The sequence below is a fragment of the Bos mutus genome, chromosome 7, assembly GCF_027580195.1.
Source record: "Bos mutus isolate GX-2022 chromosome 7, NWIPB_WYAK_1.1, whole genome shotgun sequence".
NCBI lineage: Eukaryota > Metazoa > Chordata > Mammalia > Artiodactyla > Bovidae > Bos > Bos mutus.
This window is the reverse complement of record NC_091623.1, coordinates 85,353,573-85,424,100: the sequence shown is the minus strand read 5'-3', so window position 1 is coordinate 85,424,100 and position 70,528 is coordinate 85,353,573. Positions and strand designations below refer to the sequence as shown.

The window sequence follows — 70,528 nt, the reverse complement described above, 5'->3', positions numbered from 1 at the left end:
AGTAAATTCCTAGAAGTGGGCTGCTGGGTCAGAAGGAAGGTACACATGTAGTTTCGTTAGGCAATATATTAGTTTCCTAATGTTGCTGTAACAAGTTGCCACCATTTTGTGGCTTGTGAAGGTCTCTCAGTTGTGTCCAACTCTTTGCAACCCCATGGACTATACAGTCCCTGGAATTCTCCAGGCCAGAATACTGGAGTGGGTAGCCTTTCCCTTCTCCAGGTGATCTTCCCAACCCAGCGATAGAACCCAGGTCCCCCGCATTGCAGGAGGATTCTATACCATCTGAACCACCAGGGAAGCCTAAGAATACGGGAATGGGTAGCCTATCCCTTCCCCAGGGGATCTTTCTGACCCAGGTATTGAATTGGGGTCTCCTGAATTACAGGCAGATTCTTTACCAGCTGAGCTATCTGAGAAGCCCATGCTGTGGCTTAAAGCAGCATGAATTTACTGTCTTAGAGTGTTCAGTTCAGTTCAGTTGCTCAGTCATGTCTAACTCTGCTACCCCATGGACTGCAGTAAAGTTCTAGAGGCCAAATATTGGAAATGATTTCGCTGAGCCCAAATCAATGTATTGTCAAGGTCATGTTCCCTCCGTTTCTAGGAGAGAGTCTGTCTCCTTGCTTTTTCCCGCCTCTAGACTAGACCTGCATCCTTCGGTTCCTGGCCTCTTTCTCCAGTCTTTAAAGCTAGCGTGTAGCGCTATTCAGTCTACTACAGGTAACGCATGCTTCCTTGAACTCAGTGGATTTGATCCTTACAGATTTATTCCAAGTCTTCATTTTCCCATCTATAAAAGGCAAGTATAAGACCAGAAGGTCTTTGAGGTTCTTCGCTGTCTAAAATCCTATACCTGGGTTTAGTTCCCTCGTAATCAACTGGAATGGTCAGTAATGGCTGCTTCTAAATCTGACAAGGTGGTCATCCAGGGCTGCTTTGGGACACAGTGTGAGGTCCTTGTGGTCCATGTGAGGAATGACAAGTGGTGGTAATGAAAGAAGTGGTGGGTGACGAGGGCAGTCTTCCTGTGGGTCCCCTGGGCTCCCTAGGGGTGAGAACTTGTTCTAGAAAACCTGGGCCTACTTCATGATTCTAGCACAAATGGAGAGGTGAGGAGAAAACTCTTCTACCCCAAAACCTGCTGGCCTGAACTTTCTTCTTATTAGAGCTGCCAAACAGACCTTGAGAGGCTGTGAGTTCCCTGTCACCAGGAAGTTCTGAACAGAGGCCAAATGACTAGAAGATATTCCAGGAGGATCTGTGCATTGCTTAGGGCCTCACGGTCCAACATGTTAGGCACTAGCTACCTGTGCTATTTAATGCTTTATGCTTATCTCATATTTTAAAAAAACTTAAACTTTTTTGAAACAATTATAGATTTGCAGGAAGTTGCAAAAACACTGCAAAGAGGTCTCATGTACCCTTCACCCAGTTTCTTTCAATGGTTACATCTAATATTACTGTAGTACAATATCAAGACCAGGAAACTTATGTTGGTACAACGTGTGTGTAGTTCTATATCATTTGCTCACATGTGTAGATTTACGTAACCACTACCACAATCAAGATACAGAACTACTCCACGGCTGGGACTCCCCTGGTGGTCCAGTGGCCAAGACCCTGCACTCCCAATGCAGGAGACCCAGGTCCTGTTTGGGGATCTAGATCCCACATGAGGCAACTAAAATGCCACAGCTAAGGGCTTCTCTGGTAACTCAGTTGGTAAGAAACTGCCTGCAGTGCAGGAGACCTGGGTTCAATCCCTGGTTCAGGAAGATCCCCTGGAGAAGGAAATGGCAACCCACTCCAGTACTCTTGTCTGGAAAATCCTATAGACTGTGGAGCCTGGCAGGCTACAGTCCATGGGGTTGTAAGAGTTGGACATGACTTAGTGACTAAACCACCAAGAACTGGCCTGGCGGAGGCAAAAAAAAAAAAAAAAAAAGAAAGACCCAAACTACTCTATGGCTATGAAAATCTCTCACAAGTTGCCATTTTATAGTCACACCCATCACTCTTTCCCCCACCATCCCTAACCTCTGGTAACTACTAACCTGCTTTCCAATCCATAATTTTGTCATTTTGAGAATGTTATATAAGTGAAATTATATATATATTATTATATATAATAATATATTATATATTATATTATATATATATGTAATCTTTAAAGTTGAATTCATTGAAATTTAAAAATCCAGTTCCCTGAATCTACCAGTCACATTTCTAAGCTCAGTAGCTACAACTGACTAGTGACTATCACGTTGGACAGCACAGATGCACCGCTGTTTCCTCTTGCAGAAAGATCTATTGGAAGTGCTGCTTTAGGGAATAAGACCAGATCCATAGTTCACTCATGCTGATTCATAGCTCATGTCACCCAGGAGCATCATGAAATAAAGAGTCCTAAGCATATTACTCATCTATTGCTGTTTAATAGATTGGCCCCAATGTAGTGACTTGAAACAACAGTCAGTACACTGGGACATAATAAACAACCTTTATTATCTTGCATAATTTCTGAAGGTCAGGAGTTAAAGAGTGACTCAGCTGTGTAAACAGGCTCAGAATCTTTCATGAAGTTGCAGTGAAATATTGATCAGGGCTGCGGTGGCAGGCCTGGGGCTGGAGGACTGGCTGGAAGGTGGTGCTGCCTGTTGGGGTGACTGGACTACTTGCCCAGGTCTAAGAAGTTTCCTGAGATGTGGGGTTTTAGTGTGAATTAATTCTAGGACTGTCCCAGACAAAAGAGAACAGTTGTAAGCAGGAGGACTCAGTTCCTCCCAATGTGGGCCTCTTTCAGGGCTACTTGAGTGTCCTTGTAACACAGCCATCTTCTCCCAGAGTGAGCAATACTAGGGAAACAGGGCAGAAGCTCTGAGGTTGTTTCTGAGATGCCTTGGAAGTCATATGGTATCACTTCTACTGCATTTTTTTTTTTTTTTTTTCATGAGAAGCAGGTCACTAAATCCTCTGGTCCACATTCAAGGAGAGGAGAACTAAGATCCACCTTTTGAAGGGAGGACTGTGAAAGAATAAGTTGATATATTTTAAATCCTCTGAAAAGTGAAAAAAAAGGGAAAGTATTAGTCAGTCATGTCTGACTCTGTCATCCTATGGACTGTAGCCCACCAGGCTCCTCTGTCCATGGAATTCTCCAGGCAAGCATCCTGGAGTGGGTAGCCATTCCCTTCTCCAGGGGATCTTCCTTACCCAGGGATCAAACCTGGCTTGGGTCTCCTGCATTGTAGGCAGATTCTTTACTGACTGAGCCACCAGGGAAACCCTTTTAAACCCTCTACACTGACCTATACTTGAGATCCACATTGGGCAAAGGGGGCAGAGCCCAGGAATCCATACTTTATCAAGGTTCCCTCTTGACCCCTGATATGAGGTCCCATTTGCCCATCTCAACGTCCTGTCCCACCGTAAGATGGTGGGCATCCCACCTACCACAGTGGACACTCACAGGAGAGGAGAGGCGGAGGGCAACTCCAGGCTGGTGAGAGTAGTGAGCTGACTGTGATTCCAGAAACTCTTATTAGATTGCTAGGATGTCTTTTCCCATAGGATGAATGAGCAACCAATGGGGAACCACTTAGAAAACTCTCACCACACTGAAACATTGAATGCTGTTACAAATAACCAACACCAAACTACACGGCAACAGGAAGAAAAAACTGGTGGCACGATATGTACATACTTGAGGGATGGCTGAAATGCTACAGCAGTTCAGGGTCAAGGTCTGGAGATGTATTTATTATATAAACAGGAACATAGCTGCAGTTACGGTAAGAGGGTGGGGACAGATGGTGAGTAATGCAAAGAAATGCGTGTTAGTATTACTTTCAATAAAAGAGGGTGGTTCCTTCTTCAGACTTCAACTGTCACCGTTCAGAGGCCTTTCCAGTCTTCTTGGTTAAAGCTGGTTGAAGCCCCTCTAGTTTTTGGTATCTCAGTGTCTTGTTTGTGTCCACATAGCACTCGTTACATTTGAAAATATGCTATCTCTCCCTGCAGCCTCTGAGCTCTGTGAAAAAGGCAGGGAGCTTTCGTCCCCTGCGGTCTCTCTGGGGCCAACACAGTGCCTAGGACATGCTTGAGGATCAGGAACTGTTGAGTGAGGTGTGAAAGAGGTGAAGTCTGTGAGGAGAGGGGAGACTGCAGGTGAGGGAAGCAACAGAGGCCTCTCATGGCTTCTGGGGGAGGGGAGGCTGGGAGTCAGCCTAGTCCAGTGGCCCCTGGTCTGTGGATGTCCGAGACCTCCTGGGGCACCCACTCCTGAGAATCTGATTAAACTGGTTTTCTGAGCTTCGGCACTGTTGCTCCTTTGGGATAGAAAACTCCCGCTGCGGGGGCTGTCCTGCGCAAGATGCTTGGCAGCGGCCTTGGCCTCTCTTCAGTATCCACCTGAAGCACATGCTCCCCCGTGGTGACAATTTAACATCTCTCCGGATGTTGCCAGATACTCCCTGGAGATTGCCCTTGGAGCTGGATGAGAAAACCAGCCCAGCACCCTAGAGGCCTGAAATCTTTGTCTGAAGATGAGCTGCCAGTGTAAATGCGGGAGAGTGATGCCTGTCTCACAGGAAAAGCTTCTTAGAGAATTTGTTGTTCAGAGGCCTCTTGGTGACCAGCACGACATGTGCTGCCACCTGTTGGTGGATGGCTGGGAGTGCACCCTTGGCTCAACCAGCCCTGGGACACAGGGAAGCAACTTGCCTACAGGTGGGCTACAGCGGGGCTAGTTCAGGGCCTCTCCCTAAGGCTGGGCCAAAGTGAAGTGAAGTCGCTCAGTCGTGTCCGACTCTTTGCAACCCCATGGACAGTAGCCTATCAGACTCCTCTGTCCATGGGATTCTCCAGGCAAGAATACTGGAGTGGGTTGCCATTTCCTTCTCCAGGGGATCTTCCCAACCCAGGGATCAAACCTGGGCAGATGCTTTACCCTCTGAGCCACCAGGGAAGCCCAAGGCTGAGCCAGGGAAGCCCCAAATGAGGCCAGCCAGGGTGTGTGGCAACCAGGGAAATTAGCGGGAATGGGACATTTTCCTATTATTTTGGTTAAATATTTAATGATGTAATTGTTAAAAAAAAATCAGGTCAACTTTATTGACTGCTCTCTGCTCTTCTCAGACTCTGCTCCCCCCATGCTGGTTGATGCCTCTAATAGTCAAACCCAAATTTGCTGTCTTTTCTATACCTGACCCTCCTCAGAGCTCCCAGCTCAGTACAGACAGCATCAGCCCCTTGATACACAGCCAGAAGGATCACCTCCATCACTGAGCCCTACAGGCTCATCTACCTTCTCCACTCTCCCCACCTTCACTGCTGTTCTCACCATTGTCTGAGCCACCCTCATCCGAGTGTGGCTAGGAGCCACACTGCCTCCTAGAAGTGGCTCAGCTAGGAGGTCCCTCTGTTCCATATTGTGTTGCCTGGGGTCATCCTTGTGATTGCATTTAGCTGGGAGCTTGGCAGAGCTGGAGATGGTTACTGGGGATGACAGTAGGGGTGGGAAGGCAGCTGGGCTTCTCTCTCCAGCAGGGTAGTTGCACTTCTTATTTGCAGGGGACCACCCTTTATGGCAGAAAGTGAAGAGGAACTAAAAAGCCTCTTGATGAAAGTGAAAGAGGAGGGTGAAAAAGTTGGCTTAAAGCTCAATATTCAGAAAACTTAAGATCATGGCATCTAGTCCCATCACTTCATGGGAAATAGATTGGGAAACAGTGGAAACAGTGTCAGACTTTATTTTTTTGGGCTCCAAAATCACTGCAGATGGTGACTGCAGCCATGAAATTAAAAGATGCTTACTCCTTGGAAGGAAAGTTATGACCCACCTAGATAGCATATTCAAAAGCAGAGACATTACTTTGCCAATAAAGGTCCATCTAGTCACGGCTATGGTTTTTTCAGTGGTCATGTATGGATGTGAGAGTTGGACTGTGAAGAAAGCTGAGCGCCGAAGAATTGATGCTTTTGAACTGTGGTGTTGGAGGAGACTCTTGAGAGTCCCTTGGACTGCAAGGAGATCCAACCAGTCCATTCTAAAGGAGATCAGTCCTGGGTGTTCTTTGGAAGGAATGATGCTGAAGCTGAAACTCCAGTACTTTGGCCACCTCATGTGAAGAGTTGACTCATTGGAAAAGACTCTGATGCTGGGAGGGATTGGGGGCAGGAGGAGAAGGGGACGACAGAGGATGAGATGGCTGGATGGCACCACCGACTCAATGGACGTGAGTTTGAGTGAACTCCAGGAGTTGCTGATGGACAGGGAGGCCTGGCGTGCTGTGGTTCATGGGGTTGCAAAGAGTCGGACACAATTGAGCGACTAACTGAACTGAGCTGAGGCTATAAACTGTGCTGGGTCTTAGCTGCTGTGTGGGCTTTTCTCTAGTTGCAGCGAGTGGGCACTGCCCTGGTCGCGGTGCATGGATTTCTCATTGTGGTGACTTCTCTTATGGTGGAGCACAAGCTCTAGAGCACAGGCTTCAGTAGTTGTGGCGCGTGGGCTTAGTTGCTCCGTGGCGTGTGGAATCTTCCTGGACCAGGGGTTGAACCTGTATCTCCTGCATTGGCAGGCAGATTCTTTACCACTGAGCCACCAGGGAAGCCCAGATCCCCAGATTTTGGGCCAGTGTCTGGAATAGAGCAACTTGCAGTGAATACTGGCTGAATGAATGAGTGAGAGGGACAGGACGAGGGCAAAAAGTAAAGCATCTTCCTAGACAGTCATCCCTCTTTACAGCACATAGATCTTGATGAAGAGGGGTATTAAAAAATGTTCTGAATTGATTTTATTTAATACCTCAGGGAACTGGTGTCCAGAGCAGCCACACCCTGAATTTCTTCCTGTGAAGTTACGTAAGGTCACAGCCATTCTCTGCGGCTGCTGTTCCAGGATCACTCAGGGTGCTTGTGAAAAATGCAGCTGCTTTCCCCACCCCAGAAATGTTAACGAAGAAGCTTAAGGGGGAGGCCCAGCCACTGCACATCCCGCCAGCCCTCCAGGTGACTCTCACATGCACTACATTTTCAGAAGCATCACTTTTCCATTTCTGTGGACTAAGTTTGGATTTTCTTGGGCTGGTTTTTCCTTTAGGCCACCTGTGTGTCTTCTAAGACGTTGGTAAGTTGATTTATTTATTTTCCCTGAAAGGCTTTGTGAATAAGCTATCCATTCCATAACCCCTGGAAAACAAAGTGTGTTTCCTTACCTTCTGCTGAGTGAGCCTGAGGCTCAGGGTCATGAGGAGGTCATGTCATCCAGTCCTCTGTGGTTGGGTAGGATGATGCTGAAATTACACCAGGCAGGGAGGAAGCCAAACTTGGTTCTCTTCTTCTTCAGATTTACTGTGGGTGGAATAATGAATTTTGCGTTTGGGGCTTAGGGAAAGGAGGGGTGAGCTCCTTGGGTGGGGGTGGAGGGTTAGTACAGTTACGGGGAAGCAAGGATTTTCCCAGAAGTGAGGAGGAACTGGGGAGCAGTGAGAGAGGGAATAAAGGGCCTTATCTTCTTATGTAAGACTCATAGAGGAGCTGGTGTTAAAATACCAGCGTGGCAAGGATGCTAAGTTTAGATTTGAACCTGAAACTTCAAAACTTTGAGAGGCGTTGGAAGCTGCCGTCTTGGGCTGTGCTAGCTGAGGCCGGAACTTTGTGGCTCTGCAGTCCTTTTCTGGGTCGCTGGGGGAGCTGGTGGGCAGTGGAAGAAGGAGGGTCCTAACAAGTTTTAGGAAAGCTCAGGCATTTCCAGAGAAAACCCTTGCTGGTCAGTCCATCCTCCACAGTCTCCTCTCCAGCAGACTAGAGTAGTCACAGAGGAGGAGACATGAGAGACTCGGGAGGGGACAACGGCAGGGCCACTTGGGCTTCTAGCCAACTTGGCTGCTGACTTGTCTACCTGTCACTGCCTACACGGGAAAGAAAGTTCTTTCCGGCGGCTGGGAAAGAGGAGTAGAGGAAGCAGCTACTCTCCAGCTCCTGGAGGAAGCCTTGGGGAATAAGAACCAGCAGACGGTGTGGTCCCAAGCAGGGCAGACACCTGGTCTGACAGCAGACCACAGTCAGCCAGGAGAAACCAGGATAGGCCGGTCCTCGGGCTCTGTGTGTGTGTGTGTATGTGTGTGCGTGCGTGCACGTGCAGGCGTGTGTGTGCGCATGCACATGGGGGGGTTCAGGGCATCTTGTGTGTGTGTACATGGTGGGGGGTTCAGGGCCGTGTGTGTGTGTGTGCGTGCGTGCACGTTGGGGGTTCAGGGCACTTTTTGTATGTACATGGTGGGGGCTTCAGGGGTGTGTGTGTATATGTGGTGGGGTTCAGGGCACTGTGTGTGTGTATGTGTGTGTGTATGTAGTGGTGGGGTTCAGGGCACTCTGTGCGTGTGTGTATGTGTGTGTGTGTATGTGTGTATGTAGTGGTGGGGTTCAGGGCACTCTGTGTGTGTGTGTATGTGATGGGGGGTTTAGGGTACTGTGTGTGTGCCTGTGTGTATGTATGTGGTGGTGGGGCTCAGAGCACTGTGTGTGTGGGGGAGGGTTCAGAGCACTGTGTATGTGTGTGTGTGTGCACGTGTGTGTGTATGTGGTGGGGGTTCAGAACACTGTGTGTGTGGGTGTTGGGGTGGCGGGGTTCAGGGCAGTGTGTGTGTATGTGGTGGGGATTTCAGGGTACTCTGTGTGTGTGTGTGTGTTGTGGTAGTGGGGTCCAGAGCACTGTGCATGTGTGTGTGCACATGTGTGTGTATGTGGTGGAGAGTTCAGGGCACTGTGTGTGTGTATGTGGTGGGGATTTCAGGGTACTGTGTGTGTGTGTGTGTGTGGTGGTAGTGGGGTCCAGAGCACTGTGCGTGTGTGTGTGTGTGCACATGTGTGTGTATGTGGTGGAGAGTTCAGGGCACTGTGTGTGTGTGTGTGTGTGTGCATGTGTGTGTGTGTGTGTGGTGGAGAGTTCAGGGCACTGTGTGTGTGTATGTGGTGGGGATTTCAGGGTACTGTGTGTGTGTGTGTGTTGTGGTAGTGGGGTCCAGAGCACTGTGCATGTGTGTGTGTGCACATGTGTGTGTATGTGGTGGAGAGTTCAGGGCACTGTGTGTGTGTATGTGGTGGGGATTTCAGGGTACTCTGTGTGTGTGTGTGTGTTGTGGTAGTGGGGTCCAGAGCACTGTGCATGTGTGTGTGTGCACATGTGTGTGTATGTGGTGGAGAGTTCAGGGCACTGTGTGTGTGTATGTGGTGGGGATTTCAGGGTACTGTGTGTGTGTGTGTGTGTGGTGGTAGTGGGGTCCAGAGCACTGTGCGTGTATGTGTGTGTGCACGTGTGTGTGTATGTGGTGGAGAGTTCAGGGCACTGTGTGTGTGTGTGTGTGTGTGTGTATGTGGTGGGGGGTTCCAAACACTGTGTGTGTGGGGGTGTGGTGGGGGGTTCATGACAGTGCAACATTAGATGGAGTACAGTCCACAGAATGATTCCCACTGTTGATACGAGTTGCAAGTTTGGGGCTCTAAGACAGTCTTTACATTTGATAATTCACTAGAAGAACTTGCAGAACTCACCGAGGGCCGTTAAACTTCCTGGTTGGTTACACAGAAAGAATACAGATTAAGATTAGCCAAAAGATGAGACACATGCATGGGGCAGAGTCCAGGAGGGCTGCAAACACAGAGTATCCAGCTGTCCTCTGCCGGTGGACTCCCGGACACCCTTAACTCCTCCAGCAGTGATGTGTGACAGTAACACATGGAATACTGCCAACCGGGGAAGTTCTCTCAAGCCTTGGTGTTCCAAGATTCACTGGGGCTCTGTAATCGACTGCCCACTCAGCTGAGAGCAGCCTCCAGTCCCTCTGAACGTCCAGCTGATATCGTGAGAGTCAAAGCCCTCACCCTAAATCACACTGCTAGCTTATCCTGCATGGCCAGTCCCCACCCTGAATCACATTGTTAGTTTATCCTGTGTGGCCACAGGATAAACCCTGTGGCCTAACCCTTGCCCTAAATAAAGATACTCCTATCTGGCATGACACTACAAGGGCTGAGATTTCTTTCCAGAAGTCTAGGGCAAAGGTCAGACCTTTCTTGGGTGCAGATTAAATGCTTAACTACATGGACAAATTAAGCAGTCCTAGCCTACTCCACGGCTGTGAGTCCATTCTTTCCAGAGGATTCTCGATACATGGAGCCTGATTCCTAGATGTCCAGCCATTAGGACAGAAAATAGCAGTCCCCAAGGTGTGCAACCTGCAAAGAGGGCTGGTAAGTGACTCCAATTCAGTCCCCTTTCTTTATGCCCCATATCCTTCAACACCTGCAATGTGACTGGCACTCATTCTAGTTGGGGAGGGGGGAGGACAGATAACAGAGAGCAAACCAACTATTAAGTCATTTTACTTAATTCAAATTTTTATTTTTATTTTTTTATTTGGCTGCACTGGGTCTTAGTTGCAGCACACAGGATCTTAGTTCTGGCACACATGATCTAATTCCCCAACCAGGGATTGAACCCAGGCCCCCTGCATTGGGAGCACGGAGTCTTAGCCACTGGACCTGCAAAGGTCTAGGGAAGTCCCCTATTAAGTCATTTAAAATGTGCAATGTGCTATGGAGGGGGAAAGGACTGAGCTCCAGGGAAGGGTGGAGAGGAGAAAGGAAACTGCCTGAGCCTGTGGGTGGGGAAAGGCAGCTCTGAGAAGGCGCATGGAAGCTGAGGCCCAGAGAATGAGAAGCCACCCGCTGTGGGAAGAGCAGCAGACAATGCCTGGCAGAGGGATACATGTGCCTTAGCTGCCAGCTGACACATCCGAACAGATTGTGAAAAGTTGCCCAGAAGCAAAAACACAGGCCTTTCCTTGTGGTGGACATAGTCTTATCGGGACCCAAGGCTCCGTGAGCTGTGCGTGGCCAGAATTTCAGCCCCACGTATCCCCATGGCTTGTGCATGTGCTGTGTGTAAACCACTCCTCCCTACGTGGCGGGCCTGGACAGGCAGTGCCTGGAAGCCAGCACCTCTGGGCAGCCCTACCAGGTTGGTGTCAGATACAAAACCATTTAAACTACATTTGACCTCATTCACGATTTAAATAAAAACAAAACCAAAAAGCAACCAAGTTGTGCCTGTTAGCAGAGTCTGTGATGTAGAAATTGCGGGACTTCCCTGGTGGTACAGTGGATAAGAATCTGCCTGCCAATGCAGGGAACACAGGTTCCATCCCTGGTCCGGGAAGATTCCACATCCTGTGGGGCAACTAAACCCATGCTACCGAGCCCTCGCACCCTGGAGCCTGTGCTCTGCAACAAGAGAAGCCACTGCAATGAGAAGCCCGCTCATCACAACTAGGGAAAGCCTATGCACAGTAACGAAGACCCAGCGCGACTAAAAGTAAATAAATAATTTTTTTTAAAAAAAGAAAGAGCAACGCTTGGTTTAAGTTGCTGGCACAGAGACTTCTCTCAAAAGAAAAAAAAAGAAACTGGAAATTCTTCATCAGGAAATTCTTCATCAAACCCCAGACCCTCTTTCAGTGAATGTAAGTATGCAAGTGCTGGGGAAGAGGCAGCTCCTTTTCTGCCTTTAGGGAAAAGCAGATGTGTCCACTCACTGGTGGGGTCTGGGAAAGGGTTTCCTAGCTCTTGCAATAAAAGAGGGCCCTAGCTGAATTCCCCCTGGTATTCTTCATCTCTCTAAGGGGCCAGCACACGCCGAGCAGAGGAGAAACTCTTGCTTCTCTTAGCTCAGAGGTCTCTGGTAGGATTCCAGGACACGTCCATCCTACTCACAACCCTCACTCCCACCCCCACAGCCCACACCCATGTGCACAGGCACACACACTGGTGTCCCTCGTAGGGGACCGGACAAGTACCAGCGCAGGGCCTGGATAGAGGCCTGGGTTGGCCACACAAGGGTAGGAAGGTCTGTGCTCCAAAGTGCAATTAGCTTTATATAGCAGGAGTCCCTGCCTCTTTTTATTGTTGTTTGATTTTTATATGTTTACCACATTGTTTAAAAGTTGGAAAGTAGAGAATGTAAAAGAGAAAGTCACTTGGAATCTTGCCATTTATTATGGACGGCATGTTTGTGCTCCATGCTCCCACCACCCCTGCCTCTGCCAATTCAGTTGTTGAAACCCTAATCACCAATTTGAAAGGTCTTGGGGGGAGTGGCCTTAGAGAGGTGATTAGGTCAATAGGGTGGGCCCCCACAATGGGATTCATGCCCTGATGAAAAGGAGAGGAGACACAGGATCTTTGCTTCCGCATACCAAGGAACACCCTGCAGGGACATAACTAGGCAGAAGGCTCTTAGCAAGAACCTGGGCATGCTAACACCTCGATGTCAGATTTCCAGTCTCCAGAACTGTGAGGAGTAAATGGCTCTTGTTTAAGCCACCTGGTCTTCTGTTACATATAGCAGCCTGAGCTAAGACAGCATTCCGAGAAATCATTTTTAATATGGTCTTCCAGGGGTTCATGCATTAGTCTCCTATTGCCATCATAACAAACTGTCATAGGTTTAGAGGCTTAAAATAATTGAGATTTATTATTTTACATTTCTAGAGGTCAGAAGTCCAAAATCAGTCTCACTGGCCTAAAGTTAAGGTATCAGCAGGGCTGGTTCCTTCTAGAGGTCCTAAGGGAAGAATCCATTTCCTTGCCTTTTCCAGCTTCTCCAGGCTGCCTGCATCACATGGCTCATGGCCTCTTCTTATATCTTCAAAGCCAGCCCTGTAGCATCTTCTGGCTTCTCTTTCTCATCGATCTCTGTTTCTATTGTTCTATCACCTTCTCTCACTCTGTTGTTGTTGCTGTTGTTCAGTGGCTATTAAAAGCAGAAATATCACTTTGCTGACAAAGTCTGTACAATCAAAGCTATGGTTTTTCCAGTAGTCATGTATGGATGTTAGAGTTGGATCATAAAGAAGGCAGAGCACCAATGAATTGATGCTTTTGAACTGTGGTGCTGGGGAAGACCCTTGAGAGTCCCTTTGATTTCAAGGAGATCAAACCAGTCAATCCTGAAGGAAATCAAGACTGAATATTCTTTGGAAGGACTGATGCTGAATCTGAAGCCTCAATACTTTGGCCATCTGATGTGAAGAACCAACTCATTGGAAAAGACCCTGACGCTCAGTTCAGAATGATTGAAGGCAGGAGGAGAAGGGGGCAACAGAGGAAGAGATGGTTAGATAGCATCATGGATTCAATGGACATGAATCTGAGCAAACTCCAGGAGACACTGGAGGACACAGGAGCCTGGCATGCCACAGTCCATGGGGTCCAAGAGTTGGACATGACTTAGCAACTGAACAACAACTCAAAGGAGGAAGAGAAGGGTCATTCCTCCAAAGGATAATGTTTAGACTTGATCTAGTTTGCAAGAGAGGACCTGATTGGCCACTCTTGGTGCCCATCCCCATCCCAATCAGCTGTGGCAGAAGGAGTGGAGGTGGGCTGGCAGAGTGGCTCTTGGCAGTGTGGTGAGTCTGGTAGGACAGGCTACCTTTACTTAGCTCTTCTGTCAGGACTACGGTGGGAAAGGGTCAACACTTGGACCTGAGGGCTTCTGTGACCAGCCTTATTCCTTCAGTTTTCTGAGTGTTTACTTCTATGTCTCCCATTTTATACTCACAGTCAGTCACTCAGTCATGTCCGACTCTTTGAGATCCCACGGACTGCAGCACACCAGGCTTCCCTGTCCATCACCAACTCCTGGAGCTTGCTCAAACTTATGTCCAGTGAGTTGGTGATGCCATCCAACCATCTCATCCTCTGTCATCCCTAACTCTCACATTCATACATGAGCAACGACCCTCTAAAGTTGAAACTGAGAGACTAGACCTCTTGCTCAGGGTCACACAGCCAGTAGTATGTGACTCAAAGGGCACTCAGGTGGCAATGGCACCCCACTCCAGTACTCTTGCCTGGAAAATCCCATGGATGGAGGAGGCTGGTGGGCTGCGGTCCATGGGGTCACTAAGAGTTGGACATGACTGAGCGACTTCACTTTCATTTTTCACTTCATGGATTGGAGAAGGAAATGGCAACCCACTCCAGTGTTCTTGCCTGGAGAATCCCAGGGGCAGGGGAGCCTGGTGGGCTGCCGTCTATGGGGTCGCACAGAGCTGGACACGACTGAAGTGACTTAGCAGTAGCAGCAGCAGTACTTAGAGGAGCCCCAGAAGCATGGGGCAATCTCCCCAGGCCAAAGGTCATGGAAGGAGGATTGACAGGGAGGTGCTGGAGGGGAGGAGCACCTTGGACATTTGATTCAAATGTCACACCTGGGCTTTACTGACCCTGGGCAGGCAGCTGCTCCTAGCTCAGGTGAGGTTTCTGAAGCCCTGTCTTTTCAGAGTCTGGTCCTGCCTGCCTCCCTAAAGTCTTCTTGTCCTCAACTCTGCCTCACTGCACTGGTGGGTGACTCAGAGGCTTTCTCTGTCAGCCCCTCTTCCAGGAGTGGGCTGTGGAGGTGGGGACGGCCAGGCTGGGGAGCCCAGAGTCCCCAATCAATCATGGAACAGATCATGGGCCTGGGAGAGTTGTGGCATCGGTCTTCTATTCTCCAGCACCTCAAGGGGTCCAGGAACTCCTCCTCATATTTTCAATAAGACCTTAGCCCCTAAAGGGGCCAGGGCGCTCTGTTCTTCTCCACACTCCCACCCCCGCCCCCAGCCCCCTGCCTAAGCTGCCTTCTTTCTCAACACCCCAGGACGATGTAACTAACACCACTTGCCACTTGGAAGCCGCATTGAAGCTGCCGCCTCTTTGCAGCAGCCTGACCTGATTGCCTTTCCCCACGCCCCAGTTGCCTACTCCTTTAATCTGTGCCACAGTTGCTTGTGGGCGAGTGTCCTGATTCTATAGACTGGCGCCGCCTCCAGGGGGGCCCGGGACACCTCAAGCCTTGGAGAACGTCTGCTGGCTGAAGGCGAAGGATGTGCAGAATTTTCACCTGGCTAGGAATTCATTAATTCTCGAAGTCCGCTAGGGGTGGGTCTCGCAGGCCTGGTAGGGAGACAGCGCACTCTTTAACCACGCCGGGAGGGGAGGCAGGCCCTGTCCGGACAAGGGCTGTGCGAGGAGCCCTCAGCTAGTCCGCGCGCCATTGGACTCAGCAGAGGACATTCTTGCAAAACGAGATTTTCATTTCTCAATGCGATCGGTTTAAATCGTCTGCCCATCTTGAGTGCATGCTCGGCGCACGGGGGTTTTCTCGGCGCGCTGGGTTCCAAGCCCCTGTCGGGATCCGGATCTGCGAGCCTAGAGAGGCAGAAGCGGGGTCGGAGGCGCCTGAAACATTGTGTCGGGAGCTGGGAGCCAAGAGCCGAGGAGCTGCCTTCGTGGGCGCCACTCTGTATCTGCGCCGCCTCGGGCGCCCATTACTCTGGCCAGAGCTGTAACTGCCTTCAGGGTCTCGGAACCCGCTTTAACAGCCCGCGCGGGCTCTGCTGGCGAGAGGTGGGGGACCTGGGGGTCACTTCTTCCACCCAGGCCAGGCCGTGGTCCAGCGCCCCCCGCCATATCAAGTCCCGGGGGAGGGGGGTGTTGTCTCCCAGCCCTGAGGCCGAGCAGGAGGCCCAGAGCCCCGCGTCTTCTGTTGGTGCAGAGGACCTCGGCCACTGCTTAGCTAACCGGAGGACCCCTCCCTCCCTCTCCGAATCCTTCAACCAGGCGAGATTTCCAGCAGGGACGGCCGGCGCGGGCGGCGACAAGCGTGTCCCCGCGCACGCACACAGCCCTGAGCACGTCAGTCCCACGCCGTCCCGCCGCCCTGTGCCCGGGCGCGCGCAGGCAATCACGCGTTCCCGCTCACGCCCGTGGGCACAGCATCCGCTGCAGGCCCCGGCTGGGGTGGGGGCGGTGCCTGAAAGGTCGGCACGCGGCTCGGGAGCTGGACGCGGACTCCGGCCGGACCCGGGCGGTGTCCCGGGAGGGCCCAGGGGGCGGAGCTCGCGGGCCGGGCGCGCTGGGTCGGGGCGGGTCTGCGCCGCCGCCGTCCGCGCCGCCCCGCCCTCGGCCCCGCCGCTCGCTCGGTTCCTCAGGCTGCAGCCTCCGCCGTAGCCGCCGCGGAGCCTACTGCCAACGCTTCTGAGGTAGGCGCAGTGGAGAGGGGCCCGGGCTTTGCCTGCGCCCTGGGTCGCGGGCCGACCCCCGGGGAGCTGGGGAAGGAGACGGTGCGCGGAGCGGGCGAGGGCGAGGGGCCTAGGGCCCGGCCGGGGCGGGGAGCGGGAGCGGCCCGTGCGGGCCTGGCGGGTCAGCAGCGGGCAGTGCAGGCCGCGCGGGGCGGGCGGGTGGCGAGCCGGCCCGGGCGCGGGAGCGGGAGGCCAGACATCCCGAGGCGCCTGCGGCTGGGGACCAGAGCCAGCGGGGACCTGCGGGCGGAAGGGCACGGGCTGCCGCGTGGAGGCCCGGCCGGCCGCCGGTCTAGGTGACCTTCCTCGGAGGCGCCCTCTGGCCCTCGATCCCGCCAGCGCGGGTCGGGCAGGGGCCAGCCCGCCACCTACGTTCGCCGGGCCGGGCTCACGGACCTGTGCAAGCCATACTGTCGCCTCGATCGTGGTCCCGCGGTCCGGCCCTGCACGCCCTGTCGGGTCCACGCCCGACACTGGCCTCCAGCACTGTACGCGCGTGCCACCGCCTTTCGGGAGGAACGGGAGGCTGACGGTCGAGTTAGGCCGCGGCGACCAGGGCCGGAGCTGGGACCTGGGTAGAAGGTTAGGCGTTGGAAAAGGAGGTCCCGCGGGGAGCCCAGTGGTCTCCTTGGCCTTAGGAGAAACTCCTGTCTAATTCGATGGCTCATTCATTCACCGAATGTAGTGGTGGATTCAGGAAACTGGTTCCTAGTCCTTCGGATTTGAGGCCGACAGCATTAGTGACTTGTCCAAGGTCACACAGTGGGGAAGAAACCAAACTTCAGTTTTTTCATCTGTAGAATGGAGCAATCATCCCTCTTCTTCATTGGGTTTTTGGGAAGAATGAGTTGATTAACTTCCAGTGTGCGGAACGGTGCCTGATATGGAGAAGGCCTTGGAGGAAACCTTGACACTTACCCTTGAGGCTTTTTGGTGGAATCTAGCCCAACCCCTGCAGACTGTTTTGTGCCACGTGGTGCTCTGGAAAGGGTTCAATAAAGGTAGCCCCTATTATTTTAAGCATTATTATTACACATTTGTGTGCCAGGCATTGAGTAACTTTCAGGATAATTCATCGAAAAGCCTTTAAGTTTACAGACAGCCAAGGTCAGGCTGGAGCAGGAAGTTGAATGTGGCTGCAGACTTGGGCTGAGCCTAAGCGTGTTCCACCTGAGGCCTGGAGCTGCCGAACCGCCTCCCCTCTCCGGGGAAATAGGGAAATGAGCTCCTCCTTTGCCTAAATATGCTGTTGGTAAGACCAGGGCACATTGCCCAGGGTCTGCCTTCTTTCCATCCCAGCTCTGAACTGAGTTCCTACAGGGTCAGACTTAAGCCTGATGCAGCTTTGTTTTCAGTGCTTGGAGTGGTGCCACTTGGCAGTAGTAGGTACTTGAGAAGGGTCTCTGGGGGTAAATGTACTCTTGTAGACCCACCCTTTTGACAGAAGCATAGTTTTTTTACCATTCCAACGTGTGACTGGTAGTAGGTGCTCACTCAGTATCAATATTTGTGGGATTATTGAACGGTTATATATAGTGGCTGCAGGCCCAGCCCACAGTCCCTTGGTCATGGACATCCTCTTTGAGGGACACACATCTCATTCACTTCCAGAAGATAGCCTTGCCTAGCAGAGTCACAAATAATTAAGGAGCTACAGCAGTGTGTCCAGCCCTAGAGTTGTGAGAGGCAAAACTCTTTCCTAATTTGAAATAATTTCTTCGAACATGTTATCCTCCTGTGACTTTCCAAGTCCTTTGGGAAGCTTGTTGAACTGGCGTTTCTGGCTTGTAGGGGAGGGTGACATTGGTGAAGAGGATTCTCCTAAAGCCCGTGGGCCTGGTGCCTCTTCCCTCTCTGATGGTGAGTGGGTCAGAGGCTTCTGATGGAGTTGTCCTAAATAAAGTGCTTGACCCTGGGGTTGGAGGCTGTTCCCAGTTGATTACTTTATTTCTGCTATTCTGTAGGCATGGGCTGTTTGTAGATAAACAGAGGAGCTCAGGGGAGGACCGGGAGTGGGGAGTTGTCTGTGGGTCTCTGGCCCCATTGGATGCTAGGCAGATGTGGACAACCACCTCCAAGCTGGTGGTCATGGGGGATATTCACCCCTACCTTTGCTGGTAAGATGCTTCCAAAGTCCACTTTGCTGTCAATGGGGATTTCTGAAGGAGTGACATCTTTGGTAAGAGAGGCACATGTGCCTGAGAGTCAGCCCAAGCCTGCAGGCAGCCCCTCAGGGTGCTCAGGGCAGCCTTGGGCTCCACTCTGGTCGCCCCTCAGTTGCACTTGGGCACAAGCTTCCATTTCACTGCCTGCTCTCCCAGGGCTGAGGCTGAGTGGGAATCTTAGCTCTTTACCTGGAACTATGCTGGAAAGAGTCCTGGGGAGCAGACTGAGCTCGTGCAACACAGCTCTGACGTGAGCCGCAGGGTCTAGTACAGGCCGAGTTACTTGCTCGTTCCTGTTTCTCTGCTGTAAGAGTGTGATGATGATCGTTTCAGCCATTCTTTACTGAGGGCCTGCTCAGCACCCTCCTGGCCGGTTGACACATGAACTATGATGTTGAATCCGCTGCCCTCCGAGCCCTGGGGGAGGAGTACTGTTGTTTCCATTTCGTGGGTCAGGAGGCTTGACACAGAGTGGTGAGATAACCGTCTCAAGGTTACACAGCTCAGTGGGAATGCGTTGGAATTCAGGGTCTGGGCTGGCCAGCCCCGAGTCCTGGTGCTTTCACTCTGCAGCTGCCGCTCCAAGGTGCCACTGAGCAGCTAATAGATTTGCTTGCCTTTTGAAAGGTGGACCTTGCTGTTCAGAGGGGAAGTGTTACTCTTTTACACACTGATCAGAGTGAGTGTGTACCTGAGTGGGTGTAGGCCAGCTGTCAGTGAGCAGCAGTCAGTGGAGTCACTCTGTTTATTGCAAGGGCAGTGGCTCAGGGTGTTTGCCAGGAGAAGGGTCAGTTTTTTCTTGGGATGAGGAGGGAGGCATTCTTCCAGGACCTGGCTGGACAGTATTCAGCTAAACAATGCCTCATTATGGTTGGGGAGGAGTCTGGACCCTGTGATTGAGGATGACCTTTTGGCAACCTGCCCAGCAGCTGTAATTATGATAGGAAACATATAAAATGACAATCTTAAATAAATACTACCTGTACCTGTTACGTGTTTTCTGGGTACCAACTACTGTGTTGTTGTTTAGTTGTTTCTGTACTAAGTTGCTGCTGTACGAAGTGCTTTATACCAGCAATCTCATTTAGTCCTTGAGAGGCTGCTGAGTCAAGTACTCTTACCCTGCACTGGAACTGAAGAGAAAGGAGATGCAGATAGGTTATGACCTGCCTAAGATCTAAGAATGAGAGAGTGGTGGTGGAGTAGAATTGGAACTCAGGTGTGCTGGACTCCCGAGTCTACCTGCCCAAGCACTGTCTGTTTTATCCCCACTGGGGCAAGCCAGGCAGCGAACCTCCTGCTCAGGCAGGAGCCCCAGGGGCTCCTGGGACCCAGACCTTGGCGTGCTGCCTGCCAGCCCAGGTCTCCTCCTCTTGATGGATGGGTGGGCAGGCAGGGTGTCCCTAAGTCAGCTACATTCTCTTGAGGCTTGTGGAAGGCTGTGCCGGTGGTGGCCCCACTTCCAGGGTGTTTTAAAATAGAAGCAACGCCTGGAAAGCCTGGCTGCCCTCTGTGAGACACTCTTGGAAGGGTGGGGGGAGGAGGACAGCTGCACTGAGAGCGCAGACCTCCCCGAGCCCGGGCATTGCTTTGCCAGCATCCCGGAGATCCAGTCAAAGCCATTCTCCTGGGCTGCCTCTTCTGGTGAGAAAGTGAGGGGTAGGGGTGTAGCGAGGCTCCTGATGGTGTTGGCCTCACGTGTTGGTTTTCAGAGCAGCTCTTGCCTCCTTGTGGAGAAGTTTCTTTTCCTGGTCCCCAGAGTTTGGAGGAGTTGCTTTTGCTCTAATCCCTGGCTGGTCTGATGCTCCTCTTACAGGCTGGCCCAGTTCTGCCATCACAGATTGCCTAGAATGGCGGTAGAAATAGCAGAGCTGCGACTTCTCTGGTGGTCTACTGGCTAAGACTCCGTGCTCCCAATGCAGGGCGCCCGGGTTCGATCACTGGTAAGGAAACTAGATCTCACATGCTGCAACTAAAGATCCCCCACGCCACAAGGAAGATCGAAGATCCTGAGTGCCACAACTAAGACCCAGAGCAGCCAAATAAATAAATATTAAAAAAAGGAAAAAGAAAGAGCAGAGCCAAAGGCTTTTGTACAAGTCTCCCTTCCTAAGGGGAACCAAAGATGATGATGCTGATGGTGATGATTGTGTGTGGATTCAGGACCTGCGGGAATCAGATGTACAGTCCCATGGCGTAATTAAAGAAAGAATGATGAACGGATCATTTGCAAAGGTGTGGACAGAGTGTGGGGACCTGAGAAGGAGTGTGGGCCTCTGGGTCCTTTAGAACCAGGAGGGGGCCCTTTGGCAGGAGATGTGGCCTTGAGTAGGGGGAAGTCACTGCCCACCTGAGGCCCAACAGGGAGGGATGACGTTGGGGAGACGAATACCCCAACTTCACTCTCCCATCTTCTGCTGGTACTCCCTATTGGCTGAGCCTACCCCACAGCCGCATGATCAGTTCTTGGGGCACAGATTAGGATGGAGGAGGAAAGTGCATCTGGCGGGGCAAACAGAGAATATCAAGAATAGTGGCCTGTGGCCACACTACCATTTCACTACCATTTATCAAGTACTCACCGTGTGTCAGACAATTCTACGTGTTCTGTTTGCCTTACTCAATCCTTGCAACAATGGCAGCAGAAAGACTCTGTTAGCCCCATTTTAGAGATGAGCAAAATGAGACCCTAGGCGTACAAGTGGCTTGTCCAAAGTCACACAGCTGGAACCTCTGCCAGTCTCGTAGCCCCTTCCATTAGTCACTGTGCCCTGCTACCTGGGTACGCAGATGAGTGGAGAAATTCCACGGCAGGTGGCTCTTGATGTTTAGATCCTAGTCCTTGTATACCCTTGTCATTGAAAATACCGTCTCTTGACTCACTGGGTGTTACCTGTGTTCAGAAGACTTGCTCTCAGCTGTTCCTGCCTGAGCCCTTTGGACCTGTGGCCACCCCGCTCTCTGTATCGGCCACTGCAGTGGTCATTGGCTCTCTGAGGGCATCAAGGCTCTGCTGCCTGGATCCTTCCAAGGGAGCTTCTGCGGAGAAAAGAGCATACTTCAAAGTGGGGGATTCTGGTGGGTGTGGTGCGGGGAGCCAGCGCACTCTTCTCCATGGCATCTGAGGGCTGCCCTGCCTGTGTGATAAGCAGTGAAAGGCTGCTGTGGGGGGGAAGGAGGCTTCTGAGTCAGTGCCTCAGGCGAGTCATGCACACTGAAGTTAGGGAGCTCTGCCCTCCTCCTGCCTTCTGGGCAGGGTGGCCAAAGCTACAGCTGGTCACCTGAGGGTTGAATGTGCCCCCCACAGGCCTTACCTGTTAGCCCTGCCACCTCTGTGATTTCAATCCGTTCCTGGAACCAGTATAGACACTAAGAGAGCTTTTCCTTTTGGTACTTCTGCTGCAGCAGCCTTTTGCAGTGTGACTTGTGGCATCGTGAATGCTACGTGGCTTAATTTCAGACACATTTGTTAGGTTTTTAAATTTTCTGTTCCTAGCTTAGAAAAAAATTATCAAGTGCCCAGACAACTTAAGTGATTAAATAGAATCAAAAATGAAAATGCTATTTTCATCTCACTCCTTTCCTAAGCCCCTTTTTTTCTGTTCTAGAAGCAGCTCCGAGGTAGCTACAGTAAATTTTCCTTCAGTCACGTGGAATTATACATATTCTGTGACTTGCATTTTTCATTGACCTGTTAGGGGCTTTCTGTGCCACCATGTGGAAATCTCCCTCATTCTTTTTGATTACCACACGGTGTTCCTTAGTTTGCAAGCACTGTAATTTTTATTCATTTGTTTCTCTGTTGGTGGACATTTAGGTTGCTTCTGGGTACTGTGTTAAAAATAACCCTGCAGTGGGCATCCTCGCGAGCATTGGGTGCCCTGCAAGTGTGTTCCTAGCAGTAGAATTGCCACTGGAATTACTGCATGTCCACTTGGGCGCTGCCAGCAATGGGCCCCTCGGGGACTGGACTGTACTATACTCTCCTACTTGGCGAGAATGGGAGTGCGCGTTTTCACCAGCAGTAGATACTGTTGTTTATATTTCTGCTAATCTGTTGGTTGAGTGAGCTTCCCAAACACAGATGTGTCATCTCTATAATGTGGCTCCTTGAAGCCCTTTGAATAAAGTCCATGCTTGGTTCTGAGGTTAGCAGTGGCAGTGCTGTCTTCTGAAGGCGCTTGGTTGGTCTCCTCAGCTTGAGTTCAGCATTCCTTAGGACATTGTGAGGATGGGGCATGTTAGTTGTGGGTCTCCCCAACATCCGTGGTGGACTTGCTGGGTGGCTCAGCGGTGAAGAATCCACCTGCAAGGCAGGAAACACTGGTTCGATCCCTGGGTCAGGAAGATCTCCTGGAGCAGGACATGGCAACCCACTCCAGAATTCTTTAAAAAAAAATAATAATAATTTTTATTTATTTATATTTTGGCTGCACTGGCTCTTTGTTGCTGCATGGGCTTTCCTCTAGTTGCCATGAGAGGGGGCAGCCCTGTAGTTGGGGGGGCACAGGCTTTTCCATGCTGCGGCTTCTTGTTGTAGAGCACACACTCTGGGCGCACAGGCTTCAGTAGTCATGGCATGTGGGTTCAATAGCTGTGGTTCCTGAGCTCAAAAGCACAAGTTCAATAGTTGAGGCACACAAGCTTAGTTGCTCTATAGCATGTGGGATTTTCCCAGATCAGGGATCGAACCCATGTCTCCTGTGTCTCCTACATTGGCAGGTGGATTCTTTACCATTGAGCCACCTGGGAAGCCCCCACTCCAGTATTTTTGCCTGGAGAATCCCATGGATAGAAGAGCCTGGCGGGCTACAGTCCGTGGGGTTGCAAAGACTTAGACATGACTTGGGTCCACCCCTGGCAGCCACCCCCACCCACCAGAAAAGCCCAGCGGAGGTGATGGAGCCCATGTCGCCCCCTGCAGAGTCCCTTTGAGCACGCGCCTGCCCCCACCTGTGGCGGTGCTGCAGCTTCCCCGTGGAGGGAGCTCCTGCCTCCTGGTTACATTGTTCACTTAGTCCCTGTTATCAGATACTGTTTCCTTTCTTTTCTGCTGTAAAAATACTTTGATGCTTGCTGCACATTTACTCATGAAACAGACATTTATGCTGAATACCTGCCATTTACTAGGCCTTGGCATGTTTGTACACATAGCCTTTTCCGTATTTTGGATAAATGTGCGCATGCTAGGCTCTGGGATGCTTTGAGTTCAGTGGTGTGATCTGGGGGTAGGTGTGCATTTTGTAGGGGTAGTGGGGCACTGGGAGCAGAGAAGCTGTCACTGTCATGTAGCTCATGAGTCCAGGAGGATATGTCCCCCCATGATGGAGGTTACATAACTGTTATGCAGACCATGCTGGGCGATATACCATCTCTCCCCTCTGAGCTTCCAGTATGGGCTGGCTTTTCATTCCTCAGCTGGAGTGGAGCTTGCATAATCTGTTCAAGGTCAGCCAAGGAGTGTTGGGTAGGTAGGCTGGCAGGCAGTGGAGGGGAACCAGCGATTCCTGTCTTCTGGTGTGACTTATTTGTCTTTCTCAAAGTCATCAGTGACTACAGGCAGGTCTGCTCAGCCTGACCTGGCCATTTCTTGCTTCCCACTTATCTTTGGGAACCAAGCTCCCAGGCTTTGCCTTGAAGCCATCACCCAGGTAGAGACCTGGGGTCTTGCCTTCCCCTTCTGATTTCCATCTGTCCAAGGCTGGCTGCCTGCCCATGTCAGAATATCCTGTTTTATGCTCAGTCTCTGGAAGCTGAGCCTCTTATAACAGTCTGTGTTTCACGTGTACAACCATATATTCCTACTTCTGTATCCACTGCGGTGTGCTCACCACCAAGAATTTAGTTCCTATCTGTCACCATATAGTTGATCCTTCACCCTCACCCCCCACGCCCACCCACCATCCTTTTCCCTTCTGGTAACCACTGCCCTGTGTTTGTTTGGGTTCATTTATTTTTGTCTCTTTTTTTTGCACTCCACATATGAGTGAAATCATAGGGGATTCAAAGAGGATATGTCCCTCCAAGATGGAGGTTACATAAAAGTCTTCTCCATCTGACTTATTTAATTTAGCATGATACCCTCAAGGTCCATCCATGTTGTCATAAATGGCCAGATTTCATCTTTTTTTTTTCCCAATGGCTGAGTAGTATTATGTCACGTGCGTGTGGATGCACACACAGACACATACATACACAAACGTGCCACATCTTCAGTATCCATTCAGTTGCTGATGGGCTTGTAGGCTGTTTCCATTTCTTGGCTGTTGTAAGTAGTGCAGCGACGAGGATAGGAGTGCATATGTCTTAACGGATTAGTGTTTTTGTATCCTTTGGATAAATACTGGAAGTAGAATTGCTGGATCATGTGATATTTCTAAGAATCTCCATACTGTTTTCCGCAGTGGCTGCGCCAGTTTACACCCTCACCAGCAGCACTTGATGGTTCCCTTTTCTGAAGACACTTGGACGGATGCTGCAGAGACGAATGGGGAGTGGTCTGGAGCCGATCCAGGCGGCGGGAGGGGCCAGGACCAGGGTTCAGCCGGCGAGTCAGTGCAGGCAGGCTGTTAAGTGAGAAAGCAGGACGCTGAGTTCCCTCCCCATCTAGTCCTGGCCTGAGAAAGCACGGGTGGCAATCATTATTTCTACAGTGAGATTGTTTTTGAAGCAGGTGCTGAGGACTGTGTTGGGTGCTGTTTGCCGCTGTAAGAAGGCTGAGCTCAAACAGGCGGAACTGCTTCAGTCCTGTCAGATAAGTGCAGCAAGAGACAAGAGGTAGGCAGAGAGGAAGACTGCAGGAAGAGCAGAAGCGGGAGCTACAGCCACATAGTTGTAGGGAGCCTTTGGTGAAGAGGGCGTCAGGGTCATGCCCTCCTTGGCGGTGTTGCCTCAGGCTGAGGAGCGGGTTTGGCTCCACTCAGCCCGTGGCTCCTGTGCACCCTCCCTGCCAGCTGCTGCGCTGGGGACGCAAGGAGAGCCTGGTCTTATGAGCGCTCGCTCCGCCATCCCACCTCTCTTGTCCTGGATGGTAATCTCCTTAGTGGCCACTTTAGGGTGATTTTTGCTGTGGGTGGAGTGTGTTTTGACAGGTGGCTTTGCTTTTCAGTTTTGGGGATTAGGGATAAGCAAGGGCATTTGGGGAGCATTAAATGATGAGTGTTCTGCCTCTTTCCTGAGGGATGGACCGGTCCAGATGTGAAAGCTGCGTGTGCCTGGTGAGGTGGGTCCTGGAGCCAGGGGAGGGTACTTGGGAAGGCCCTGACCCCTGAGGTACCGGGGGTCTTAGCTGACCTGGAGATGTTGGTATGGACTGTTCTCTCTGTCACCTGGCTGGGGCTGAGTTTGTGGCCCAGGTGGGAAGGGGACAGCACTGAAGAGGGGTCCTGTGTCCACTGATAACTGTCAGTGCTGGTGTGTGTGCAGAACGTTTGGGGCCCTTTGCTGAGACATTCTGCATGTTTCCTTGGGGCTCTGTTACCTCAGCCTTCAATCCCTGGTTGTTTCCTTCTCCTGGGAGGGGCCCAGGCCCATCTGTGGGCTAAAGCAGGGAGGGCCTGGTGGTTGGTTTCCTGGTCTGTCCCTGGGGGGTGGGGTGTGCCTACGGGGTTCGTTTGGGGTGAAAGGGGAACGGGTTGGGAGAGGGGAGTCTGCAGACTTGGGAAAAAACCAGTCGAAGCCGCCTAAAATGGGTCTTCCCCCATGTTCTTTGTGCCCTGATCCTAATGTGGACTGAGTTGCCTTTGGTTCCAGCCTGATCATGTGCGAGAAATAACAACAGCAACAAAAATAGGATCACGTAAACAGATTACTGGGCTGCTCCTCTCTGCTCTGATACAAAAGGGAGCTGGGACAGAGCTAGCAAAACCTCTGAAAAAAAGTAAACTAGGACTTGGACCACAGTTTTAGCATTTAAATTGTGGAGGCTTACAGGTTTGTTTGTTTTTAAACATTATGCTCATTGGTTCTGTGTGCTCCCTGCAGAGTCTTTGAAGTTAAGGCTTTGGTCAGGCTGAACTTGCACTTGTGATCCTGCTCCCCTGGGGTCACTTGGACCACTTTTCATTGGTTTCCCACTGAACCAGGAACATGCCCTGTGGATGTTTATTTATGTGGGTACATTTGTATGTGACTTTACATGGGTGGATGCAGCTCCAGTTTGGTAATTTAGGTGTCCTGTATTTAAAATAGATACATCTTTGGGTTACTTGAAGTTTTGGGCAGTTGAGGCTAACAATTTTGGAGATGAAGAAGATGCAGAAGATAATGCTTTCTCCCGTTCCCCTCTCCTCCTGGGTGGAGCACGGGGTGTGTGCCATCCAGATTAGAGTCTTAATTCTGGGTACATAATGTGTCAATGCGGAGGCTCCCAACAACACAGCCTGGTCCTTAGGGTGAGGACTATTTGAAGTTCTTGCCTTCCTTGAACACTGAGGTGTTTAATAAATGCTTGTTGACTGACATAGTGATATACATCAATCCCAAGTAGTACTTTGATAGTTTTAAAAATAAAGTCACATTGGCACTAAGTAGATGTTTGTTCGAATTAAATTTGGGAGGGATGTGTTTGCATTTCCTTCCATGGGAAAAAGTTGCCTAGTTAGGTAGGTAGGTTTTACTCTTTCCTCTGTGAGGAATATGATACTCTAAAAGTGGGTTCCCATAAAATACAAATGTTTTATGAAATGTTGAGTCCATTCTGACACATAGTAGGTACTCCATAAATGTTTGTTGAATGAATGAAATCAGAATTGTCTGGAAAATATGATACTCTGAAAAGCCCTGATTTCTATTCAGTGTATTTAATGTCCTAGCAGTCAATATTTTGTAAGGAGATAATGTCTTATTGGCAAGAGTCCTGCAGTTCAGTAAAGTAGCTGGCTCATGGGAGTGTGTCTTTGACAATCAATTCATTTAGCAAATACTGACTGACTCCTGCCATATTCTGGGCCTGTGCTTAATCCTGGGAATACCTAGGAGAAGAGGTCTCCAAGGTCAGACTGGTCTGCTGTCAGTAAAAACCTACTGGGTGTTTCCACTTCTGGCCGCACAAGAAGCAGGAGACGGCACACACCTGGGGGAAAAAGGTACCTGGAAGTCAGTGCTGATGATTTTTATTGGTGGAAAATGAATATCTGTAATTTCCAGGGTGTTTATTTTGGTGATTCTTTTATTATAGCAGAAGATGGCTGTGCCTCCCACGTATGCTGATCTTGGCAAATCTGCCAGGGATGTCTTCACCAAGGGCTATGGTGAGTGTTGCATGGAGTGGCCTTTCAGCTCAGAGACTGGGTTTGCTTGTTTGGTATTCTACCCGTCACAGTTTGAGAGAGCTGGGTCAGTCAGCTCTTAGAACCTTCATGTCAGGGAAAAAGGATAAGCCTTCTGTGGCTAGTCACGCAGTTTTGGTCGTGCACCCAGTCCAGGTAGGCTAGCGAATTGCTCAGACAAGTGGACCTTCCTGTTTCCTCTCCCAGGCGGGAGCAGGTCTGGGTGCCGCTGCGGTGGACTGCAGCTTCTAAATTTAGCCTGTCCTTAGGCTGGTGCTCACGCTGTCACACACCTTTTTCTCAGACTCCTCTGGGACTGCAGGTGGGGCTGTGCCTGTTCTATCTGCCACTGTTCCGTGGCAACCAGGCTCCATGGCAACCAAGCTCCACCCACAGAGGCAGGCAGCAGTGGAGACTGGTACCCTCTACACTCATGGCATTTTTAAGATTTCCTAAGGGAGGCAGAGATGCTGCTCTTGAGTTATTTAATCTATTAACAGTGACCATGTTCTTTCTTTAGGATTTGGCTTAATAAAACTTGATCTGAAAACAAAATCTGAGAATGGACTGGTAAGTTGTCTGGCCCACATGGAGTATGGATATTTATTGTAGATCAGTAAATAATAAATAACTTCCATCTGAGTGGCAAACAAAGGAACTTTTCTGATTGTGGCAACTTGTGGTTGTCACATTTATTGCATCTTCTGTGGAATGGGTGGTCCAGGGGAACCAAGCTACTAGGTCCCCAATTCAGCATCTATTACTACTCATAGGAATATGAGGCAGGCCTCTGATTTATTTTTCCTTATGTATCTTATTTCAAAATTGACCTGTGTTCCATACCACATGATTATTAAAAGAAAAAAATTAGTAGTTTCTTTTAGATTGTGCATGTGGTGATTGTCGGCAGGAAGAAGTTTTGGGTAGAATTACTGCGATGTCCGCTTTAGCTCAAAGCTTTTTCTCTGTGTGAGCCTGGAGACAGGCTGGAAGGAGGACAGGATGCCTTCCTGTCCAGACTGAAGACTTGCAGAGGAGGAAGGAAGCTGTCTCCTGATATAGAATTCTCTGTAAGATTCCTTTAGTTAGCGGATTCCATCTTTAAATAGTTGTTTAGTTGCAAAGTCGTGTCCAACTCTGCGACCCCATGGACTGTAGCCCACCAGGCTCCTCTGTCCTTGGGATTTCCTAGGCAAGAATACCAGAATAGGTTGCTATTTCCTTCTCCAGGGAATCTTTCCAATCCAAGGATAGAATTCGCATCTCCTATATTGGCAGGCGGATTCTTTACCACTGAGCCACCGGGGAAGCCTTTTTGACACTTTATCTAATTGAATTATAGATGGAGCTTTGGCACCCACACATTCAGGGTCTCACCTCTTGCATAAAGGAAAGTGCAGTCCATTTAGGGGTGGAGTGATGCAGAATGAAGTGCTGGCATGCAGGCTGTGACTGTCTTCTTTAAAGGAATTTACGAGCTCAGGTTCAGCCAACACCGAGACCACCAAAGTGACGGGCAGCCTGGAAACCAAGTACAGATGGACTGAATATGGTCTGACGTTTACAGAGAAATGGAACACTGACAACACGCTGGGCACGGAGATTACTGTGGAAGATCAGGTAATGCTCACCTGTGGAAAAACGCAGTTTTATCAAGTGACATCTGCTGGCCTGTCTTGTGACTAAACCTGTTGGTGAATTTCTTTTCTGTTCAGCTTGCACGTGGCCTGAAGCTGACCTTCGATTCATCCTTCTCACCAAACACTGGGTAAGAATTTCATGTTTTCTCCTTAAGGACACTTAGCAGTGTTTTATAGTAAGGTTCATTCTGTGCTGTTTGTTATTGTTTTCCTGGCCTCAGCTGAGGAGGCTGCAGGACTTCTGGTCCAGTGATGCTCCATTCCATGTGAGTGAGGCTGCTTGTAATGTTAAGAGGCCAAGGCTATAGGGCAGTGTTTGGAAGCAGGGGCTAATGGGTCACTGTTGCCAGCCTCATTTTTTTCAGGCTGGAGAGCCCTTTCCCCAGCTTCCTACTTAGGGACACTGAGAGTGTGTGGGCTTAATTGCAAGGTGGCTCCTGAGGCTTCGCTTTTCTGCTTCAGGCCCTCCAGCCACAGGCAGATTAGGCTTGCTGGTTAATAAGGACCTGGGTCTTCCCTGATGGCTCAGCAGGTAATGAGCCATCAGTGCTGCAGTGCAGGAGACACAAGATGCAGGTTCGCTCCCTGGATCAGGAAGATCCCCTGCGGGAAGAAAATGGCAGCCTATTCCAGTATTCTTGTCTGGAGAATCTCATGGACAGAGAAGCCTGGCGGGCTACAGTCAATGAGATTGCAAAGAGTCGGACGTGATTTGGTGACTAAGCATGGCATAGCACGGGAGGCAAGAGGATGTGTTGGTCTGCCTCAGCTCCTGGAGCTTTTCATAGTGGCTGAGGGAGTTGTTCTCCTCCAGAACACACTCTTGTTTTTTTCCACTCAGCAGTTGGGTCTTTTAGATCTGGGAAGGTTGTTTTGCACACTGATGATAAGCCTCAAGGGCGTGTATTGAATTTCATTTCCTAGTTTTTTTAGTTTTTAAAAATTATGGTAAAATGCACATAAAATTTACTGCCTCAACCATCTTTTAGGTGTGTGGTTCAGTGGCATTCTGAATTCCATTTTTTGCCATTTCATGTTATTTTCTTCTCTCTCTCCTTCCTTTTTCTTCTTCCAATGAATATTTATTAGAGGGAGACTCTCCCGAGTTCAGACCCTGTGCAGGGTGACCACAAGGACTGGGCACATTGGGATCCTGCCTCTAGGTTGTAGTCTTTTTATAACTTGATTATGGGTGGTCTGAAGATTATTGGCCAGGAGTTGAATTTACCTTGTTCTCATCTCTACTGGAGTTTCTCCTGCAGGAGCATGGCCTTCCTGCTTGTCTGCTTCCCCCAGGCACCGTGATGGGAGAAGTTATCCAGAGAGACACTGATAGCACGAGGGCTGGAGGATGTGCCCACATGCCTGAATTTGCTGTTTAGGACTTTGCCTGCTGCCCTGAGGTGGCACACTTTGGAATTTGTAAAGGGTTTTCTCACTGCCTTTGGGGAGTTTGCAGAGATGTCTCTAAGACGTGCAGTAATACATACATAACTGAAAAGTTTTTTTATTTGCATATTTAACTATTTTTATACTTAACATATATAAAAATGTTGCACAAATAGTGTACAGAATCCTCTTATATTCTTTACTTGCCTTCTCCTAATGTTAATATCTCATATAATTATCAGACCAGGAGATTTGTTAGCTAATCTTTTGTCCTTCTGATGTCTTATTTCTCGTTCATGATCTAGTTCAGGATACTACATTGCTTTTAATTGCAAAGTCTCCTTTGTCTCTTCTAACCTGGGGCATAGTCTTTATCTTTTATGACTTTGTCACTTTGAAAGATAATTGGCCAATTACTTTGTAGAATCCTTCGGTTTGGATTTGTCTGATGTTTTCTCATGGTTAAACGCAGGTTATGCATTTGTGACAACCACAGACATCATGTTGTGTTCTCTCCATCTTGGTGTATGACATCAGGAGGTATATGTTAATGTGCCTCCTTACTGGTGATGGTACTTGGGTCACTTGATTAAAGTGGTGTTTGCAGATTTAGCTGTAAAACTAATTTTTTTCTCTTTATAATTAACAAGTATCTTGTCTGGGAGATGCTTTGAGACCATGCAGATATTTTATTTTTTATACTTTGACTCAACAAGTATTAGCATCCATTAGTGATTCTGGCCTATAACAATTATGTTTGGCAAATGGTGATTTTCTGTTCCCATCATCCCTTCTACATTTATTGAGATTTTACTGTGAAGAAGAGTTCTTCCTTCACCACCTTTTATTTATTTGATCAGTTATTTGTATCAGTATGGATTCTTAGACATTTATTTTACTGTACAGTTTATAATCAGTACTATAATTTAGTTTCTCATGCTGTCCCAGGTATGGCCATTGGGAGTGCCTTCAAGTTGACGTCCTGTGTGTTTTTGACAAGCCCCTGTCATGAATACTTCTTCAGAAAATGTCCTTGTCCTTTTCTAGTCCTGCTATCAGCCATTTCTCCAAGAAGCTTTGGTTCCTTTTATTGAGGAATGGTGTTTAGAAACCAAGACTGTGGGCACAAGATGTACTCATTGCTATTGGGTATTTGAGGAAGGTTTTGATGACTTGGTGAAGATTGGAAATGAAAGCTGTCTTTCCAAGTGTCTGAGGGGTACAGCCTGGGAAAGCATCCTGGCTTCCTTTAAGGAGCTAAACATCACCACAGCCGGATGAGGCTGCAGACGACCTCATCAGGACACTGGTACCTGCCACATATAAAGCCAGCTCATTAACCACAGCTTAGACTATACCTCTCCGGAGAAGGCGATGGCACCCCACTCCAGTACTCTTGCCTGGAAAGTCCCATGGATGGAGGAGCCTGGTAGGCTGCAGTCCATGGGGTTGCTAAGAGTCAGATACGACTGAGCGACTTCACTTTCACTTTTCACTTTCATGCATTGGAGAAGGAAATGGCAACCCACTCCAGTGTTCTTGCCTGGAGAATCCCAGGGACGGGGGAGCCTGGTGGCTGCTGTCTATGGGGTCGCACAGAGTCAGACACGACTGAAATGACTTAGCAGCAGCAGCAGAGTATACCTCTCAAATGCTTGTCAAATTAGCACCATTGTTTAAATAGCTTCAAAAGAATCCCAGTAATATCTGAAAGGGGAAAAGGTCCAAAGGTGTGGAATGCTGCCTAGAGCCAAGCCTGGAGAGAAGCCTGAGTCACCGCCCCAGCAGTGCGCATTCCCTGGGACCTGGTGCCTCTGGCCAGAATCCATGGAGGTGATACATGGAGGCACCTTGTAACTGTCCACTGCGGCTGGTCCACACCCCTGGTCAGAGCCCCCGTCACAGGTGTTGTATTTTGTGTCAGCAGCCGCGTTTTCCCTGTGGTCAGAAGATGCCTGCTATGTCCATGTCTTGGTTTCTCCCTCTTTCTAAATGTCAGCCTCTGAGCAGCTGTTTTTTCCATCAGTTACCCTACCCTGTTTGGTGCCAGTTAGGTACATCATCATAACCCAGGTTTCTTCCTCTAAAGAGCAGGCAGACCTAAATAGGTTTGTTTTCTTTTTTTCCTTTTGGCTACCCCGTGCAGCTTGCAAGATCTTAGTTCCTTGACCAAGGATCGAACATGTTCCCCCTGCGTTGGGAGCATGGAGTCTTAACCACTGGACCATCAGGGAAGCCCCTTAAGTTTTTCTTCCTGAGAGAGAGAGAGTTTGGCTGGCACTCCTTTTCTTCAAAGCTTGCGAGAATGCCCAGAGGCAACTTGAACAAAAGTTGCAAGTTTCACTGTCACTAGGGAAGGCTGTTAGTTTTATTTTCACCTGTGATCTCTGAAATTTTGACTCATTGAAACTTGGAGTGTTTAATCTTTACATTTTTTATTACTGAAAATTTCAAACATGCAAACGAATGCCAAAAAGTATATTATACCTTCATCATGTTTTCATCACCGAGCTTTTAATAATTATCATCCCATGGCCAGTCATGTTTAATTTATACATCCATAATCAATCCCTCCTACCCTCAGATTATTTTGAATAACAGATATCACATAATTTTATCTGTGTATATTTTAATATGTATCTTTAAATAAGATTCCTTTTGAAGAAAGCATAACCACGATATTACGTTGTGAAAATTAATCATAATTTCTTCATATTGTCTCTTCAGATTTAGCTGATTTCATGAAACTTTTTTATAGAATCAAAAATTGTCTATACATAAAGATTGGTTCATATGGCCCCTTAATCTTAGTTTTTAAGAATCTTGTTTTTTTTTTTTCCCCCTTGAGATTTATTTGTTTAAATGAGATCATTTGTTTTCTAGAATTACGCATAAATTTTGCTGTTTATATTCTGTGGTGTTGTTTAACTTGTCCCCCTGTCCCCCACATTTCCTGTGGATTGCTAAGTCTAGAGGCTTCATCACATTTAGAGTCCATTGGGCGGGTGTGGTGCTGAAATATGCTTCCATAAGGATGCACACAGAAGTTTGGTTTTTCTCTTTGTATGTTAGTGCCATTCATGATCTACTCAAGGGGTTACAAATTGGTGATATTTCTACCTTTATCTTTGCTTCATTTTTTTTAGCTGGAATATTTCAATAAAGAAAAACTTCTCATCAACTCTGGTTATCTTGCCGTATAGTTAGTATAGGAAAGGTGGGTTACATGTTTGGTGCCTTTTTTATTAACTGTTTTCAAAACACATTGGTCCACTAGTCTCTAAAGATGACCAATGTGTATGTGTCTTGAGTTCATAGGTTGAAACATTTGATACACTTCGATCCATTGCTCATACTGTCCCATGTTTGAAGCCCTTGGGAGCCTCTTCACGTTAGTTCTCAATCCTTTTGCTCCAACATCAAGTTCTTTGATAGCTCCCATCAAGCTCATCCTGCACCTTTCCTGCCTCAACCTGTAATCTGCAGTTTTCTGAGGAGTGTTGGTTCCTTTTAGGAGGGAATGGTATTTAGGGCCCACAGTCTGGGTGTTGGAGGTAAAGCTTTAATCTCAGTATGAATGAAGTTGGGGTGGACAGGGCTATGTGGTTCTTGATCCTTGAAGCATACCTGCTTTCTCCTGTGGTCTCCACTGGAAGTGTTCTTGTTGTGGAAGATGTTCATTTTGCAGTTGAATGACAGAAACTATCTGGTGGAAATAGTCAATTTTATTGGATAGATATGATCTTGTCTCTAATGCTGATTTTTGGTAAAAGGCATGATGATAATGTATTTGCAGGTGACACAACTCACCTGCACTTCCTGAGAAATGCTGGGTCTTGTGAAATAGGGAAGGGAGGCACTGATCTGGTCATACATGCAAATCTGGGGTCTTGTCCAGACTACAAAGGCTTCCTGGCCCCTTATGACTGCAGGAACCCAGGTTCTACCTCTCTACCTGATTCTCTGAATACTGAATTAAAAGCCACCTGTTGAATTTACTTAGAACGGATCTAGTATTTATTTATTTACTAAGTGAGCCACATAGTAAAAGCTGCTGTTTAGGGACTTCCCTGGTGATCCAATCAATGGTTAGGACTTGGTGCACTCACTGCTGGGGCCCCAGGTTCAATCCCTGGCTGGGGAACTAAGATCCCACATCCTGTGGGATGTGACCAAAAAAGAAAATTGTTGAAAAGGAGCTGCTGTTTAGATAGCTAGCTTCATGACAGATTTTTTTTTTTTTTTTCCTCAACAGATGTGGAAAATAGCAAGGATGCATCTGTTTCATAATTACATGGTGACACTCTACCTAATGAATGCCTGTGTAGGTCACTACATTAAGCATAGGGAGATGCTAGTAAAAATCACTTAGTGTTTCTTTTACAAGCCTGTGTTTTCACTTCATTAAGGTGGCATTTCTGCATTATTTTGGATTTTGGTTGAAGAGAGGTTGCAACAGCTGCTTAAGGAGATCTGGGGCCCTGCTTTGCCTTCCTACCCCCCTATTCAAATAGGGATTAGTTTTTTAAAATGTGTATTCTAGCATGGTTGTCATGAAATGAGTTAACTTCTGATTTTAATATGATTTCTTTTCCTCCAGGAAAAAAAATGCTAAAATCAAGACAGGGTACAAGCGGGAACATATCAACCTGGGCTGCGATGTGGATTTTGACATAGCTGGTCCTTCCATCCGGGGCGCTCTGGTGCTGGGTTATGAAGGTTGGCTGGCTGGCTACCAGATGAATTTTGAGACTGCAAAGTCTCGAGTGACTCAGAGCAACTTTGCAGTTGGCTACAAGACCGATGAGTTCCAGCTTCACACTAATGTGTAAGTGTACATGAGTGTGTGCAGTCTGGGGATTGTTGTTCATGATTTTTTTCTAAGCGCAATTTTTAATTACTGTGAAGTGAGTTTGTTGGAATCAGATGAGCCAAATGGCCTGCTGCTGTTTTTCTTATTTCTCACTTACCCGTTTCCCGAGGTGATGTAGGTTCTTCCTATTCTGTGGAGAGTAAAATGTTGCCCCTGGTGCACACAGAAAGACTGATCAGTTATGGCAAGAGCGTGATGTCAGTCCACAGGAGCATCCCTTCCCTGCAGTGTTACGGACACTGGCGGTCTTTTCATTTTAGTTAATAGGATGGGGGTGGGGAGTTGTAGCCCTCTCTCTCTTTCTCTGTATACTGCCTGAGAACCAGCTTGCTGTACTGAATGGAATGTTGGCATGGGAGACAAATTAGGAGATGACTGTCTCAGTTAAATACTGTCTTCTCTGCATGGCAGTCCATTTAAAAGTTTATTAACTGGACAGTATTGTGAAAGGAAGAGAATATTACAGAGTAGGTTAGAGAGGACCCTTTGTAATCAAACTTGAGGGTTGAAGTAGAGTACTGATTTAGATTGGAGGGAAACAAAAATTTCATCCATGATATCTCTGTAGATCCAAGAAACTAATGAGTGGTATAAGTTGGGTACGACTTTACCACATTTCTTTCTTTCCACTAGAGGTCACTAAAGAAGTGACTTAAAATTTACAAAGTAAATGGTATTTGTGTCTAAACTAGTAACATTTCTATTAATAAAAAATTTGAGTCTTTTTATAATAAATTAACATAAAGATGTATATTAGTATAAAAAATTAATAAAATCTGAGTCTTTTAAAACTAAAACGTCAAAGGAAAACTATAGAGATGGACAGCCCAGTGGTTGAGAGGGGAACAGGGAGGGTGTTATACAAAGAGGCACACAGGGGAGTTTGACTGTGGGACTGTTCTATATCCTGGCCACACAAGTTTGTCTATAAAAACTCACAGAAGTAAAAACTCAAAAAAGGTAAAAAAAAAATGTAAATTTAAAAAAGATAACATGCAGGATAGTCACAGGAAAAATATCACAAGCATAGAAGTATTTTTTTAATTGAGAATTTTGGCTGATTCGGAAAGTGCTTCCTTGGTTTGGAATTGGGAAATTGTACAGTTCTAGGAAGAGCGATGACTGTTAGCTGTTTTTCTTATCTGAGCCTCAAGGCTTTCAATAAGTGGACATGGTTCATTTTGGAACTGACACAGCTAGTTTGGGTTGCCGTGGTCTTGCAGAGGCCCAGATGTGTAACAGATATTCTGTATGCTTCATACAGATGAATTCTGTACAGCGAGTTCCCCTCTGTCTATGGTTTTAAGAGTTCAGTACAGGAAGGCAGTGTTGCTGGTTTTAGAATGCATTGAGAAATCTAACATTTAAACACATTTAAGCCCAAGAAAATTTCCCTCTTTGCGTTATACCACAGTCACTCCAGACTCTATTGTGTTTGACAAGCTGCTGTTTTATAGCATACTGACCTTCTGAAGAAGTTAGATTCCCTATGAATCAGGTGGGGTCTGGGCTCTTCCTGTACTTTTTGGAATCACAGTGTCTGACTGGCTGAATGTCAGGGGAGAACTTAAGAACTTAGAATGTGTTCTGTGAGCATCTACTTTAGGAGAGTGTATTAGTGAAGAGCAGAGTTTGTAATGAAACAGCAACAATTTTTTTGTTGGGTTAGTGAGTTCTAGGCTCTTTGCTGGACTCTGCCTTAACAGTTTCCAGTGCCGTTTCCACTGGAGACACCCAAAATGATGGAGCAGAATTTTGACATTGTATTTTTATATTAAAAATGTCAGGGAGGGGAAGAGGGTATTCCTAGAGGCTGCAAAGAGAGGAAACAGTTTGGCCTGCTGGGTTTCATTCCATGTTTGAAAGACAGAAACATTTTATAATATGGCAAGTTGCTCCTTTTCAGGGCTCACCAAGACTATAGGTGTGGCAGCATGGGTCAACAGTATGCATTGGCCAACGGGCCTCAATTATAGGTTAAGTTCTTTTGTAATTGCTGTTCCTCCTACTGGCCGTGCATCCTCAGCAGTGGGTGCAGCTGCTGGTGCTAAGCACTGGCTATAGGCTGCCTTCTGAGGAGTATGAATGGTCTGGACTTTGTTACCACTTCTGGCTTTGTTCTTGATTCTATGTTTATAATACAGCATTTCATAAATGCAATAACTTTAGCAGCTGAAGGAAGAACTCACTCAGAATTCACAATCCCATTGCCCTAGTCACCATTTTTATTTTAAAGAATATTTTGGAAGCAAACTTCAAGTTCCATGCAGCCCGAGTAGTTGACTGAGCTGCCTTGCATGTTCCCAGTGATGTCTGAGATAGCTTTTACCTTCTGTGAACCTTCCCAACCCTGGTGTCTATGCCATTCCTATCAGGCTTCCTGTAATTTGGTGCCTGTTTTGTGATCAGTTCAGACCATTTACAACATTCCCATCCTTTGTTAAGACTTAGTTGGCTTTGCCCAGCTCAGCCCCCCTTGCTAAGCTGCTTGGTATCTGTGCTGTGCTTATTTGCAGAAATGATGGAACAGAGTTTGGTGGCTCCATTTATCAGAAGGTGAACAAGAAGTTGGAGACCGCTGTTAATCTGGCCTGGACCGCAGGAAACAGCAACACTCGCTTCGGAATAGCAGCCAAGTACCAGATTGACCCTGATGCCTGCTTCTCGGTGGGTGCCTGTGGAATCATGCATTGCTGAGACCCCACCTGATCCCTTAGTTGGAATCCTCTTGGGCTGATGGAGTTCCATGCTTCAGATGGTGATTTTTCTCACTGTGAAAGGGTTTACCATGAGTAAAACAATGAGAGTAATAGTACTTACTGTACTTCCTGTGGGTGCCAAACACTGTATGGAGCCTATTACATGTGAATTACTGTATTTAGTTCTTATACCACCCACTTGAGATAGGTGCCATCCATGTTTTCACAAATGAGGAACTGAAAGCTCAGAGCAGCTGAGTGACTTCCCCAAGGGCAGGAGTTGGTAAGTGCTGGGGTTTGTGTTTGACCCAGAGTGCCTTGCTGTGGAGCCTCTTCTCTAACCAGTCCCTAGTCCATGCTGCAGACGGTAAACCTTGAACCCAAGGTTTTAAATGTTCCTTTCCCCCTCACTTTTCATTCTCTTGCCCTGCTCCCGTACTGCATATTAAGAAATCAGGTCCTCGTACTGACTGGTTGGCCTCTTATCTTGCAGACCCCTGTAGCATAGCTCGTGGACCCTTGGGTTGCTGCAGTTTTTGCATTACATCTTGTTGAGCTCATCTCTGTTGTCACAGGGCACTGCCAGCTGTAGCCCTTTTGGGGTGAAATGAGGAAATCTCATGTTGCAGGATGCTTTCTGGGCTGGCTGTGTAATTTACAGTCTCCTGAGATAGGAACTGAATTTGGCTTCTTTAAGTTTAGGCACTTTAAAACAAAGGAAAAGGGGCCATGTTATTTGGATGGCATGGGCAAAATGGAACAGCTAGATGGGGCACTGCCTGCCTGGAGGCCTTCCTTCCTCTTTTCTTCTGTGGGAGATGCCAGGTCTAAAAACAGCATGTGAGCGGGAAAACACACACCCTGGTAGCTCTCGCTTTCGCCAGGACTCGATGTTCTCACAGCCTGAGCTTGCTCTGCTGACCTCTCATTTCCCAGAAAGGGGTCAGGGAGAGGCCCAGATTTCCCTACAACTCAGGCAGGAGAATAAGGGGAAAATTATTATTGACTCACTTGCTTTATTGATTATTAATCAGCACTCACTAAGTATAAGATTTAAGTCATTCTTCAGGAATTCTTTTGCTCCAAATATTCAGGCTTGTCTGTGCTGCATTTCCTTCATGTCATTATGGTTTTTGTTTCTGTTTTTCATGAAGAGAAAATTCAAACAATGTTCTGCCACTTAACAAAAGCTTCATAACCTCATCAGATATTTGCTCTGTATTTCCTTATCCCAACAAGTAGATCTTGAAGAACTCTTTTATACAAGAAAGTCTTTTAGGTCTCTGGCCATAAGTGAAGGTGTTCTCACCTGCTCTAACTTAAAAATACAGATATACTCAGTATAAATGGAATTGGGTCACATACCATAAGGAATCAAATGTAAATAATAACTTCCCTTTAATTGAAAATGGTGTTATCTCTTTGTGTTACTTTCTGAGACGTAGTTCCTAAACTTAATATATTTCATATTGAATTTAATGAATCCTGTAAACAAAGAGGTCATGAAAAAATAGAATTTGATGCTGAAATCCAGAGTTGGTTGGTTAAAAAGCTCTTATTCAGTTCGGAGACGGTAACATGAAGTATTTAACATTTTCACTCTTACCTTTTCCTTGACTAGGCTAAAGTGAACAACTCCAGCCTGATAGGATTAGGATATACTCAGACCCTAAAGCCAGGTATGTATTGGTGAGATTAGCTGTCTTAAAATGTGGTGCTGGTTTTGCTGCTTTAGGTTAATTGCTTATAAATAACTGTACAGAACATTGTAAATGAGTGTATATCACATTTTATAGTTGAATGTTTATAAAGGAGTGCTGTCATTATAAAACATTTGGAGAACAGGAGAGGTGATAAGTAGGAGAAAAAAGGCCAAGGCTAACATATATTACATTTTTAGTTATTTTCTTCCATTCTTTGTCCCAGTGTATACCTAATACTTGATACTTATTTCCAGCAAGTTCATAAAACCAGCCTATCGATCATCCTCATTGTAAAACTGGTTTGCAGGTTTCTTCTGCAAAGTTAGCTAGGTCAGTCCATCGAATTAATGTTACAGCTATAGGAAATAATACCACCTTGAGGTTAGTTTGATTAAATTGGGGCTTTGAATTCTGGAGATCTAAGATTACATGATGGCAGAATCAAGCTATTCTAGAGAAAATAGCATTTAGTTGTGTATGTGTGTATGTATCCATGCTGTGAGTGGGAGCCTAAGACCTTGGAGTCTGATTCATGGCTAGGGTTTTGTTTCAGGGGGCTTTTGCTAAAGAAGTTTACTGCATGGTGCTGACTATAGCAGGGATATTGAGAGGATAGAGGAAAGCAGAGTCCCTTAAGTGGCTTTGGGTGAGCTGTGGAAGAATCATTATTGTTTCATCAGCTCATCCTAGGCTGCGTAGTCATTAGTCAGATGGTGTTGAGTAACAGGGATTGAGGGCCCTGTGGTTTTGCTCCTGCTGATCACACACTGCTGGAACAGGTTTTGAACCTGATGTGGTGTCTCCAGTGTGCTGCAGTGACCCTCCTGAGCTAACCTTTCTTCTCCTTTCTTTTTTACCTCTCTCTTCCTTTCCTCTCCCTGATTTCTCCTGCAGGTATCAAACTGACACTGTCGGCTCTGCTGGATGGCAAGAACGTCAATGCTGGTGGCCACAAGCTTGGTCTAGGACTGGAGTTTCAAGCATAAATGACTATTGTACAATCGTTTAATTTTAAACTATTTTGCAGCATAGCTACCTTCAGAATTTAGTGTACCTTTTAATGTTGTATGTCTGGGATGCAAGTATTGCTAAATATCATGTTAGACTTCCAGGTTAAAGATGATTCAGCTTTAGGGTGTTACCCTTTCAGAGGTACAGAAGAAACCCAATTTCAAAAAAGGTCCTTTCAGCTGTAGACTTGGTGGGGAGCTTGCTGGCCCCATTAGAGATGTCAGGTTTCTTTTTTACCTAGAAATGGCGGCAAGTGGAAGCTGATAATTTGCAGGCACTTTGTAAATTCCTATTGAGTAACTGAATGAAATTGTAACTTCCTGAGAATTGAACCTTGGTTTCCTCCCCTAATTGAGGAGAGGCTCTTTGTTTGATGGTGTGTACAAACTTATCTGAAAGGGACTTTTTTAGGCAGGGACTTTTTCCACCTCCATCCATCACCTCTTTTACACAAAAAGTAGTCTGCAGGGTGTGGTAGCTGTTTCTTTTGTGCCATTTTGGGGTGGAGAAGTTGTGATGAAGCCAATAATTCAGGACTTAATTCCCTCTCACGTTGTGGTTTTTTTGCCCTTGCACCAGAGTATGAAATAGCTTCTAAGAGCCCCAGCTGCAAGCTGGGAAGAGTCTCTGTGACTGTAATCACATGGTGACAACACTCAGAATCTAAATTGGACTTCTGTTGTATTCTCGCCACTAAAGTTTATTTTTTAGCAGTTTAATGGGTACATTTTAGAGTTCCATTTTGTGTGGAATTAGATTCTCCCCTTCAAATGCTGTAATTAACATCACTTAAAATAAAACTTGAATAAAATATTGAAACCTTATCCTTTTTTGGTTGTCTTTATTAATAAAAGTGTAAATAAACAGGGCATATGTTTGTCATGTTTTTCAGCTTCTTGCTGTGGTTATGTATGTGTGATATTTTTAATTTTCTATTGCTGCATAACAAATTACCACAAATTTAGTGGCTTAAAACAATACTTACTTATTTCACAGGTCTGTCGGTCAGAAGTCCAAGCACTAGGTACCTGGGCTCTCTTAAGATTCTCACAGTGGTGAAATTAGGATGTCAGGCGAACTGTGTCTTCATCTTAGGCTTGGGGTCTTCTTCTAGGCACATATGGTTGTAGCAGAATTCAGTTTCCTTTAGTTGTAAGACAGTGGTTTCTACTGATATTTCTTTGCCGGCCATCAGCTAGGGGCTGCTTCAGCAAACACAGACCATCTGCATTCCTTGCCACGTGGTCTTCTCCATTTTGAAAGCTGGAACAGCTGGAACAGAAAAATTTCACCAGCAAATCCTTGCCACACTTCTTATTTCCTCCAGAAGAACCCAAACACCTAATTCTTAAAAAATTTTATTTTTAAAATTAAGATATAATTGGCATATAACATTATGTTAGTTTCAGGTGTACAACAAATGATTTGATATTTGTATGCATTGTGAAATAGTCACCATACCTGGATGTCCAGTTAACATCCATTACTTGTACAGAATTGTTTTTTGCTTGTGATGAGTTTTCTTTTTTTTAAAATGTTTTTATTTATTTATTGGACACATAGCATGTGGGATCTTAGTTCCCCAACCAGGGATCAAACCCATGCCCCCTCCATTGGGAGTTCAGAGTCTTAACCACTGGACCACCAGGGAAGTCCCTGATGAGAAGTTTTAAGACCATTAATTATGGTCGCTGTGCTGTACATTACATCCCCATAACTCTTTTATAGTGTCCTAATCCTTTCAAGGGCTCGCCTGATTAAATCATGTCCACTGAGAATAGTCTCCCATTAAAGTCAACTGTCCACATAGCATAGCCTAATCACAGGAGTGCTAGCTCACATTCACCTGTCCCTCCCAAAGGCAGGGGATCATATAAAGGTATGGATCACTGGGGATGGATTCTGCCATATGTATTTAAAAATAACTTGTGGACTTAAAGCAATTACAAAACATGAATAGAATAGTAGCTCTGCATGTGCATTACTCAGCTTCATCAAATGTAAACTTTTTTCCTATTCAGCGATAAATGGTTTTAGGCAGAATTCCTTTTTATGGATGTTTGGAAGTGGCAATTCCAAACAGGTATCAGATTTACTTTTAGCAAACTGGTCACCCCAAACCTGCTGGCCTCAGTATTTGTCATATTTCATCAGGTTCATAAAGACCTGCAGCTATTTCAAAGAGAACTTTGTTAAATGTCTTCAGAGACTGTGGTGCATAAAGCTTGTTGGGTACATCCAGTCAGATGCCAGGTACAGTAATGATATTTTGAAAGGTACAAAGGGCTGAGGGAATATTTTCCATTTATATATTGTCTGTTGCATGCAGCATGTCAGAATATTGTGCAAAATGCCCTGAGTTCATGATACACCAGTAGGAGAACTGGAACAATCTAGCACGGGGACAAAGGAACAAAGGGGACAAAAAAGAGGACTGAAGGTATGTTTATTACAGGAAAAAGGCCTGTTTAAGCCTGAATCTCCCAACATGCAGACACTAGAATTGAGACTTATTTGTAAAACTGAGTGATGGTTTTTGTACTCACAGAGGGAAAGCTCTAGGGAACTTGGGAGGACTTTGAACCCTGGCTACCCTGAAAGTTTTGCAATAAGGGTACCATTCAGTCTATTTGGGCTTGTGGCTGGCTTGGGGAAATGAATAGATGAATGACCTTTTAGTTTTCTTAACAACACAGAGTTTGTGTGTTTCTGAGCGGTCACCAGGGCCAGATAAATGTTAAGGGAAACCAGATTCAGAACACAGGCCCTCTCTCCTCAGAGAGGCAGCTCAACTGTATATGGGGGAGGTGTAAGCTTCTTAGGGAATCATGGAGACCAGAGTGGAGAAGCTGTGGGGTAAAATGAATGTCTTGTTTCATGACATGATTTTCCTGCAAATCAATCAAATGTAATTTTATGACCTGAAGCCTATATACATTTATTAAGAAAACATTTTCACAGAACATACAGACCACAGCATTATGGCTGGGGCCTTAAGGGAACTTCCTGGAAGCTTCTAAATTTGCATTTTCATATACTGGGGGTTTTAAGTTACAGGATTTAAAAATAGAAGCTTACTCCTCTTTCCTAGCTCACTTCTCTGCTTTTCCTTCATAATACCCTTATCATTATATATAGTAGGTATTTTACACTATAGTCTCCCTCACAAGAAAAGAAATTCCACAAAGGTGGGGAGTTTCTTTCAGTGCTGTATACTGAAATATGGAGAGGTGCTAAGTATTTGTTGAAGTAATAAATGGTTATGGGGAAAGGTAAAAAATAAAACATGAACCTAAAATTCCACCACCCACTCTTAATATTTATGTTTCCTTTGCCTTTGGGAGTGGGAGGGCAGTTCTCTTTTGGGATCACTCTATTACGAAGTTGAATACTTCTAAAAATGTTCTAAAACAATTAGCTGTATAGTAGCTCATCACGTGGGAGGGAGAGGCTTGCTCTGACCCTCTTCACACCTTACAAATTACATCCGTAGTTTGCAGCCGTCTTTGAGGTGCTCCCACTTGCCCCAAATCCCGCTGTGCCTTTCTCGTTTCCAGAGCTCCATTCCTGGCCCCAGCGTCATCACGCTGGGACGCAAACGCCTACGGACGTCGCGATGCTTTACGCAGTGTCTGATGTCACGACGCAGAGCCTAGCAACCGCGCAGGCTCGTAACCGAGACCGTTATGGCTGCCGCCGCCCGGAGGAGGATGAGCGGCGCGGAGCAAGCAAATCTGCTGCCCAGCCCAGGTGTCCAGGTCCCCGGAGGGCTGGCGCGGCCGCTGGTCCTGGCCCTCCTGCTTGCATCCGCCATCATGCCCAGTGGTAAAGGGGGCGCGGCGGCAGGGCGGGCGCGGGAAGACGGGGCGGGCCCCGGCGCGGAACGCCAAGACGGGCCCGGCCAGGGAACGGGCGATTCCGAGTGTCCGGAGCAGGTGGTGGTATCTAGAGGGGCAGGGTCTCTTCAGCCCTGGCGAGGCTGTCTGAAGGTCTGTGGTAAGGGAGGCTGTTTGAAGGGGTCTGTGAAGGTAGGGTCTTTAAGAGGCCTCAGAAGTGGGCCTGAAAGCTCCGGGGACCCGGGGAGCGAGTGTGTAGATGGGCGGGGAAGGAGGAGTGGCCGTGGTGTCTAGAGAGTCTTAAAGAATGGGTTGCTACAGAGAATGGCTGTGATACGGTCTCCAAAATTCCCTGGAGGTGTGGAGTAACAAAACAAAACAAAAACACAAAAAACGCACAACTGTAAGAACTGTGAGTTGAGTTTATTCAATGTCTTACTAAAGGTTGTAGCGGGTGGAGCCAGCTTTTCAGTTCTGAGCAATTGTTCGAAGAGGTCAAGAGAGGAGCCAGAATATGTATGAATTTTTTTTTTGCTGGGACATGTAGTCGAACATCAAAAGATTATTGCTAATAACAACAGATCTGAAGGTTATAATTTTAGTGCTTTTCTCTATATGGGAAGACACAGGAATCTGGGGTTATTGAAGTTTTTACTTAAAGAGGCATTTCCTTAGATAGGACCCGTATATCCAAGGCAGAATACTTCATCCTGTTTTTCTCTATCCTGAATTCCCCTCAGGCCCACTGTGATGGGCACTTGCAATGGTTAATGGCTGGATTCTTGTGGAACTGGGATGGCACACAGCCTTTTTTTCTTTAATTATTCTTTTTCTTTATAGAGATGGGAGTTATGAGGGTCTAAAAGAGAGGACAGAGGGAACATGTGCTGAAGAGTTTAGAAGGTGTGATATCCAGAGAGAGTCCCAAGGTCAGGGGTGGGTGCCCGGGGGTTTAGCTGGGCCAAGGGACAGTGAGATCAGCCATAAAGACGAAGGTGGGTAGGGGTAGTGATTGGACTGAGCTGATGGAATATTTTGGAGAGCAAAAGGGAAAAGAACTATCTTTGAGTACTGTTGCCTCTCTGAGGACTGGGAGGTTCTGCTGCTGCTGCTGCTAAGTCGCTTCAGTCGTGTCCGACTCTGTGCGACCCCATAGACGGCAGCCCACTAGGCTCCTCTGTCCCTGGGATTCTCCAGGCAAGAACACTGGAGTGGGTTGCCATTTCCTTCTCCAATGCGTGAGAGTAAAAAGTGAAAGTGAAGTCGCCCAGTCGTGCCCGACTCTTAGCGACCCCATCGTGCTTGGTAAAGAGCCAGAATGCTAGAGTATTGGACTTCTGAGGGGCTTAGGAGGACAGGAGTTCTGGGACAAGTTGAGATTCTCTGTAAACGTAGTCCCCCTTCTCTGTGTCCCTCTGTGTCCTAGATAGCCCTGCTTCATTTTGATGGATCTATAGGATTTAAGTATTTCTTTTTTAGTTTTTTGAGTCATGATTGACATATTAGTTTCAGGTGTACAGCATAATGATTTGATGTTTGTATACACTGAGATCACCACAGGAAGTCTAGGTGCCATCCAGCACCCTGCATCGTTAACAACAGTTTTTTTTCTTATGATGAGGACTCTGAAGATTTACTTTCTTAGCAACTTTCCAGTATGCAGTATTATTCATTATGGTCACCATGCTGTACATTGCATCTGCATGACTTATTTAATTTATGACTGGAAGTTTGTATCTTTTGATTCCCTTCACCTCCACTCTCTCCCCCTGCCTCCCCCACCATTTTGTTTTCTGTATCTATGAGTTTAGCTTTTTTGTTTTGTTTTTAAAATGCCACATGTAAATGAAATCATGATATTTGTCTTTCTCTTACTGACGTATTGCACTTCAGTGTAATGCCCTGAATATCCACTCACGTTGTTGCAGATGGCAAGATTCCATTCTCTTATTTCTCAATGATAATTCATCCAGTATATATACCTCAATTCTTTATCCATTCATTGATTCATGAGCTCCTTGGTTGTTTCTGTATCTTGGCTATTTTAAATAATGCTGCATGATTAAGTATTCCTTTTCTTAGAAATGTTACATTGTTAATCAAGATATTGAAGGCCTTATTGAGAAATGAAACCTGTAAACCATGTTCTGAGACTTGGGAGGAACAAATGCACTAATAAGAATTTATAATCCATTTAAGCGGTATCTTGTGTGGTAGCTCCTTTTTATTTTCAGGCCAAGGCACAATCCTTCTTAGGCCTAAATCTTTTCTAAGTTCAGATGGAAAACAGTATGAATGGGATAGTGTTCACTTATTTGCCAGCGGAGCTGTCTAGCCATACATTCCTCTGCTGCAGTGCTGTGGTTACTTACTTGGATTTCCCCAGCAGGACTGAGAGTGTGTGGACCACCCTCCCAGAAGTGTTTGTAAGTCTGGGGAGGGACTGTGGTTCATTTTCCCAAGGTCCTTTCATAGCTAGTAAATAAGGGGGATTTCTCTTGTTGATGCAAGTATTCCTGTTACTAAAGTACTTAAGTAGTATGGTTGTTTTGGTCATTAATCATCTAAGAAAAAACTGACATATAAACATTTATATTTCTTGCTGGAATGCTTAAGATATATGGTTTAGGGGTATATGTAGCTGGTAACTATAGTTTCAGAAAAAACAACTTTTTAAGAGATGGTTGAAAATCTTCTGACATGTGCTTTTAATAGGGAGGCAGCTCCTTGCAGTACAGTGTAGCATGTGTAGAACTTTGGCTAATACAAATGTTCTTTGTAGGTGTGCCTTAGGGTAGAGTGATTTCAAAACAGTTACTCTTGTCAGAAGAAAATGAAAGTCTAGCTAGAATGTATTGAGTTTCAAACTTCAAGTAACCATAGAATGTTAGAAAGTTGCCATATCAGTTTTATTTAAACTTGTTCCCTGTTAGATTTCTTAAACTTTCAGTGCTTGCTTGGGTGTATTCTTGGCAATCTCTGAGACTTTTTTAGTTTTATGTGTTCGTTTTGAAGAGTTTAAAAAAACTAATGTAAGCATTATTTTGGATTATGGGATACTCACTGTAAGACCAAGTCTGCCATGCTACTTCAAAAATGCCTGCTTTCTACATTCTGCCATCATATTGCTCCCAGATGTTGCCTTAATTTATTTAATATGTAATGTGTTCAATTTTTAAGGCATTTTTTTCTCAGAATTCAATGTGTGAATGAATTATCAGAAATATTGATACAGTGTAAGGAAGTTTTTAAAAAGGGACCAGTAGAGAGCAATTAAAAACTTTTAATTTTTAAAAAGTTAACTTTTAACTAGAGAGGTAATATCAAATAGGGAAGGATAGAGATGGAACATATATTTAGAAATTTAAAATTATATATATATATAAGCTTGAACAAGTAAATCAGTGAAGTCAGAGTTACCACTTTGTTCTGAATACACGTCATAGCTGACTGGATCAGCCTCTTTTCTTTGAAGGAGTGGTGGTGCAGAAGGTTGGTCTAATTTACATCAAATGTTTCAGATGAATTCCAAGTTTGTTTTCTTGGATGTAACGTCTAGTGTTTTTATTGTTTGGATGCACTGCAGGGCGTGTTAGATCTCAGTTTCCCAACCAGGGTTCAGCCCGTGCCCCCTGCAGTGGAAGCACAGAATCTTAACCACTGGGCCACCAGGGAAGTCCTGTTTTCCACATTTTTACTCCTTGAACAATATTTATTAACTCTACTCCTACCTGGAGCTTCCCCGGTGGAATCCTACCTGATGCTAGGTATCGGAGTTACAACAACAGATAGGGTGATGTTGGAGATATCCTTAGAAGAGTGAGTGGGGTTTTACCTGGCTAAGAACTATGAGAAAGGCTTTTGAGAGGGTGTAGTCCGCACAGAGTTGGACACGACTGAAGCGATGCAGCAGCAGCAGGTACAGAAACACTGCTTGGGAAGCAGTGTAGGATTTGTGGTGAGAGTTGGGTCAAGAGCCTGTTCAGTAAGTGTTTATTGAATGCCTGCTATCTGTTAAGTAGGCAGTGGGGATAGAATAGTTTGGAAGATTAGTAAGAGGTAATAGCATTGAGATAATGGGGACCAGATCATATAGGAGCTTATAGGCTATTATAAAGGCTTTGAATTTCACTTTTGAGAGAGCTGAGAGCTACTAGGTAGTTTTAAGCAGAGCAGTAACATCATTTAACATAAGGTTTTACAGGGTGACTCTGGCTGTTACGTTGAGAGTGGACACTGGGGATTATGGTAGAAGCAGGCAGATCATTTAGAAGACTACTGTAATAATCTGGGTGAGATGATGGCTTGGATTAGGCAGTAGCAATGGAGAGGTGAAAACTCTTCAAATTCTTCATATCTTTTGAAGGTAGGGTGACAGATTGGATGTGGAGTGTTAAAATAATGACTGCGAGGCTTTAGGCTTGAACAACAGAAAAATGGAGTTGTCATAACTGAGAGTGAGACTGTACATAGAGCAGGGTTTTTTTTTTGTTGTTGTTGTTTGTTTGTCTTTTCGGAGTGGGGAGTAAAAATTCATGTCTTTAACCTTTTCATCTTGAAATAATTGTAAATTTACTTGCAGTTGTAAAAAATAAAAGACAGAAATTCTGTGTACCCTTTACCCAGTTTTTCTTAGTGATAGTATCCTGCAAAACTGTAGTGCAGTACCACAACCAGACACTGATATTGATACAGTCAAGATACAGAGCATTTCCATCACCATTAGGATTTTTTCTGTGGCTCTTTTAAAAGTCACCCTCACTTTTTCCCTATCCCTACTCCCTCCTGAATTCCTGGCAACCACTAATCATTTTTATTTCTATAATCTTATCATTTTGTGAATGTGCTGTATGGAATCATATCATATGTAGCTTTTGGGAGTTGGCGGTTTTACCTAGTATAACGTGATGTATGGAATCATATCATATGTAGCTTTTGGGAGTTGGCTGGGTTTACCTAGTATAATCTTGGGAGAATCATCTGAGTTGTTTCATGTATCAGTAGTTTGTTCCTTTTTATTGCTGAGTAATGTTCCTTGGCATGTATGTGTACTACACTTGTTTAACCCTTCATCTATTGAAGGACATCTGAGTTGTTTCCAGTTCTTGGCTATTGTGAATAAGGCTGCTATAAATATTTATGCAGAGATTTTTATGTGAACATAAAAATTCATTTCTCTAGGATGAATGCCCAGGACTGTAACTGCTGGGTCAGGTGGTAGTTGCACATTTAGTTTAAGAAACTGCCAAACTGTTTTCTGAAATGGTTGTCACATGTTATGTAACCACAGCAACATGTGAGTGATCTTGTTACCCTGCATCCTTGCCAGCATTTGACATGGTCATTATTTTTTATTTCAGCCATTCTGATAGGTGTATGGTGATATCTCATTGAGATTTAATTTGCATTTTGCTAAGGGAGAAGGCAATGGCATCCCACTCCAGTGGAAAATCCCATGCATTGGAGAAGGAAATGGCAACCCACTCCAGTGTTCTTGCCTGGAGAATCCCAGGGACGGCGGAGCCTGGTGGGCTGCCGTCTATGGGGTTGCACAGAGTTGGACACGAATGAAGCGACTTAGCAGCAGCAGTGGTTAACATCTTTTCATGTGCTTGTTTGCCATCTGTATACTCTTTTTGGTGAAATGTCTCTTTATGTCTTTTGTCCATGTTCTAATGATTGTTTGCTTTTTCACTTTTGAGTTGTCATAATTCTTCATGTATTCTAGATATTAGTCCTTTGTTGGCTATGGGGCTTACAGATACTTCTTCCACTTGGTAGCTTGTCTTTTCTTCCTCACAAAAGTCTTTTACTGAACAAAAGTTTTAAAATTTCGACGGAATCCAATTTATGAATTTTTCCTTTTCTGTATTGTGTTTTTGGTCTAAGAATTTATCTAGTCCACGATTCTGAAGATTTTGTTGGAGGTCTTTTTCTAAAATCTGTGTAGTTTAAAAAAAATTATTATTTTAATTAATTTACTTAAACTTTGGTAGTGTTGGGTCTTCGTTGCTGCGTGAGGGCTTTCTCTGGTTGTGGTGTGTGGGCTTCTCTTGTGGAGCACAGGCTCCAGGCGCATGGGCTTAGTTGCTTCACGGCACGTGGGATCTTCCTGGACCAGGGATTGAACCCATGTCCCCTGCATTGGGAGGTGGATTCTTATCCAGTGTACCACCAGGCAAGCCCCTAAAATCTGTGTAGTTTTACATTTAAACTTGTGATCCATTTTTTAGTTAATTTTTGCAAAAGGTGTGAGACTTAGGCCAAGGTTAATTTAGCTTGTTAGATTACATTGATTTTTGAGTATTGAGGCGATCTTGCATCTCTGAAATAAACCTTACTAATCATGGAGTATCGTTTTATATATTGGTGGTTTCTTTTTTCTTTTTTTTTTGGCTGTTCCATGTGGTTTGTGGTGTCTCAGTTTCCCAGCCAGGGATTGAACCTGGGCAGTGAAAGCTTGGAATCCTAACCACTAGGTCACCAGGGAACTTTATATTGCTGGTTTCTATTTGTTAGTATTTTGTTAAGAATTTTTGCATTTCTGTTCAGGAAGGATACCAATATGTAATTTTCTTTTTCTGTGGTGTCTTTGGTTTTGGTTTCAGGAGCTTCATAAAAGGAATCATGAGGTGTTCGTTCCCTATGCACGTCTCTGGAGGAGGTTGTATAGAATTGGTGTTAACTCTACATTAAACATTTGGTAGAATTCTCCAGTGAAATTTTCCAGTGAATTCTCCATTCTTATGTGGGCAAGGATATTTAATTTTGGGGAATTTTAAAATTAACAATTCAGTTTCTTTAATAGGTAAAGGCCTAGTCAAATTATGTATTCCATATGTGGTAAGTTGGGGTACTTTGTGTTTTTAAGATTCTGGTCTTAAACTTTCTCTTTTAGTTGCTTTTTATGACATTGCTCTGACGGGGAGGTGGGGGTCGATGCACATTACTTGCAGTTAGAGCTAGAAATCTAGGGGCTCTACTTGATCTGTGTTGAGCCTTAAGGACAAGTGGTGGTTCTGGCAGCTCTGGGCAGAGGTGGGAGTTTCGGCTCCTCTTGTGGCCTGCGCTGACATGTTGGTGGGGACAGCCTCGTTACTACGGGGCCATGGCTAAAGTCTTGACTGTCCACTAGGCCTCCTCAGCAGAGAAGGCAATGGCACCCCACTCCAGTACTCTTGCCTGGAAAATCCCATGGATGGAGGAGCCTGGTAGGCTGCAGTCCATGGGGTCGCTACGAGTCGGACACGACTGAGCAACTTCACTTTCACTTTTCACTTTCATGTATTGGAGAAGGAAATGGCAACCCACTCCAGTGTTCTTGCCTGGAGAATCCCAGGGACGGGGGAGCCTGGTGGGCTGCCGTCTATGGGGTCACACAGAGTTGGACACGACTGAAGCGACTTAGCATAGCATAGCATAGGCCTCCTCAGACACATCCTTTTATGGACTCGAAGGGGCACCTCATTGCAGCTTGGTCAGGGTGATAATCTAGGTTCCCCACTTGGTCTTTGCTGCTGTAAGTGTGAGTGGAGAGTGGTGCTCTTTGTTTGGAGAGAGTAAGAGCAGTCGTCTAAAAGTTCTCTTTCTTGCTAGGCTGCCTCTCTCCTGATCTTCTGGCAAGAGAGCAGGCTTTTTTGGGGGCCCGTTTTGTCCATACTCTTGGGTGTTTCCAGGTTACTGGATTCTTCAGCTCCAAGTCTGGAATACATGAGGTAAAAAGAAAGTTCAGGATAGTCAACTCTGGGTTGTTTCTCAGGTCCTGAGGTCTCTGATCGCTCTGCCTTATTCTTTCCACCTTTCACAATTGTGTTATTTTATATGTAATAGGAAGAGTTTTATTTGTTTTTAGTGGGAAGAATAGGGAAAAATACATTTACTCCATCTTCCTAGCAGTGAAAGTCAGAATTTCATTTTGAACGTGTTAGTTTGAATGACAAATCTAAGCAGACATGTCAGGTAGACAGTTGGACTTATGAGCCTAGAGTTCTGGTAGTTTGTGGACCTTCTCTTTTGAGGGCTTCATTTTTCTAAGAGAAGTCAGGAAGTTATATGAGCCTTTGACAATGAGGACAACAGAAAAGGTTTTAGAAATTTGAGGACAGAGCAAGCTGTGAATGGTCTACTAAGAAGGGTGAAGAGGCTGGGAAAACACAGTATAATTGCTGACAGCATAACAGGTACATCTGGATTTGGGTGTTGCATTTAAAATGAAATAAAAAAATGAAAAATAGAAAATGAAATATTCATCAGATAACAGTTGCCTTGCCAGATAGTAAGAACTTAAGCAGCATAGGAGACCTGTTGCATTTCATAGCCTGCCACCATAAGAAAAACAAAGAATAGAGAGGGGTCTGACTTTAGGTCACAATGGCAAAGTCCACACAGAGCTTGTGCCCTCTGTTCTAATTTCACAAAGGTTGGATTTCAGTACCTGCAGAACAGAAAGGTGACTAATCCTAGCTTAGTGAAAAATACAGGTGTATTTCCTTTTAGCTTGGTGGAGATAAATTAGGAGATTTCAGTGTAACATTTCTTTCTTTACTTATTTTAGTTCCATCACAGATTGAGTCATTGAGCCAGCCTGTACTCACGTCAGATGTTTCTACTCCACATATGAATGCTTTAACAAATGAAAACCAAACCACACCTTCTACTTCCCAAATCAGCACCACTCTCCCTCCCACAACTAGTACAGAAAGAAGTGGAGTGGCGTCCGTGTCCCCTCATCCCTTGCCTACTACTGCTCTGTCCCAAGAGGTTGATAACAATGAAGATCCTAGCATAGAGGAGGAGGATCTTCTCACACTGAACAGTTCTCCGTCCACTGCCAAAGACACTCTGGACAACGGGGATTATGGAGAACCAGACTATGACTGGACCACCAGCCCCCGGGATGATGAGTCCAGTGAAGCCTTGGAAGAAAACAGGGGCTACGTGGAAATTGAGCAGTCAGAGAGACCTTTTAAAACCCCACCCTCAAGTATAGAAGAGGAAGATAGCCATTTCTTTTTCCACCTTATTATTTTTGCTTTTTGTATTGCTATTGTTTATATTACATATCACAACAAAAGGAAGGTAAGTTTGAGCTTTTTTTCACCCCCTCTAGTTGCCCTCTGTTATCTCAGTCATACTTCTTATTAATGCTTTTGCTTATTCAGAGGTCTTTTTTCCTCTTTTAATCAGGTTTCAGTTGATGGTAAAATACTGTGATATCTCATCAGCTTGTATGTCGTTGTGGATTTTAACAAATGACAGAATGCTTTACTGCATGTGAGTGAGTGAGTGAAAGTTGCTCAGTCATGTCTGACTCTTTGCGACCCCATGAACTATACAGTCCATGAAATTCTCCAGGCCAGAGTACCAGAGTGGGTAGCCTTTCCTTTCTCCAGGGATCGAACCCAGGTTTTCCACATTGCAGGTGGATTCTTTACCATTTGAACCACAAGGGAAGTCCAGGAATATTGGAGTGGGTAGCCTATCCCTTCTCCAGTGGATCTTCCCAACCCAGGAATTAAACCTGGGGCTTCCCTGGTGGTCCGCCTGCAATGTGGGAGACCCGGGTTCAATCCCTGAGTTGGGAAGATCCCCTGGAGAAGGAAATGGCAACCCACTCCAGTACTCTTGCCTGGAAAATCCCATGGATGGAGGAGCCTGGGAGGCTGCAGTCCATGGGGTCACAAAGAGTCGGACACGACTGAGCGACTTCACTTTCACTTTCTCCTGCTTTGCAGGTGGATTCTTTACCAACTGAGCTATCAGGGAAGCCTACTACATGTGCTTTTAAAAAAAAAGAAGCCAATTGATTTTGAGCAAAACCAAAGCCCGATCATTTTTTTTTAAAGATTTTATGTCTTAATTTGGCATTGCTACTTCATTGGGAGTACTTGTGGAGAGAGATGTTAATTTAGGACTTCTAATGTATTTACATTGAACTTAATGTTATTTTGATAACTTTTTCCCCTGGTTGTTAAAGTATTAGATGTCTTTTTTAGGGACACAGAAAAATATAGAAAAGAAAATGTAAGCTACTACCCAAAGCTGAGCATTATTAACATTTTGGTATATTTCTGGCCTGTAAATGTGTGTATAATTCAGATATATATGTGTATGCTAATAATTTTTAAATGAACTTGATTTCCTATAGAGTTTTATATCTTGCCTTTTACCTAACAAATCATGAGCACTTTTCATATCATTAATATTCTTTAAAAACATGATTTAATAGCTACGTAATTTAACTTTTTCCTGTTGAGTATTTAGATGGTTTTCAATTTTTGATCCAGAAACAATAATATGATGAACATTGCTGTACTAAAATTGGTTTGTTGGATTACACGAGGCAGAGGAGGCATAAATAGGACTCTATGGATAATTTAGTGTGAGGGTTCATCTGGGCGCTCTGCAGTCCCTGAGCTAAATAGTTAAACTTTTTAAATACTTAAAGGGAAATCAAACACAGTGTCCTTTTTAATACTTACTGGTCAGGAAATCTCAGTTCTTGACTTTGTTGTAACTTGCTTTGTGATTCCTAGCACCCACTTCCCCTTAAGGACGTTGATTTTCTCACCTGCAAAATGATACAAAGGTAATTTCAGAATGCCTTCCAGCTTAGAGAATCAGTGATTCTAATAACTCATTTGTGGTTTTGAGTTGGTTTATTTGTGGTTTAGTGGTCTCTCAGTAGCTCTGTAGGTATTTGTAGGTGGATGAAATTTTGAATGCCAGTTATGTTTTATTCCACTGTTCAGTGTGGGACCATCTCTATTACAAACACCTAAAGAAAGAAAGTGAAGTTGCTCAGTCATGTCTGACTCTTTGCGACCCTGTGGGCTATAGTCTACCAAGCTTCTCCGTCCATGGGATTTTCCAGGCAAGAGTGCTGGAGTGGGTTGCCATTTCCTTCTCCAGCGGATCTTCCCGACCCAGGGATTGAACCTGGGTCTCCCGCATTGCAGGCAGACGCTTTACCATCTGAGCCACCAGGGAAGCCCTAGGGACTTAAACACCTAAGGGACTTGTTAAACAGGTAGGTTCCTGGACTCCACTGCTATCTATTAGCTCATCTCTGAAGAGAGAGGCCAGGAATCAGTCTTTAACAAGGACTTCTGTATACATTAAAATTTAAAAAGCACTGTTTCAGCTTATTTACAAGATGGAAAACAAAATAGCCCTTTTGTTGTTGACATTTTACTTTTGTGTTTGGGAACCTAGGAGACAGATATTTCAGTTATAAAAACTTAGCATGTCCTCTATTTTCTCTTTTGAATATCTGATTTGTTTTATTTCAGATTTTCCTTCTGGTTCAAAGCAGGAAATGGCGTGATGGTTTTTGTTCCAAAACAGTGGAATATCATCGTCTTGACCAGAATGTTAATGAAGCAATGCCTTCTCTGAAGATTACCAATGATTATATATTTTAAAGCACTGTGATTTGCATTTGCTTATTATGTAATTTTATTTGCTTGACTTTTTATATGATATTGTGCAGATGTTTGCCATTGGCAATTCATACTTAAATGAGAGGTGGGCCTCTCTTTATTTTGCCTTGGTGCTTTGGAAATTAAGTATCACAAACAAGGAGTATATAATTTTTTATCTACATTTTTAGAGGTAAATTCAATCAGGTGTCCAAAATGTGGAGCTAAGCATTACCTGTTAGTTTTTTATTGTTTTAGATTTCTTTATTGTACTTCTTCTGGAAGTGTTAGTAATGCTACTTTAAAAAAATCCCAAACTTATAATAAATTCTAACACATCTGGTATTGCTGACTCAGATTCTCTTTCTGCCATCCAAATACTGTTTCTTAAGCACACATTTCTTTGTGCTGTCAAACTGTAATCTACAAGGATGTATGTAATAATGCTTTACATATAAGTAACATTTTTTTCTTCCAGGACTCTTTGCTTTGGATATTTTTGGATAATTTATGTATAATTTATTCTCATTCTGACCACGATTTTAAGTAGCACATTAATAAATGTGTCTAAAAATTCTGGCAATAGAGACTCTGCAGTTTGCAGTAGACGTAAATAAAATGTTATAGATAGCTTTTTTGCTTTGAATTACTGAATTAAATTTAGAGGTAGAAATTGTTGTGAAATATTAAATACACGTACAATTGCTTTTACTTAGCAATTGATTGTAGCACGGGTTCCTCCAAGCTTTCAAGCAAGGGGCAGAGTTTAAAATTATATCATATTTGTTCACTCGCTTATTTTTTATAGTAAGTTTGAATGAATTTTAGGAGACATTGTAATTTAAATAATATTGGATCTAGGTCTTTCAAATGAAAATTATACCTGTTTGTATACATAAAGGCTGTATCTGTACACTGGCTCTTTCTCCCTTTGTGCTTGTTTGGTTTCTTGTTCTTTTTTAATAGCAACTGGAAATTGCTTACTTTATTTAATTTTGACTTGTCTTTCTATCTTAAGGAGTTGATCAGTATGTAAATATATGATTTGAAACATGATTGACTTACAGGTGTCACAACAACTTTTTAGAAAACATAACCCCTAATATGTGTTAAACGCCACTCACAAAACCCAGGTGAGCTAGTGGGCATATTGTTTGTTAGAGATGGAAGGGGCAGGGCAGTCCATCGTTTCTCTTGGGTGGACCATTTACTGTTTCAGTAAGGAAGGGAGGCACAGTGGAGGTACACCTGAACTGTTCTTGCAGTAATTTTTTTCATATCTGAAATTGTATTATTTAATATTTTGAATAAGATTTTAAAAAATAAATGGCAAAGATATAAATTCATGATTTTATGAGCACATTTCATTTTAATGATGCGTCCTTCACTGGGTGGTGATAGATGGGTAGTGTATCTCTGGGAGGAAAAAAAAAGAAAATGTATTAGCTTGCTTTTGTTTTAGCACTGGGACTCTGCTTCTGTGAATTCCACATAACATTTCTAGATCCTACTTTAGATCTAGTTTATGGCTATGTACTGTGGTTCATTGAAAACCATAGCAAAGTAGGATTGAAAAGGAAAGTAAAGCAGCTAAATCAGTGTGCTGCACTTCTGGCATCCTGCTTCCTTGTTGTCTTCCTGTTGAAGCCTCTCCCGTCCTGGAGGATTGCCCCCCTTAGTGGATCTGGGGTTCTTTGGTGCTTCCTGATGGCACAGTCTTTGCTACCTATGTCCCAGTGCTGCAATCAAATAGCCTCTGACTTGGAGCATCAGATTGTACATTGATGAAAAATGCTTCCAGTGTCTTACAAAGGCGCCCAAGTCACTGGTCTATAAGTCTGTGTATAATTCAGACATACATGTGTATGGTAACAACTTTTAAATGAACTTGACTTCATATTGTTTTGCATCTTGCTTTTTACCTAACAGATCATGAGCATTTTCTATGTCATTAATATTTTTTAAAAACATCTAATAGCTGCATAATTTATTTAACTATTTTCCTCTTGACTGTTTAGATCGTTTCCAGTTTCGGCTCAGAAATAATATTGTGGTGAATATTTCTGTATTGGAATTGGTTTGTTGGGTTAAATGAGGCAGAGGAGGCATAAATAGAAATGAATGGCACAAAGAAGACCTACGTTTGAGTCTTAGAGCACCAGTGTATCCTGCTCACATGTGGTGTGGTCTCTCAGTATCGTTTCTGGAGAGACCGGAGGCATGGCTCCCAATGTTGGTACTAATGGCGTAATAGATAACACTTTAGTTACCGCTTCTCTGTCTTATCTGAAAAAGAATGTGTTGAAAGTCGTGGGGCAGGCAGAAGCAGACATTTAGAATTTGTGCCGGCAGCCATGTCTGTCTCTTTTTTTTAAAGATTTATTTATTTTTGGCTGCTCTAGGTTTTCGTTGCTGTGAGTGTTCTTTCTCTAGTTGCACTGTGTGGGCTTCTCGTTGCAGGGCTTCTCTTGTTGTGGAGCATGGGCTCTTGGGTTCAGGAGTTGTGGCACACCGGCTTAGTTGCTACGCACCATGTGGGATTTTCCCAGACCAGGGATCGAACCTGTATTCCCTGCAGATTCTTAACCAGTGGAGCACTAGAGAAGCCCCTCAGGAGGGCAAGCATGTCTTGACTGGGTTTTGACTTTGTTTTTAAAGATTTTCAACTTTGTTTACTTTTTAATATGTATGTATATTTATTATTTACAGAGATGGGAATACCAGAACATGTTACCTGCCTCCTGAGTAATCTGTATACAGGTCAAGAAGCAACATTTGGAACCGGGCATGGAACAATGGACTGATTCCAAACTGGGAAAGGAGAACATCAAGGCTGTATTGTCACCCCACTTATTTAACTTATATGCAGAGTACATCATGCGAAATCCTGGGCTGGATGACTCACAAGCTGGGATCAAGATTGCCAGGAGAAATTTCAATAACCTCAGATATGCAGATGATACCACCCTACTGGCAGGAAGTGAAGAGGAACTAAAGAGCCTCTTGATGAAAGTGAAAGAGGAGAGTGAAAAAGTTGGCTTCAAACTCAACATTCAAAAAATGAAGATCATGGCATCTGGTTCCCTTACATCATTTCAAATAGATGGGTAAACAGTGGAAACAGTGTCAGACTTTATTTTCTTGGCCTCCAAAATCACTGTGGACAATGCCTGCAGCCATGAAATTATAAGATGCTTGCTCCTTGGAAGAAAAGCTATGACAAATATAGACAGTGTATTAAAAAGCAGAGACATCACTGCTGACAAAGATCTGTATAACCAAAGCTATATGGTTTTTCCAGTAGTCATGTACAGATGTGAGAGTTGGACCATAAAGAAAGCTGAGCGCCAAAGAATTGATGATTTTGAATTGTGGTGCTGGAGAAGACTCTTGAGGTACTCTTGGACTGTGAGGAGATGAAACCGGTCAATCCTAAAGAAAATCAACCCTGAGTATTCATTGGAAGGACTGATGCTGAAGCTGAAGCTCCAATACTTTGGCCACCTGATACAAAGAGCTGACTCACTGGAAAAGACCTTGATGCTGGGAAAGATTGAAGGCAGGAGGAGAAGGGGACGACAGGATGAGATCGTTGGGTGGCATCACTGACTCAGTGGACATAAATTTGAGCAAGCTCTAGGAGATAGTGAAGGACACCCCCTGGCATGCTGCTGTTCATGGGGTCGCAGAGTCTGACACGATTGAGCCACTGAAAAACAATGAAACAACATTATTTATTTGGCTTCCCCAGTTCAGTTCAGTTCAGTTCAGTTGCCCAGTCGTGTCCAACTCTTTGTGACCCCATGAATTGCAGCACGCCAGGCCTCCCTGTCCATCACCAACTCTTGGAGTTTACCCAAACTCATGTCCATCAAGTCGGTGATGCCATCCAGCCATCTCTTCCTCTGTCGTCCCCTTCTCCTCCTGCCCCCAATCCCTCCCAGCATCAGAGTCTTTTCCAATGAGTCAACTCTTTGCATGAAGTGGCCAAAGTACTGGAGTTTCAGCCTTAGCATCATTCCTTCCAAAGAAATCCCAGGGCTGATCTCCTTCAGAATGGACTGGTTGGATCTCCTTGCAGTCCAAGGGACTCTCAAGAGTCTTCTCTAACACCACAGTTCAAAAGCATCAGTTCTTCAGTGCTCAGCCTTCTTCACAGTCCAACTCTCACATCCATACATGACCACTGGAAAAACCATAGCCTTGACTAGACGGACCTTTGTTGGCAAAGTAATGTCTCTGCTTTGCAATATGCTCTCTGCTGCTAAGTCGCTTCAGTTGTGTCTGACTCTGTGCGACCCCATAGACGGCAGCCCACCAGGCTCCCCTGTCCCTGGGATTCTCCAGGCAATAACACGAGTGGGTTGCCATTTCCTTTTCCAATGCATGAGAGTGAAAAGTGAAAGTGAAGTCGCTTAGTCGTGTCCAACTTCTAGCGACCCCATGGACTGCAGCCTACCAGGCTCCTCCGTCCATGGGATTTTCCAGGCAAGAGTACTGGAGTGGGGTGCCATGGCCTTCTCCAATATGCTATCTAGGTTGGTCATAACTTTTCTTCCAAGGGGTAAGCGTCTTTTAATTTTATGGCTGCAGTCACCATCTGCAGTGATTTTGGAGCCCCCAAAACAAAGTCTGACACTGTTTCCACTGTTTCGCCATCTATTTGCCATGAAGTGATGGGACCAGATGCCATGATCTTAGTTTTCTGAATGTTGAGCTTTAAGCCAACTTTTTCACTCTCCACTTTCACTTTTATCAAGAGGCTTTTTAGTTCCTCTTCACTTTCTGCCATAAAGGTGGTGTCATCTACATATCTGAGGTTATTGATATTTCTCCCAGCAATCTTAATTCCAGCTTGTGCTTCTTCCAGCCCAGCGTTTCTCATGATGTACTCTCCATATAAGTTAAATAAGCAGGGTGACAATGTACAGCCTTGATGTACTCCTTTTCCTATTGGGAACCAGTCTGTTGTTCCATGTCCAGTTCTAACTGTTGCTTCCTGACCTGCATACAGATTTCTCAAGAGGCAGGTCAGTTGGTCTGGTATTCCTATCTCTTGAAGAATTTTCCACAGTTTATTGTGATCCACACAGTCAAAGGCTTTGGCATAGTCAGTAAAGCAGAAATAAATGTTTTTCTGGAACTGTCTTGCTTTTTCGATGATCCAGCAGATGTTGGCAATTTGATCTCTGGTTCCTCTGCCTTTTCTAAAACCAGCTGGAACATCTGGAAGTTCACAGTTCACGTATTGCTGAAGCCTGGCTTGGAGAATTTTGAGCATTACTTTACTAGCGTGTGAGATGAGTGAAGTTGTGTGGTAGTTTGAGCATTCTTTGGCATTGCCTTTCTTTGGGATTGGAATGAAAACTGACCTTTTCCAGTCCTGTGGCCACTGCTGAGTTTTCCAAATTTGTTGGCATATTGAGTGCAGCACTTTCACAGCATCATCTTTCAGGATTTGAAATAGCTCAACTGGAATTCCATCACCTCCACTAGCTTTGTTCGTAGTGATGCTTTCTAAGGTCCACTTGACTTCATATTCCAGGATGTCTGGCTCTAGATGAGTGATCACACCATCGTGATTATCTGGGTCGTGAAGATCTTTTTTGTACAGTTCTTCTGTGTATTCTTGCCACCTCTTAATATCTTCTGCTTCTGTTAGGTCCATACCATTTCTGTCCTTTATCGAGCCCATCTTTGCATGAAATGTTCCCTTGGTATCTCTAATTTTCTTGAAGCGATCTCTAGTCTTTCCCATTCTGTTGTTTTCCTCTATTTCTTTGCATTGATCGCTGAGGAAGGCTTTCTTATCTCTTCTTGCTATTCTTTGGAACTCTGCATTCAGATGCTTATATCTTTCCTTTTCTCCTTTGCTTTTTGCTTCTCTTCTTTTCACAGCTATTTGTAAGGCCTCCCCAGACAGCCATTTTGCTTTTTTGCATTTCTTTTCCATGGGAATGGTCTTGATACCTGTCTCCTGTACAATGTCACGAACCTCATTCCATAGTTCATCAGGCACTCTGTCTATCAGATCTAGGCCCTTAAATCTATTTCTCACTTCCACTGTATAATCATAAGGGATTTGATTTAGGTCATACCTGAATGGTCTAGTGGTTTTCCCTACTTTCTTCAATTTAAGTCTGAATTTGGCAATAAGGAGTTCATGATCTGAGCCACAGTCAGCTCCCGGTCTTGTTTTTGTTGACTGTATAGAGCTTCTCCATCTTTGGCTGCAAACAATATAATCAATCTGATTTTGGTGTTGACCATCTGGTGATGTTCATGTGTAGAGTCTTCTCTTGTGTTGTTGGAAGAGGATGTTTGCTATGACCAGTGCATTTTCTTGGCAAAACTCTATTAGTCTTTTCCCTGCTTCATTCCGTATTCCAAGGCCAAATTTGCCTGTTACTCCGGGTGTTTCTTGACTTCCTACTTTTGCATTCCAGTCCCCTATAATGAAAAGGACATCTTTTTTGGGTGTTAGTTCTAAAAGGTCTTGTAGGTCTTCATAGAACCATTCAACTTCAGCTTCTTCAGCGTTACTGGTTGGGGCATAGACTTGGATTACTGTGAAATTGAATGGTTTGCCTTGGAAACGAACAGAGATCATTCTGTCGTTTTTGAGATTGTATCCAAGTACTGCATTTCGGACTCTTGTTGACCATGATGGCTACTCCATTTCTTGTGAGTAGAATAGACATTTTAATAATGTTAAGTCTTCTTACTGATAGCTTACTGATAGCTTAGATTTGTGATCTCCAAAGAAGATTTAACTTTGGGACCAGGGACCAGGCTTGATCATTCAAGAGCTTTTGTGTAGCAGAGTTTTATTAAAGTATGAAAAGGACAGAGAAAACTTCTGACATAGATATCAGAAGGGGGATGGAGAGTGCCCCTCTTGCTAGTGTTAGCAAGGGAGTTACATACTTTTTAAATTATTACAATAAATTACAATATTACAATAAATCAAAAGACTGTCTCAAGGTTGTAAAGATCTTACTAGACCCACTCCCATAATTTACATTTTAAAATAACAGGATTAGCCAGAAGGTTTTCAGAAAGGAGAAACTGTCCTCAAGCAGGATACATTGTTATATAATCCTTAGTACAGAGTTTAAACTGAGTTGTTTGTTGTGTAATCATCAGTTCAGGACTTAAAGAAAAAGATGTTTTATGTGACTAAGACTAAGGAATGTAGAGGAAAAAAAAGATGTTTGTCTTTTCCTCTTCCTTGAGAGCCCCAGACCCCTATCTCTGCTTTGAGAGCCCCAGACCCTTTCTCCTCCTTGGGGACCCTGGACTTCTTATCAACCTGCCTAGGAATTGACTTTCATCCCCCCCTTTTCTTTTAGGAGAATTATGTTGTCAAGGGAAAGGAGCGTCGTTTTCATCCCATAACTACTTCCTGCTGTGATGAGGCGCTGTCCCTAAATTGTTGAGGCAACATATTCTCCTAATCCTCATATTGAGGGTCTCTGATCCAGGGGCCTCAAGTAATAGTTGGAGGAGGTTGTGACACTCATAGGAGCTTGTAACCGTTTGTAACTTAAGAGCTTTAAGACGGTTAGAAACAAACCCCGTTTTATAGTTACAGATATAAGGCAAAATAGTCATTAAACCAAGTTAAAACCTAAAATTAAAAGTTACATTGTGTCCATAGTTATATCAGTCCATCTTAGCACTGTTAGATGTCATCACAGAGTTGAAGAAAGTTCTTTCCCTGAAGCAGAGAAACCCACCATGGGAAGTCTTCAATTGATGAGGACGGGAGTGCTCCGCAGACCCAGCAATTAGACCGATTGTGGAATGTGGTGTAGGAAGGAGCCCAGGACAGGAAGGTGTCTTGAGGGTCAAACGGCAGGCTCAGGACTTTCAGAGTCACCAGAAGCAAGCTCACCTAGATTCTCAGGCCCATCTTGGTTCCTGGCTCAAACAGCGGCTTGTTTGACTCAAAGACTGGGTCAGGAGTTAACCTCCTGATAATGTCTGTTGACGGAGAAGGCAATGGCAACCCACTCCAGTACTCTTGCCTGGAAAATTCCATGGGTGGAGGAGCCTGGGAGACTGCCGTCTATGGGGTCGCACAGAGTCCGACACGACTGAAGTGACTTAGCAGCAGCAGCAGCAGCAGCAGCAATGTCTGTTGAAAAACTAAAAGCTGAGTCACATAGTTAATTTTAAGGCTTCAGAATCTATGACAATATCTGTGCACAAAAACAGTCTGTCATAGAGACAGTCCCTTCTTTTGAGGAGGGGGTAGTTCGAGCCCTCATTAAAGCTACGGGTAGAACTGTAAACCAACTGTCTTGTGTTTCCTGAGTTAGCTTACATGGATGTCTTTTAATAATGTCATTAGCCTTTTCAACTTTTTCGAAAGATTGGCGTCTCAAGGAACAGTGTGATACTCTGTTCCTAGAGCTTTTGACATCCCTTGAGTTACAGCAGCTTTAAAGATGGAGCCATTGTCACTCTGAACTTTAGAGTTTAAGATCCCACTTACATCATGAGAAGTCAGTACAGTAAAATTTCACCCATTAGTAAACTTATGAGCTATAGGCATTAGTAAAACAATAGCAACAATTACCCTTAAGCAATGTGGCCATAGCCTTTTTTCAGTAACAAACTAAACTCTGATCCTGTGGACAAGCTCAAAGTTGGAGCCTGTAAGAGAGCAGTTTGAAGAGTCTTAAAAGCCTTTTGTGTCTCTGGGGACCAAACCAGCTTGTCGGTTTGGGCCTACTGAGTCTCAGTTAAAAGTTTATATAAAGGCTGGGCAAATTTCCCATAACTTGGAGTCCAAATGCAGCAATAGCTTGTAATGCTCAAGAATCCTCTCAATTGTCTAAAGTCATATTTGGCTCATTTAGGAATAAAGTATAAGGATTAGACACATTATTTGTTTTCTTGAACAAGTCTCCATTTATCATTTGACTTTTTACACCCCAAATAGGAGTGTTGTATGGACTATCAACAGGAAATTAATAGCCCCTTCTATTAAAATTCTCTATTTAAATTCTCAATGATGGGTTTTAACCCTTCCTTAACACCTCAGGCTTTAATGGGATTCTGCTTTTGATGTGAAAATAGGTGAGGGTCTTTGAGCTTGATAAAGACAGGAACAGCATTTTGTGCTCGACCCACAGTTTTTCCATCAGCCCATATTTTAGGATTTACATTTTGTTCAGTTAAAAGAGTGGGTTCCATATTCATGAAAACAGAGGCCTGGACCTTGTTCAGTATATCCCTCCCCAGAAGGGGTGAGGGAGACTCTGGCATGATTAGAAACTCGTGAACATAGCACAGAGCCCCAGTTGTAGCTTAAAGGATGACTGAAATAATAGTGTTTGGCTCATCCAGACAGTCCCATTTCAGTAGTGGATTGGGAGGAAAGCAGACCAGGGGCTTCAGTGGGCACAGAAAAAGTTGCCCCAGTGTCCTAAAGAAGCCAACTGATTGGCCCTCCACAGTTATTAATACCTGGAGTTCCTCAGGTGTAATTAGGATGGGAGCTTATGTGGGGACCCCTGGGCACCTTCAGTCCAGATTGTCTTGAGAGTCCGACCAACCCCTGGGGCCTACACCTCAGAGGGCAGTCTCTTCTCCAGTGTGGACCCTTGCAGACCAGACATGGAGCTGGGGGAGGGGGGCTACTTAGATGCCTGAGGGCAATCCCGCTTGAGATGCCCCTTCCTTTCCACAGTAATAACAAGTCCATCCCTTTTCATCTGGGCATTTTTCTTCAGGCTGTTTCAGAGCAGATCTAACAGCTATTGTTGGGGCTTCAGTCTTTTGCCTGGTTCTTTTTTGCCTCTGTTTTCCTCCTCATATTCTCTACCGTAATATACTGTCTGAGTCAGCTGCAACAGTTTTCTAACGACTGATTTGGTCCAAACGCCTGTTTTCATAACTTATGGCAGATATCTGAAACTGACTGAGTGAGAAATCTATGTTTTAAGATCATTTCTTCCTCTGCCCTTTCAAGATCAACATCAGTAAACCTGGGGAGAGCCTCCCATGGTCTATCTAGGAATTTACCAGGAGTTTCCTTCTCTCCCTGTTCTGTGTCAGCCAACTTAGCATAGTCTAAAGTCTTAGCGTGCACTTGCTTAAGTCCTTTGAGAATACATCCGGCAAAATGGCTCTGTTATTGGAACCACTTGGCTCCTAGTAGGAAGGAGGTCTATTTCATGTTCCCTCTTTGCCCTTGTCTCACGTTCAAGCCATTCGTCTCCAAAATAGTAGCTTCCTCCAAAACTCAAGTTTTTGAGTCAGGAGTCAGTGTCTGTCCCAAGACATACATTATATCTCTTCAAGTAAGCTCATAAAGTAAAGTTGGTCCTGTAACGGCTTCTATATACTTTTCTGGCTCCTCTAAATAGTCTCGACTGCAATTGGGACTGTTTTAATTTCTACCGAGACTGAGGCAACCCCTCCTGGAAGGGTGCCCTGATTCTCAGCCTGTTCAGTTGAGAGCCCTGGATACAGGGGCAAAGTAAGAGGACAGGAGGGAGCTGAAGGTTTCACACCCAAACCTGCATCCTTAGGACCTAAGTCTGGCACATCTCACAGAGAGACAAAGAGCAACACATATGGCACTTCTACCCATTTCTCTTGTTTTCTGCAGAACTGGTCTAGTTGTAAAACAGTAATAACAGATCCTTCACCAGGTCAGCCTTCCCTGTCTTCCAAAGGATACTGTGGCCATTCAGTATCACAGAAGAAGATAAGGAGTGTCTTTTTAAATTCTAGGGATCAAACTTGTCCCAGTTTTTACATACATTTTAAAGGAATGGTTCTGGATCTTTTAGCTCCCACCTGTAAGAGAGAAAAAAGTGGCATCCACAGCCATGGCTTTTTTCCACTGGAAGTGTCCTTCCCTGCTCTAGATGGGGGTGTAGACAGACTCTCCACCGAAGCTTTCCTTCCCTGGTCGGACTTAGTCCATCCCTTATCGATGTAGGTGTCTTACTCGTCCCTCCTGTTTCCACCACCGAGGCCGGGTGGAGATGCACCAGGGGTAGACCTGATGGCATCTCGGATTGATTTAGTTCCATGCCACCAAGACCTTTGTTTGATTTGCCCTTTCCTCTGATGCCACTCCGGGTGGAGCAGAGTATCTTTTTGGAATGCCTCCCAAGCTAGTACTACTAGGGGAAGCATCTGTCTTTCATGTGCCTGTACACATTCCTGAGTACAGTCCTGACCACAGTAGAAATGGTGAGTCATAAAGGGATGAACAACAACCAAGATGTCCCTTCTGAGTGTCACCACACCAGTATATATGATAGCAAAAGAGGTTGTGGAGGGTTGGCCAACGAGGAAAGAGTGATTTTTGTCCTCAAGCTACTAGGGCCAACCCTTCCAGTTCATTTCCACAGCTTCCATAAAAGAAATATCTACGGAGTTGAGACAGAAGCCATCAGGGAGCCTTCTCTGGTCTGCCAAGAGCTAGCGCTACCAAAGGAAGAAGCCCATTGCAGTTCCAATCTGGCAAGATCCTGCAATTCCCAGTCTGTGTCCTCAAAAACCTCATGGTCACCAGCAGTGCTTCTATGCACATAGATAGGAGACACAGCCGTGACAAAGATTCACTTTCAGGTCTCTGGCCCCTGAGGCAGGCAGCCAAGAGAGTAACCTCTAGCCTAAGAGATGTTCCTAGAGCTAGACTTCCGCCTCGTTCCCAAATGTGCTCTTAGCAACTTTCTAGCAATGCTTGTCTAATCTAGCAAGGCTAAGCGCTTCCATACATGGGGTCTAAGTAAAACTGCACAATAACAGCATGGATCACAAGTCCCTTGAATGTCTATACTCCAGCAGATTATGTTAGTAGTTGTAATTCCCTGCTCAGTTACAAAATGGTCAAAGAGACCAGGAAAAGGTGACCGAGAAAGGAAAGTTCGGTGCACACACTTTGCCCATTTCTGGCTGCTCCCTTCTCAGGGGTGTTGGGTGTCTCTTGGCATTGGCAGGTGGTATAAACCCCTCAACAAGGCTTCCCTCTTTGGGTCTGCCTTCAGTCATTCTGAGGCACCGTGAAACCGCAGAGCAGGGCTCCTCGCTGGCTCTGTACAGGGTGTGTCATTCATTCACACAAGCACACTGTGGAGTTAGTAAAGCAGAAAATGTGTATCCTCAGAAAGCAGAGAGGCCAGAGCTCCAAGTGTTCTTACCTTGTCCTGAAGATGCCAGACGAGCCCCCAAGATGATAGCTTACGGAGAACGATGTCGTATTTGTGATCTCCGAAGAAGATTTAGCTTCGGGACCAGGGACCAGGCTTGATCACTCAAGAGCTTTTGTGTAGGGGAGTTTTATTAAAGTATGAAAAGGGACAGAGAATCAAGTGACCAAGCCTGGTCCCGAAGCTAAATCTTCTTCTTTGGAGATCTTGAATCCGACATCATTCACCGTAAGCTATCCCTATGGACATAGGATGTCTTTGCATTTAAGCCTTTTAAAATTTCTGTCAGCAATGTTTAAAATTTTCAGTGTATACGTCTTTTACTAGATTAAAGTTATTCCTAGGCATTTTATCCTGTCAGATGCTATTGTAAATGAATTTGTTTTCTTAATTTCATTTTTGGATTGTTCACTGGTGGTGTATAGAAACAAATTTTTGTATTTTCATCTTGTACTCTGTGACTTTCCTGAACTTGTTCATTAGTTTTAGTAGCTGTCTGTGGATTCTTCAGGATTTTCAATATGTAGAATAATGTCATTTGCAAATATAGTTTTGCTTCTTCTTTTCTAATTGGAATGTAGTTTGTTTCTTTTGGTTTTCTAATAGCTCTGGCTGAAGCTTTCAGTAGAATGTTGAATAGTACTGGTGAACATGGGTATTCTAGTTTTATTCTGCATCAGTCTTTTACCACTGAGTATGATTTTAGCTTTTAAACTGTGGTGTTGGAGAAGACTCTTGAGAGTCCTTTGGACTGCAAGGATATTTAACCAGTCCATTCTGAAGGAGATCGGCCCTTGGATTTCTTTGGAAGGAATGATGCTAAAGCTGAAACTCCAGTACTTTGGCCACCTCATGCGAAGAGTTGATTCATTGGAAAAGACTCTGATGCTGGGAGGGATTGGGGGCAAGAGGAGAAGGGGATGACAGAGGATGAGATGGCTGGATGGTATCACTGACTCAATGGACGTGAGTCTGAGTGAACTCTGGGAGTTGGTAATGGACAGGGAGGCCTGGCGTGCTGCGATTCATGGGGTCTCAAAGAGTCGGACACGACTGAGCGACTGATCTGATCCGATCCAATCTGATGATTTTAGCTGTATATTTTTTGTAAATGTTTTTTATCATGTCAAGGAAGTTCTCTCTTAGTCCTGGTTTTGAGTGTTTTTTAAATAATGAAAAGTTCTTTCATTTTGTCAAATGCCTTTTCTGCATCAATTAAGATGATTTCCTCCCCTCCCCTTTTTCTGTTAATGTGATATATCACATTGATTGGTTTTCATAGTTGAACCACCCTTTCATTCCTGGGATAAATCCCACTTGGTCATGAAGTATAATTCTGTTAATACGCTGTTGGGTTTGGTTTGCTAGTATTTTGATGAGAATTTTTATATCTGTATTCATAGGGGTATTGGTCTATAATTTTTTTTCTTGTGATTTTTTATTTAATTTCAGCATCATGGTAAGGCTGGCCTCATAGAATGAAAGGCCATTCTCATTCTGTGTTCCCTCCTCTTCTATTTTTTGGAAGAATTTGAGAGGATTGGTGTTAGTTCTTGTTTAAATGTGTGGTAGAATTCACCAGTGCAGCCATCTGGTCCTGACCTTTTCTGTCAGAAGGTTTTGATTACTGATTCAGTCTCATTACTTGTTACAAATCTGTAGAATTTTTCTGTTTTATCTTGAATCATTTAGGTAATTTGTGTGTTCCTGCTTTTTCCCTTTATTAGTCTAGCTAAAAGCTTGTCAGTTTTGTGTTATCTTTTCAAATAACTAACTTTTGGTTTTCCTGATTCTATTATTTTTCTGTTCTCTATCTCTTTCCTAATCTTTATTTTTTCCTTCTGCCTAGCTTTGGGCTCGTTTGCTCTTCTTTTTGGAGAAGGCAATGGCACCCCACTCCAGTACTTTTTCCTAGAAAATCCCATGGACGGAGGAGCCTGGTGGGCTGCAGTCCATGGGGTTGCTAGAGTCAGGCACGACTAAGCGACTTCACTTTCACTTTTCACTTTCATGTATTGGAGAAGGAAATGGCAACCCACTCCAGTGTTCTTGCCTGGAGAATCCCAGGGACGGGGGAGCCTGGTGGGCTGCCGTCTATTGGGTCGCACAGAGTTGGACACGGCTGAAGCAACTTAGCAGCAGCAGCAGCAGCAGCAGCTCTTCTTTTTCTAGTTCCTCAAGGAATAAAGTTATTTATTTAAAAATATTTATGTA

General features: G+C 45.2%; 2 protein-coding genes across 5 annotated transcripts; both read left to right on the top strand.

Moving 5' to 3' along the window:
• Positions 1-15,960: 15,960 nt before the first annotated feature.
• On the top strand, positions 15,961-41,698 carry VDAC1 (voltage dependent anion channel 1). 4 transcript variants are annotated; one of them, XM_005890416.3, is made up of 10 exons: positions 24,803-25,072; positions 27,213-27,381; positions 27,474-27,546; positions 28,085-28,134; positions 29,032-29,184; positions 29,280-29,332; positions 35,194-35,421; positions 37,983-38,133; positions 39,787-39,844; positions 40,763-41,698. In XM_005890416.3, the coding sequence occupies exons 3-10, from the start codon at positions 27,480-27,482 to the stop codon at positions 40,852-40,854; spliced, it is 852 nt and encodes a 283-aa protein (XP_005890478.1). In that variant the 5' UTR covers positions 24,803-25,072; positions 27,213-27,381; positions 27,474-27,479; the 3' UTR covers positions 40,855-41,698. The 4 variants fall into 4 exon arrangements, with proteins under 4 accessions (XP_070230440.1, XP_070230441.1, XP_070230442.1 ...); XM_070374339.1 differs by lacking the exons at positions 24,803-25,072; positions 27,213-27,381 and adding an exon at positions 15,961-16,091; XM_070374340.1 differs by lacking the exons at positions 24,803-25,072; positions 27,213-27,381 and adding an exon at positions 16,029-16,091 and having other exon boundaries at positions 27,477-27,546.
• Positions 41,699-44,522: 2,824 nt separating this feature from the next.
• Positions 44,523-57,481, top strand: C7H5orf15 (chromosome 7 C5orf15 homolog). The gene is made up of 3 exons (XM_005890417.3): positions 44,523-44,704; positions 53,270-53,793; positions 56,007-57,481. The coding sequence occupies exons 1-3, from the start codon at positions 44,566-44,568 to the stop codon at positions 56,136-56,138; spliced, it is 795 nt and encodes a 264-aa protein (XP_005890479.2). The 5' UTR covers positions 44,523-44,565; the 3' UTR covers positions 56,139-57,481.
• The last annotated feature ends 13,047 nt before the right edge of the window (positions 57,482-70,528 follow it).

Excerpts from the sequence above, each read along its gene's own strand:
- C7H5orf15 (XM_005890417.3), top strand. The coding sequence starts at position 44,566 with ATGGCTGCCGCCGCCCGGAGGAGGATGAGCGGCGCGGAGCAAGCAAAT. Across the intron at positions 44,705-53,269 it reads ATCCGCCATCATGCCCAGTG|TTCCATCACAGATTGAGTCA; the intron begins GTAAAGGGGGCG and ends TACTTATTTTAG. Across the intron at positions 53,794-56,006 it reads CATATCACAACAAAAGGAAG|ATTTTCCTTCTGGTTCAAAG; the intron begins GTAAGTTTGAGC and ends GTTTTATTTCAG.
- VDAC1 (XM_070374339.1), top strand. The coding sequence starts at position 27,480 with ATGGCTGTGCCTCCCACGTATGCTGATCTTGGCAAATCTGCCAGGGAT. Across the intron at positions 29,185-29,279 it reads AGATTACTGTGGAAGATCAG|CTTGCACGTGGCCTGAAGCT; the intron begins GTAATGCTCACC and ends TTTTCTGTTCAG. Across the intron at positions 29,333-35,193 it reads TCCTTCTCACCAAACACTGG|GAAAAAAAATGCTAAAATCA; the intron begins GTAAGAATTTCA and ends CTTTTCCTCCAG.